The sequence below is a fragment of the Gorilla gorilla genome, chromosome 9 (assembly GCF_029281585.2).
Source record: "Gorilla gorilla gorilla isolate KB3781 chromosome 9, NHGRI_mGorGor1-v2.1_pri, whole genome shotgun sequence".
NCBI classification, from domain to species: domain Eukaryota; kingdom Metazoa; phylum Chordata; class Mammalia; order Primates; family Hominidae; genus Gorilla; species Gorilla gorilla.
This window is the reverse complement of record NC_073233.2, coordinates 11757469-11818416: the sequence shown is the minus strand read 5'-3', so window position 1 is coordinate 11818416 and position 60948 is coordinate 11757469. Positions and strand designations below refer to the sequence as shown.

The 60948-nt window shown below is 39.5% G+C and overlaps 3 protein-coding genes and 2 pseudogenes across 3 annotated transcripts in view; 3 read left to right on the top strand and 2 right to left on the bottom strand.

Annotated features, from left to right (window-relative positions):
* The first annotated feature begins 14465 nt into the window (after positions 1 to 14465).
* On the top strand, positions 14466 to 15409 carry LOC101129478 (olfactory receptor 51I2-like; annotated as a pseudogene).
* A 13830-nt stretch (positions 15410 to 29239) lies between these two features.
* LOC101129101 (olfactory receptor 51I2) lies at positions 29240 to 30177 on the bottom strand. Its single transcript, XM_004050549.4, is given in 2 exon segments — positions 29240 to 29955; positions 29958 to 30177. Coding segments are annotated over 2 exon segments (936 nt in total).
* Positions 30178 to 42126: 11949 nt separating this feature from the next.
* LOC101125138 (olfactory receptor 51I1-like) lies at positions 42127 to 43070 on the top strand. Its single transcript, XM_019036170.2, is given in 2 exon segments — positions 42127 to 42511; positions 42514 to 43070. Coding segments are annotated over 2 exon segments (942 nt in total).
* An 8927-nt stretch (positions 43071 to 51997) lies between these two features.
* LOC101128756 (olfactory receptor 51I2-like) lies at positions 51998 to 52969 on the top strand (annotated as a pseudogene).
* Positions 52970 to 60461: 7492 nt separating this feature from the next.
* Positions 60462 to 60948, bottom strand: part of LOC101124772 (olfactory receptor 51Q1) — a 1830-nt gene continuing 1343 nt past the window's right edge. The window contains 1 exon segment of the mRNA XM_019035771.3: positions 60462 to 60948. This exon segment is cut by the window's right edge and continues 497 nt beyond it. Coding sequence (XP_018891316.3) covers positions 60462 to 60948 — 487 coding nt within the window.

Sequence of the window (60948 nt, the reverse complement as noted above, 5' to 3'; positions counted from 1 at the left end):
CAGTTTTCTGGGCTAATTAAATGTCTTCAGTTCAGCTCTGTATTTCTGCCTCCTCTAGTCAAGGGGATTGGTAAACGGGGTTATTTATTGACTTTCTGTGATGTGCAGGTGGGAAAACCCAGGTGGCATCCCCTAAGGATTTGATCTGTGGTTCATCTATTGAGGGAAAGAGAAGAAGCAGTTGATAATTGAGAAAAAAATGAGCAAGGGAAATTTTCCAGTGAGTTTTCAAGGGAATTTGAAATTAAACACCTAGCCTGTCTTTTCCTCTATTCTGATCTCTTTTTCACTTCTTTCCTTGTCATCCTTTTCTCTTCTTTTTTTTTTCAGTTGTACTTTCTACTTTCTTTTCTTTTCTTTTTTTTTTAATTATACTTTAAGTTTTAGGGTACATGTGCACTTTGTGCAGGTTAGTTACATATGTATACATGTGCCATGCTGGTGTGCTGCACCCACTAACTCGTCATCTAGCATTAGGTATATCTCCCAATGCTATCCCTCCCCCCTCCCCCCACCCCACCACAGTCCCCAGAGTGTGATGTTCCCCTTCCTGTGTCCATGTGATCTCATTGTTCAATTCCCACCTATGAGTGAGAATATGCGGTGTTTGGTTTTTTGTTCTTGCGATAGTTTACTGAGAATGATGATTTCCAATTTCATCCATGTCCCTACAAAGGACATGAACTCATCATTTTTTATGGCTGCATAGTATTCCATGGTGTATATGTGCCACATTTTCTTAATCCAGTCTATCATTGTTGGACATTTGGGTTGGTTCCAAGTCTTTGCTATTGTGAATAATTCCGCAGTAAACATACGTGTGCATGTGTCTTTATAGCAGCATGATTTATAGTCCTTTGGGTATATACCCAGTAATGGGATGGCTGGGTCAAATGGTATTTCTAGTTCTAGATCCCTGAGGAATCGCCACACTGACTTCCACAATGGTTGAACTAGTTTACAGTCCCACCAACAGTGTAAAAGTGTTCCTATTTCTCCACATCCTCTCCAGCACCTGTTGTTTCCTGACTTTTTAATGATTGCCATTCTAACTGGTGTGACATGGTATCTCATTGTGGTTTTGATTTGCATTTCTCTGATGGCCAGTGATGATGAGCATTTTTTCATGTGTTTTTTGGCTGCATAAATGTCTTCTTTTGAGAAGTGTCTGTGCATGTCCTTCGCCCACTTGTTGATGGGGTTGTTTGTTTTTTTCCTGTAAATTTGTTTGAGTTCATTGTAGATTCTGGATATTAGCCGTTTGTCAGATGAGTAGGTTGCAAAAATTTTCTCCCGTTTTGTAGGTTGCCTGTTCACTCTGATGGTAGTTTCTTTTGCTGTGCAGAAGCTCTTTAGTTTAATTAGATCCCATTTGTCAATTTTGTCTTTTGTTGCCATTGCTTTTGGTGTTTTGGACATGAAGTCCTTGCCCATGCCTATGTCCTGAATGGTAATGCCTAGGTTTTCTTCTAGGGTTTTTATTGTTTTAGGTCTAATGTTTAAGTCTTTAATCCATCTTGAATTGATTTTTGTATAAAGTGTGAGGAAGGGATCCAGTTTCAGCTTTCTACATATGGCCAGCCAGTTTTCCCAGCACCATTTATTAAATAGGGAATCCTTTCCCCATTGCTTGTTTTTGTCAGGTTTGTCAAAGATCAGATAGTTGTAGATACACAGCGTTATTTCTGGGGGCTCTTTTCTGTTCCATTGATCTATATCTCTGTTTTGGTACCAGTACCATGCTGTTTTGGTTACTGTAGCCTTGTAGTATAGTTTGAAGTCAGGTAGTGTGATGCCTCCAGCTTTGTTCTTTTGGCTTAGGATTGCCTTGGTGATGCAGGCTCTTTTTTGGTTCCATATGAACTTTAAAGTAGTATTTTCCAATTCTGTGAAGAAAGGCATTGGTAGCTTGATGGGGATGGCATTGAATCTGTAAATTACCTTGGGCAGTATGGCCATTTTCATGATATTGATTCTTCCTACCCATGAGCATGGAATGTTCTTCCATTTGTTTGTATCCTCTTTTATTTCCTTGAGCAGTGGTTTGTAGTTCTCCTTGAAGAGGTCCTTCACGTCCGTTGTAAGGTGGATTCCTAGGTATTTTATTCTCTTTGAAGCAATTGTGAATGGGAGTTCACTCATGATTTGGCTCTCTGTTTGTCTGTTATTGGGGTATAAGAATGCTTGTGATTTTTGTATATTGATTTTCTATCCTGAGATTTTGCTGAAGTTGCTTATCAGCTTAAGGAGGTTTTGGGCTGAGACAATGGGGTTTTCTAGATATACAATCATGTCATCTGCAAACAGGGACAATTTGACTTCCTCTTTTCCTAACTGAATACCCTTTATTTCCTTCTCCTGCCTGATTGCCCTGGCCAGAACTTCCAACACTATGTTGAATAGGAGTGGTGAGAGAGGGCATCCCTGTCTTGTGCCAGTTTTCAAAGGGAATGCTTCCAGTTTTTGCCCATTCAGTATGATATTGGCTGTGGGTTTGTCATAGATAGCTCTTATTATTTTGAAATACGTCCCATCAATACCTAATTTATGGAGAGTTTTTAGCATGAAGGGTGGTTGAATTTTGTCAAAGGCTTTTTCTGCATCTATTGAGATAATCATGTGGTTTTTGTCTTTGGTTCTGTTTATATGCTGGATTACATTTATTGATTTGCGTATATTGAACCAGCCTTGCATCCCAGGGATGAAGCCCACTTGATCATGGTGGATAAGCTTTTTGATGTGCTGCTGGATTGGGTTTGCCAGTATTTTATGGAGGATTTTTGCATCAATGTTCATCAAGGATATTGGTCTAAAATTCTCTTTTTTGGTTGTGTCTCTGCCAGGCTTTGGTATCAGGATGATGGTGGCCTCATAAAATGAGTTAGGGAGGATTCCCTCTTTTTCTATTGATTGGAATAGTTTCAGAAGGAATGGTAACAGCTCCTCCTTGTACTTCTGGTAGAATTCGGCTGTGAATCCATCTGGTCCTGGACTCTTTTTGGTTGGTAAGCTATTGATTATTGCCACAATTTCAGCTCCTGTTATTGGTCTATTCAGAGATTCAACTTCTTCCTGGTTTAGTCTTGGGAGAGTGTATGTGTCCAGGAATTTATCCATTTCTTCTAGATTTTCTAGTTTATTTGCGTAGAGGTGTTTGTAGTATTCTCTGATGGTAGTCTGTATTTCTGTGGGATTGGTGGTGATATCCCCTTTATCATTTTTTATTGCATCTATTTGATCCTTCTCTCTTTTTTTCTTTATTAGTCTTGCTAGCGGTCTATCAATTTTGTTGATCCTTTCAAAAAACCAGCTCCTGGATTCATTAATTTTTTGAAGGGTTTTTTGTGTCTCTATTTCCTTCAGTTCTGCTCTGATTTTAGTTATTTCTTGCCTTCTGCTAGCTTTTGAATGTGTTTGCTCTTGCTTTTCTAGTTCTTTTAATTGTGATGTTAGGGTGTCAATTTTGGATCTTTCCTGCTTTCTCTTGTGGGCATTTAGTGCTATAAATTTCCCTCTACACACTGCTTTGAATGTGTCCCAGAGATTCTGGTATGTTGTGTCTTTGTTCTCGTTGGTTTCAAAGAACATCTTTATTTCTGCTTTCATTTCGTTATGTATCCAGTAGTCATTCAGGAGCAGGTTGTTCAGTTTCCATGTAGTTGAGTGGTTTTGAGTGAGATTCTTAATCCTGAGTTCTAGTTTGATTGCACTGTGGTCTGAGAGATAGTTTGTTATAATCTCTGTTCTTTTACATTTGATGAGGAGAGCTTTACTTCCAAGTATGTGGTCAATTTTGGAATAGGTGTGGTGTGGTGCTGAAAAAAATGTATATTCTGTTGATTTGTGGTGGAGAGTTCTGTAGATGTCTATTAGGTCCGCTTGGTGCAGAGCTGAGTTCAATTCCTGCATATCCTTGTTGACTTTCTGTCTTGTTGATCTGTCTAATGTTGACAGTGGGGTGTTAAAGTCTCCCATTATTAATGTGTGGGAGTCTAAGTCTCTTTGTAGGTCACTCAAGACTTGCTTTATGAATCTGGGTGCTCCTGTATTGGGTGCATATATATTTAGGATAGTTAGCTCTTCTTGTTGAATTGATCCCTTTACCATTATGTAATGGCCTTCTTTGTCTCTTTTGATCTTTGTTGGTTTAAAGTCTGTTTTATCAGAGACTAGGATTGCAACCCCTACCTTTTTTTGTTTTCCATTTGCTTGGTAGATCTTCCTCCATCCCTTTATTTTGAGCCTATGTGTGTCTCTGCACATGAGATGGGTTTCCTGAATACAGCACACTGATGGGTCTTGACTCTTTATCCAATTTGCCAGTCTGTGTCTTTTAATTGGAGCATTTAGTCCGTTTACATTTAAAGTTAATATTGTTATGTGTGAATTTGATCCTGTCATTATGATGTTAGCTGGTGATTTTGCTCGTTAGTTGATGCAGTTTCTTCCTAGTCTGAATGGTCTTTACATTTTTGCATGATTTTGTAGCGGCTGGTACTGGTTGTTCCTTTCCATGTTTAGTGCTTCCTTCAGGAGCTCTTTTAGGGCAGGCCTGGTGGTGACAAAATCTCTCAGCATTTGCTTGTCTGTAAAGTATTTTATTTCTCCTTCACTTATGAAGCTTAGTTTGGCTGGATATGAAATTCTGGTTTGAAAATTCTTTTCTTTAAGAATGTTGAATATTGGCCCCCACTCTCTTCTGGCTTGTAGGGTTTCTGCCGAGAGATCCGCTGTTAGTCTGATGGGCTTCCCTTTGAGGGTAACCCGACCTTTCTCTCTGGCTGCCCTTAACATTTTTTCCTTCATTTCAACTTCAGTGAATCTGACAGTTATGTGTCTTGTAGTTGCTCTTCTCGAGGAGTATCTTTATGGCGTTCTCTGTATTTCCTGAATCTGAACGTTGGCCTGCCTTGCTAGATTGGGGAAGTTCTCCTGGATAATATCCTGCAGAGTGTTTTCCAACTTGGTTCCATTCTCCGCATCACTTTCAGGTACACCAAATAGACATAGATTTGGTCTTTTCACATAGTTCCATATTTCTTGGAGGCTTTGCTTGTTTCTTTTTATTCTTTTTTCTCTAAACTTCCCTTCTCGCTTCATTTCATTCATTTCATCTTCCATTGCTGATACCCTTTCTTCCAGTTGATCGCATCGGCTCCTGAGGCTTCTGCATTCTTCACGTACTTCTCGAGCCTTGGTTTTCAGCTCCATCAGCTCCTTTAAGCACTTCTCTGTACTAGTTATTCTAGTTATACATTCTTCTAAATTTTTTTCAAAGTTTTCCACTTCTTTGCCTTTGGTTTGAATGTCCTCCCGTAGCTCAGAGTAATTTGATCGTCTGAAGCCTTCTTCTCTCAGCTCGTGAAAGTCATTCTTCATCCAGCTTTGTTCCGTTGCTGGTGAGGAACTGCATTCCTTTGGAGGAGGAGAGGTGCCCTGCTTTTTAGAGTTTTCAGTTTTTCTGTTCTGTTTTTTCCCCATCTTTGTGGTTTTATCTACTTTTGGTCTTTGATGATGGTGATGTACAGATGGGTTTTTGGTGTGGATGTCCTTTCTGTTTGTTAGTTTTCCTTCTAACAGACGGGACCGTCGGCTGCAGGTCTGTTGGAATACCCTGCCGTTTGAGGTGTCAGTGTGCCCCTGCTGGGGGGGTGCCTCCCAGTTAGGCTGCTCAGGGGTCAGGGGTCAGGTACCCACTTGAGGAGGCAGTCTACCCGTTCTCAGATCTCCAGCTGCGTGCTGGGAGAACCACTGCTCTCTTCAAAGCTGTCAGACAGGGACGTTGAAGTCTGCAGAGGTTACTGCTGTCTTTTTGTTTGTCTGTGCCCTGCCCCCAGAGGTGGAGCCTACAGAGGCAGGCAGGCCTCCTTGAGCTGTGGTGGGCTCCACCCAGTTGGAGCTTCCTGGCTGCTTTGTTTACCTAAGCGAGCCTGGGCAATGGCGGGCGCCCCTCCCCCAGCCTTGCTGCTGCCTTGCAGTTTGATCTCAGACTGCTGTGCTCGCAATCAGTGAGACTCCGTGGGCGTAGGACCCTCCCAGCCAGGTGCGGGATATAATCTGATGGTGCGCCGTTTTTTAAGCCGGTCCAAAAAGCGTAATATTCGGATGGGAGTGACCCGATTTTCCAGGTGCGTGCGTCACCCCTTTTTTTGACTCGGAAAGGGAACTCCCTGACCCCTTGCGCTTCCCAAGTGAGGCAATGCCTCGCCCTGCTTTGGCTCGCGCACGGTGCGCGCACCCACTGACCTGCGCCCACTGTCTGGCACTCCCTAGTGAGATGAACCCGGTACCTCAGATGGAAATGCAGAAATCACCTGTCTTCTGCGTTGCTTTCGCTGGGAGCTGTAGACCCGAGCTGTTCCTATTTGGCCATCTTGGCTCCTCCCCTAGTACATATAAATTAGGTTTGTAATAAACTGAGGCAGAAAGAGGACAGATTTTGAGATGATTGCAGGCAGGAATGCTCCCAAGAATGATCCTGGGAGCTTCAAGGAGGTGAGCCTCAAAGGGACCGGTAGGAATGTGGTGCCCACTGGTTCCCCACTGAGGTGCTCTCCAAGTGCACCTCTGTGCTCATCTCAAGGGATAAGTGTTTCTCTTTCCTGTCAGAGCCATTTTCTCCAGATGTGGTTATTGGCTGCAAAGGGCCCACCATCACTACTCATGGGGCCCCCAAGAGACTCATCTCCCCTGGCACTCACGAAATTCAGTTGATGAGTTTGGATATAAGTATACAGCCGTGAAACCATCACTACAATCCATATCATAAACATATACATCACCTCTAAAAGTTCCTTCCCACTCTGTTTGTTTATGATGATGAAAACACTTAAGATCTACCCTCTCGGCACATTTTAAAATATACAAAATAGTATTGTTAACTATAGGCATTATTTTGTACAGTAGATCTTTAGGACTTATTCATCTTGTATAACGGAAACTTTGTACCTTTTGACCAATATCTTCCTGTTTTTTGATGGCCTGTTAATGTGCTAGGTCAACTTTAGAGGATATTTTAGTTTACCTAGCTAGTTAGCTATCTAACTCTGTAGCATATCAGCAAGCTAATGATATAGGTAAAATATTATTCTTGTTTTACAGCTGAAGACACTGAAGTGTAAAGAACAGATTAAGTAACTTGTCTAGGATAACACAACTAGTAAGTCAAAGAACAGAAGATGAAACTCACATAGTCTGAATCCGAAATCCAAGACTGGTATTATTTTGGGTTGGTGACATCACTGTGAAAAGTCTTGCAGTTCTTGTCCTTCCTCTTATCGGCTTGTTCAGTGTAAATACATGAAATACTGATGGTCTTAGTTTAGGCTGGAGACCTAAGAGATACCAAGTCACAAAGGAGGCTCATTCTTTCATCCAGTGACTGTTTTTTGGGCACCTAAACATGTCAGACCCCTTCAGCATGGAAGGGAATCCTTGGAGTATGATACAAACAGGCATTTACCCTCTGAGTGCCCCCTTGTGGCCATACAGCATAACAGCTAAGAGTACCTAGGTTCAAATGCTAGTGTTGTCACTTGTGTGATTTGTGACTATAGATAAGTTATTTAACTCACGGTGGCTGCATTTTGATATGCAGAATATGAATCTGTTTCATAATGTTTTCAAATTTAAACGCGTTTATAGAATTAGTCAACACATAAAGCTCTCAATAAGTATACATGAATGTTATTACTGGGGGGAAATAGTTATAATCCACTGAGATAAGATGTCATGATTACTGTCTGTGGTATCCAAGAAAAGGATTCTCTAACACAGCCTATAGAGCTAAAGATTTCTCTACTGCACGTGGACTTGGATTAATTAAGGTAGAAAGGTGAGTAAATCACTTTATGAGGATTTTATGTGAGGAATGAAGAGAGGGTTTGGATTGGAATTCGGTTTCATCTAAAAAGAATCAAGACTCCAGTGTGGTCCATGCTAGAAGATGGTACTGTGAGGCTGCTATGGATCTAGATACAATGGCAAAGAAACATAGGTTGAATAGGTGTATGCTAGTCACATGTACCTTACCATGTGTGTCATCCAATTTTGCAAAAGCTTGTGGAAGGAATGCTGATGCTGTTATGCTGATGGTTTTGGTTATGGCAAAAATATTAGTTGTATGCCTAATATTTGCTAAACATCATGCTGGGTGCCTTGAATATATTAAAGAATAGGAGAGATGGTCATGTTTCATGGAATTTACATAATAACGTAGAAGAAAGGCAATAAATGCATACTTTTCCATTTATGTTAGATCATTTAATCATAACTCTGCAAGATGTTAGACAAGATCACTGGAGAATGTTATGTAAGTATTAGTAGATCCTCATTCAGGCTAAGGGGTTAGGGGGATCCATAAGGCAGTAATATTTAAATAATATTTAATATCCACCAAGAGTTGGTGGATAAATAACTAGCCCAGGGAAGGGAAAGTGCATGGGGAAAAGCTTCCAGTGCATGTGAAACAGCATTTGTTAAGGCCTTGAGGTTGGAGTGATCCTTGCATCTTCGAGGAACTGAAAGGAGGTCATTTTGGTTGGAACAGAACAACAGAACAATGATTCAGTATATTCAATGTAAAGTTGAAAAGGAAGGTCATATTACACAGTGTTTTACAGGCAATATGAGTGTTCGGATTTTATCATCATGAAAATAGCATGATGAAAGTTGACCTAATATTGATGTAATATGGAGAATGAATTAGAAGAGGGCTGAATAATGTGGGGAAGTCCATTAAGATGTTATTGAAATGTTGATATTTGGGTCTAGAGAGTGACTGTAGGACTGTTAAGAAGTCAGTGAAATAGAAAAATATTCAGGATTTGGATCCAAAAGGATATAATATTTTTGCAAGTAGAGTTCATAAGTCAAACACCTATTTATTGAGCTTACTCCTCCTTTTATCTGGCCATTTCTAGTTTATCTTTCTGGTCTCAATTAAACTAATTTTCCAGATTATTTTAGTTCTTCTCCATTAAAGTGGTTCCTATTCCTACCACCCCAAACTTACTCTCTAAAGCAAATTAATGCATGTAATTATTTGTTTAGCCTGTTGTCCTGATCACCGTGAGATTTGAGAAAATGCTTATCCTGTTCACTGTCATACCTGAGCACCTCCTTCAGCGTGGTTTTTTCTCTCAAAGATGAGTTTACACTAACCAACACATTGAAATGTATGTGTGATGTTATTAATTTCCAATGAGAAATAGAATTATTGCATTGGCACAAATTATCTTGTCAACTTGAATAGTAAACACTACCTGGGGAGAAACATATCATGATTATATTTCTGGGTAAACAACAAACAAGAGGAAAAGGCTTAACTACAAAATTCAAAAATTTCATGTCTTAAGTTTGGATAGATAAATATCAATCTCCAAAAAAACCAATTTATTAATTGGTTAAATTATTAATTTGTTAAAAAACAGTTCATTAAATCATGGTACTTAGCGGGCTAGTTGGGTCTTCTCTATAAACCTGCTTGATTATTGTTGTCCTTCAAGTCTCTTTTGTTCGCCTTTATCTCCTCCTGTAAGTGGTGATTTTATGTGTGTGTGTTGGGGGGAGTACATCTGTTTATAATCATGAATTTTAATCCTGGATTGAAATGAAATCTTTTCTCAACCAATAATTTTATGATATGGAAAGTTGTGTAATCTCTTTAAATTTCAGATATTTCATCTACAAAAGGTGAATAAAAATACTCATAGGTGCTCTGAATATTAAATAATGCATATGAAGATTGTTGTAAGTTTATGGTATGTGCTTGGTCATCAATAAATAGTAATTATTTTCCATGTCTTATATTTGTAATTAGGTTAAATCAGTCAAATCTCAAATGTTTGGGAATCATTATTTCTTATAAGGGTGTCTTTTTATGTCCCTCTTCTGATGTCTTGTGATGGAATTACTGATTAATTCTAAGAAGGCAGACTTATTTTTCTCATTTCCTAGTAACTACAGGCACTTTCCCTTGTGCACACTCTCCCCATTCTCATGCACACATTTACACAGACACACACACACTCATTTTGTAATTTAAAACAATTAAATTTTTTGTCCTATAATTTAAAACAGTTGTAAAATTTCCAATGAAGTTCTAGTTTTTCATGAGGAAGTCTTTGATGTATTTTAAGGCATCAAATATTACACACATATATTTATAAAGAATTTGAATACTCTTCTGATGCTCTAAATATGTATGCTTATTTTTCCTTTAAATAATTCCATATTGCCTTCAAGTATGATAAAATGTATTCATAAGGTTTTCACTGATAACTAAATGAGCTAACTGTATCAAAAAACCTAGCAGAATCACAGATACTTAGTAAATAAATATTGTTCTCACATTAACTCTTCAGCCAAGATAAATGCAGATAATTTGGGTCTGCATCAGGATAATTATAATTATCTAACACTGTTTGAACTCTGTACAATTTCTAACTCTTTAAATAATTTGTCTGTGCATATCAGCAAGCTTCTTACCCCTTAAAGCCTTCATTTCTTCATTATGAAAGGTTGAATGTGATACAAGATGGCCCCGACATCCTTTTACAAAATTTAAGACCCTTACATTAGTTTCTTAAAAGTCAAACACCCCTCAGAATCCTCCAAAACTCCAGAGTCAACAGACATTTGCACCCCTTATTCAAGATTTTTTTTCTGGCATATAAAAAATTGGCAAGTCCTTATGATAGTTCTTGTTTAATAAGTGTTTACAATGTGATACTGTTTCAAATATGCCAAGATGTGTAGGAATTTGTGTATCATTTTACAAATAAGGAATTTGAAACATGAACATATCAACTAATTTTCTTAATGACATTCATTTAGACAGGGAAGGAGCTGGTTTTGAATCCAGGTCTGGCAGTAGGGTGGCAAGTTGTATCAGTTTGCCAAAACTGAGGAGTTTCTCCTAATGCAGGACTTTTAGTGTTAAAACCAGTACAGGATGGGGCAAACAAGGATGGTCACCTTACCTGATGACTCTAAATAATTAGGCTGCTATCCGTTGTGCCCTTTGACTTCTTGCAATGCATTTAAGTTGTGGTATGCTTACTGGAAAGAACCCTAATCTGAGAATCAGTGAGAATCAGTGGTCTAGGATTCAGTTCAGCTCTGTTATTGGCTTACTGAATGGATACTTCCGGGGCCTCAGCTCTCCTGCAAAATGAGGAGCTGAAAATGTTGATCACTTCAGGACAAGCCAGTCTTCATTCTCAATTCCTTTGAAACTTGTAAGTGGGAGAAATGGCAGAGCGCAGAGGAGTCCTTCACTCAAGCTGTTTTACAATCCCTGCTGCCCAGCTACCTCTTGGAGCCCTTGGACTTAGCAGGCCCAGGGGACTCTGAAGACGCAGCTTTATAGAGCTCAGAGCAGGGAGTGGGTGGAGGCTGGCAGGGGGCTGTGTGCAGTGTGTGCAGTGCTTGGTATTTCTCCCTTCAGTGGACACTTCACCAGCCTCTCTCCTCCCACCCACCAGAGCTACCCTGAGGAGGTAAGTGGGGACCTCATCTCTTCCCCCACAGAGGCCCTCAGGCACCTCCTTCATAGCTTCAAAATCCTTAAGTGATTAGGGTACAGGGATTTGAAGGAGAGGCAGTCTGTGATTTAAGGTAATTTTTATTTTCCTACACTCCATTTCTCTCCCCACATGCACATCCCCCATCTAGTTGTTGGTGCCTGAAATGCCACTATGCTGGCTTCGTGCTTGGAGCTTCACTGTGTGGTTCTGAGCGTGCACAGCTCTGGCTCAGAGGTGCATCTTCTGAAGCCTTTGTTGGGTGTGAATGCCTCAGTGCGATTAACTCATATGCCAGTATTCTCATAGCTGGTGGATAAAATGGTGAAACAAAAGAAGGGAACCTTTGATTGGGAAACTGAATGTGGGAAGACAGTTTGGAGATGGGATCCGGAACTTTCAGCCCCTCAATGTCCCTCTTTATCACAACTTGCCTAGTTGCCATTTATTCAGTTCATCTTGTGCCAGGAGTCTGAATAAGCACCTTCAATGTTTACTTTGCATTACTCTTTCTATTCTAGAGATGTGAAAATAAGACGTGAGGAAGCTAAGTAAATTCACAGCTTGTATGTAGCAAAAGTGAAATAAAAACTCAGTTATTAGATGCTAGGGGTGCTATTTTTACTTACCTAAACAATTTTACAGTAAAAACATGTAGCTCTTATGTTAATACATTCTTCCTGTTAATAAAATGTTTTATTTGATCAATTTTTTTTTTTTTTTTTTGAGACAGAGTCTTGGTCTGTCACCCAGGCTGGAGTGCAGTGGTGCGATCTCAGCTCACTGCAACCTCCACTTCCCGAGTTCAAGGGATTCTACTGCCTCAGACTCCCGAGTAACTGGGATTACAGTCATGTGTGACCACGCCTGGGTAATTTTTATATTTTTAGTAGAGACGGGGTTTCACCATGTTATCCAGGCTGGTCTCAAACTCCTGACCTCGTGATCCACCTGCCTCGGCCTCCCAAAATGCTGGGATTACAGGTGTGAGCCACTGTACCTGGCCTATTTGATCAATATTTTAACCATTAAAACTAGAACTGGTAATCTCTGAGTCCTAGTCTAGGGCTCTATATGCCCTGTCACTTGCCTAAGCATTGAGAATAAAATGAGAAGAAATACAGACAGTTACAGGGAGTTATAAATTTTTGGGGAAACAAAGATACTAATCAAATAACTAAACAAGTACATAATAAATGCACTAAAATTTAAGCTGTGATAAGAAAAGTCACAAAGAAGAATATGTGTGAGTATGTACAGCATCCAAAATTATGAGAAGAAATGAAATGAATGATCAGAATTATTGGAAGACGACAAGTTCTTATGTGGTCTTGCAGCTTCTATGAGCCATGGTAAGGACTTGAATTTTTATTTCTTATTTCATAAGGTAAGTGAAGCCATTGATAGGTTTCTAGTAAAAGAGTAACATCACTTTATATTAAAAACAAATAATTTGGTTGCTTTATGTTGAATGAATTAGACAGAGGCATGATACTAAGCTGGGTGATCCTCAGGAAGGTTCTGCAAATATTTTGGTTGAAGATGTTGAGGGATGAGTGACAGTTGGAAGTGAGATGGAGAGAGGAAACCAGCGTTTACGATGGATTAATAGACTTGTAAATAGGAGAGGGTGAGAAATATTAAGAATGACTTCCAGGGTTTTCTGGCATGACCACGTGAATAGATGGTGACTGGTGATGAGATGATAACTTTGAAGAGGATAAAACATGATAATTGACATAAAGTTCAATTTTGCACATTATGTTTAAGATGACATTGAACTGTTACATTTGGAAGTCCAGTTGGAAATTGGCTGCGTGAATACATATTGAGAAGAGAAGCCTGGGCAGCAGACATATATTTGGGATAATTGAGGCACAGAGCAGAGACATGGAGGACATTATGGGTAGACAATAATTTCCAAGGTATTAGTTGTGAAAGTGAGTGGAAAGTGGGTGATTACTCGGAAGAAATGAGGGGGCAATTAAGAGGTTTGCTGAAGTTTGTGATTGTTTGTTTTCTACGATAGTAGCTCCCAAAATTGATCCTCAGGGGGAAGAAGTGATAATGGGTGGGACATATTTGAATGCTGATAGGAGTGACCTAAATTCCTGATACTCACACTCGGCTGCACACGGGAATTGCCTATGAGTTTAAACACATGCTGATTTGTGAGTTCTACCTGCACAGTGTCAAATGTAATTGGTATAGGTTTCTTCTGAGGAAAGGAATATTTTAATGCTTCTTAAAATAATCTAGCATACAGCACAATTTGAGAATCTGTGGTCTAAACAGAGATTAAAACAAAATCCATGTTAAAATATAGAAAGGCAAAACCGAGAGAGTAAGGTGTGAAGGAATGTGACATTCTGGACCCTTGGTGAATAAGTGAGGGGTTCAGGCCACAAGGAAAAGGCAGAGAACTGAAATAATGCTTGAGTATAGGCAAGAGAGGAGAGACAGCTTAGAATATACACAAAAGATGTCATCACTTGCACAAGACAGAATCAATCAGTGGGTGGGAATATTAAGGAAAGACTTCATGGAGGACACGGTGCACCTCACTTATGGAAGAAACTGATGGCTATGACCCAGTAGAGAGAAAGGGGAAATCATTTTTCACCATTAGAGAAAGACACCAACCAATGTAAAAAACTATATAGACACAAGAAAAATAAACGATAATATCTAAAAATTAGTCAAAGGTTTCTATGGGGAAGAACCTGGAGCTCGTGACAGATCTAAGGGTGCTGCCAGGCTGTAGAAGGTCTGAAATGTAATCTGGTTTTTTTTTGAACTTTCCAAATCTTTGGCACTGGAATCTAAGCATCATTGTCTCTCCTAGTTTTAGATATCAACCACTCCTAGTCTTCACTTCTCCCACCATCTCACCTCAATTCACCCAGGTTGCGTTTCCCTAAAAGTCAGTCACAAACCCTGATGGGGGGCTTTGGGACTAACATCTCAAGTACTACCAGCTTCACTCTAACAGGCTTCCCTGAGATGAAGGGTCTGGAGCACTGGCTGGCTACCCTTCTTCTGCTGCTTTATGCTATTTCCTTCCTGGGCAACATCCTCATCCTCTTTATCATAAAGGAAGAGCAGAGCTTGCACCAGCCAATGTACTACTTCCTGTCTCTTTTGTCTGTTAGTGACCTGGGTGTGTCCTTTTCTACATTGCCCACTGTACTGGCTGCTGTGTGTTTTCATGCCCCAGAGACAACTTTTGATGCCTGCCTGGCCCAGATGTTCTTCATCCACTTTTCCTCCTGGACAGAGTTTGGCATCCTACTGGCCATGAGTTTTGACCACTATGTGGCCATCTGTAACCCGCTGCGCTGTGCCACAGTGCTCACTGATGTCCGTGTGGCCCACATTGGCATATCCATTGTCATCCGCAGCTTCTGCATGGTATTCCCACTTCCCTTCCTCCTGAAGAGACTGCCTTTCTGTAAGGCCAGTGTGGTACTGGCCGATTCCTACTGCCTGCATGCAGACCTGATTCGCCTGCCCTGTGGAGACACTAACATCAACAGCATGTATGGCCTGTTCATTGTCATCTCTGCCTTTGGTGTAGATTCACTGCTCATCCTCCTCTCCTATGTGCTCATTCTACATTCTGTGCTGGCCATTGCCTCCAGGGGTGAGAGGCTTAAGACACTCAACACATGTGTGTCACATATCTATGCAGTGCTGATCTTCTATGTGCCTGTGGTTAGTGTGTCCATGGTTCATCGATTTGGGAGGCATGCTCCTGAATATGTGCACAAGTTCATGTCTCTGGTCTCTTTGTACCTCCAATGCTCAACCCAATTATCTATTCCATCAAGACTAAGGAGATTCGCAGGAGACTACACAAGATGTTATTGGGAGCTAAGTTCTGATCAAGGAAAGCTGTCCTGGAAAGGCTTAGAGTTTCTTTGTTGTTGCTGATGTTTTGGTGTACCAGGTTAGTCCTTCGGAGCCTTTCAATCTCCCTCCAGACGTACACCTATAATTGTGTACCTGCCAGAAGTTATATGGACTAGCCAGGCTACGACTTGTAACGCAAAACATCAGGCTGCCCTATGTTGTAATTAACTGTCACGGGTTGCCACAAGTGACTTCTCTCAGACCCAACAAGAAAGAGAGTCTTGAATTGAATCCTTTTTGTCCCAAAGTACTAGCAACATCTATGCTTTCAAGTAATTCTCAGAAACAGACAAAAACTAATGCATACATTAGTTATATAATGTTATAATGTAGATTATGTTACCTGAGATCATATCAACCCAGAATATTTAAATAATCATTCTGAATATCTTTAAACTCAAAAACTAAAGATATGTAATAGCTGTGACCATGTTTACACTTCTGAAATAAATAAGAATAATCCAGAGTTCTGTAAAATGGAACAAAAATAGAAACCATACAACACATGGAATTCAGAAGTTTAGTACAAAGAAAAATGTTTTATAGAAAAGTCACATGCTGTCATCATTGGGCATGACTACAGAGAGGATTGAATGACTAGAGGCAGCTAATCAACACTCCAAATCGAAGCCTAACAGAGGTTGTTGATTGATGGGGTGGCAAGTCCACTTCAGTGGCAGTGGTTGCTTGGCTGCGTAGTTGGCTGAAATATGGGCTCGTGTCCTGCAGTGAGCAACCCAGACAACAAGCTTAAGCACATGCCTGAGCAGAAGAGGGATAGCTGAAGGCTGTCAGCAAATTCACAGAGAATTAAAGCCACAAAGAAAGAAATCCTCTGAAAAACCATGCCAAGAAAACACCAGGCCACACAGGCAGGTGCACACTTAACAGATTTAAAAAGAATGATATGTGGACTTTAACTGGAGAGTAAGCAGTTAGTGGACAGGCCATGGCATAACTCAACTCCAATGGATGATTAGGGAATGAAGACATGTAAGAAGAAAATTACTTTTTAAAAAGCAATAGCTAATAATTTTTTTTCCTCATAGGATCATGGAATAACTTTTCTAAAATAAAGCCATAGGGATCAAATAACATGATCATTTACTAAACATAGTTGCAGTATAGACTTGAATTTCTCCCAAACACCCCCTGAATGTCTCATTAAGCAACCAGGAGAGAAAAGCAAAACAAAATTAAAACTTACAGATGACATCTTTGGCAAAATCACATGACAGAAAAATCTTGCCCCCAACTGGAGAGGACTGTATACTAAGCAAAAATCTGGGCATATGGTTTTGAGACTGACTGGTGAAACTGGGAACAATACTTGCAGGCTCTAAGTGCTCATAAACATAAGAGGATAAAGAAGTGCTGTGGTGGTCCTCAGAATTTGAAAATCTCAAAAATGTCCAGCAAACGAGCTCTTCCAAAAGGATATAGCCTCAGCCCAAGGGAAAGTACATTAAGCAAATAAAGATCTACTTGCATAAGAGAGAAAGAAGGCTCTGATCGTAGAGGAAAGGGCTTAGAGAAAGCAGACACAAGAAAGTGATGCAACAGCTAAATACAGCTTCCCAAAACCTGTGGCATTCTGGGGCTGGAACAGAAGGAAGCAGAATGTCCTCCTGGACCAGACTTCGCTCTGACACACAGAAGTGGCCTCAAAGAAAGTGCTACTTTGAGCCATTTGAACAGCAACAGAGGGACCCCTAGAGCTGCAAAGCTATAAAAGCTACTCTGCCGTTGCCTCTCCCTTCAGAGGATCCCACAAGTCATCCTGGAAAGCTATACTTACTTATATAGAGAGACAAAAAAGAGATATGTGCTAATTCTATAAACAGTTATGAGCAAAAATAAAAGACATCAATGACAAAGATGAATCCATGGCACTCAGGGCCATGCTGATGATAGCAATCTCCCTCCTTTTTGTTTCAAGTCTTTTTTTTTATTAATCCTAACAGTTCAGTGTCTGCATCTAAATATCAGAAACCACATTACTGACTTCAGTATTTTTTAGGCTTTTAAAAAATGCATCCTTTCATTTCCACTGTAAAATTGGGAATTCTCGTAATAAGGCATATGAATGGGAAGAGTGAGTACTTATGCAACACTAAAAAGTATTCCTATCATTTATATCATCACGTATATGTAAATATAGATATAGTTTTACTATTGTCTATTGAGTATTGCCTAATTCCCTAATTAACAGACTTATGAAAAAAGCCTCATCTTTATGGAATAAAATATATTTGTTCAAACTGGTAATATAAATATTTTACAGTGTATTGTTGTCTAAGTAAATGATAAATTATCAACCTTCGCCCACTTTTTGATGGGGTTGTTTGTTTTTTTCTTGTAAATTTGTTTGAGTTCATTGTAGATTCTGGATATTAGCCCTTTGTCAGATGAGTAGGTTGCGAAAATTTTCTCCCATTTTGTAGGTTGCCTGTTCACTCTGATGATAGTTTCTTTTGCTGTGCAGAAGCTCTTTAGTTTCATTAGATCCCATTTGTCTATTTTGGCTTTTGTTGCCATTGCTTTTGGTGTTTTAGACATGAAGTCCTTGCCCATGCCTATGTCCTGAATGGTAATGCCTAGGTTTTCTTCTAGGGTTTTTATGGTTTTAGGTCTAACATTTAAGTCTTTAATCCATCTTGAATTAATTTTTGTATAAGGTGTAAGGAAGGGATCCAGTTTCAGCTTTCTACATATGGCTAGCCAGTTCTCCCAGCACCATTTATTAAATAGGGAATCCTTTCCCCATTTCTTGTTTTTCTCAGGTTTGTCAAAGATCAGATAGTTGTAGATATGCGGCATTATTTCTGAGGGCTCTGTTCTGTTCCATTGATCTATATCTCTGTTTTGGTACCAGTACCATGCTGTTTTGGTTACTGTAGCCTTGTAGTATAGTTTGAAGTCAGGTAGTGTGATGCCTCCAGCTTTCTTCTTTTGGCTTAGGATTGCCTTGGCGATGCGGGCTCTTTTTGGTTCCATATGGACTTTAAAGTAGTTTTTTCCAATTCTGTGAAGAAAGTCATTGGTAGCTTGACACTTCTCAAAAGAAGACATTTATGCAGCCAAAAAACACATGGAAAAATGCTCACCATCATTGGCCATCAGAGAAATGCAAATCAAAACCACAATGAGATACCATCTCACACCAGTTAGAATGGCAATCATTAAAAAGTCAGGAAACAACAGGTGCTGGAGAGGATGTGGAGAAATAGGAACACTTTTACACTGTTGATGGGACTGTAAACTAGTTCAACCATTGTGGAAGTCAGTGTGGCGATTCCTCAGGGATCTAGAACTAGAAATACCATTTGACCCAGCCATCCCATTACTGGGTATATACCCAAAGGAATATAAATCTTGCTGCTATAAAGACACATGCACACGTATGTTTATTGCGGCATTATTCACAATAGCAAAGACTTGGAACCAACCCAAATGTCCAACAATGATAGACTGGATTAAGAAAATGTGGCACATATACACCATGGAATACTATGCAGCCATAAAAAATGATGAGTTCATGTCCCTTATAGGGACATGGATGAAATTGGAAATCATCATTCTCAGTAAACTATCGCAAGAACAAAAAACCAAACACTGCATATTCTCACTCATAGGTGGGAATTGAACAATGAGATCACATGGACACAGGAAGGGGAATATCACACTCTGGGGACTGTGGTGGGGTGGGGGGAGGGGGGAGGGATAGCATTGGGAGATATACCTAATGCTAGATGACGAGTTGGTGGGTGCAGCGCACCAGCATGGCACATGTATACATATGTAACCTGCGCAATGTGCACATGTACCCTAAAACTTAAAGTATAATTAAAAAAAAAATTATCAACCTTAACTTTCTAATTCTCAGATTTTTGTGTTAAAATCACCCAATGCATTTTGTGTTCACAATATATTTGCTTTTTCAAATATAGAAAAATCCACTTGGCAAATGATTAAGTTCTACTCTGTTTAAAATTCACTGAATAATTTGTCCCAGTCAGAGACACTAGGTTTAGCTATTAAGACTAATTAAAAACTGACTGTCAGTCATAGTTGCTTATTGTCTGTTTTTCATCATAAAAAAGCAATTTCCCCAGCTTGTAGTTCTGGGGTATTTGCCTTAAATACATAGCACTGTGGTTGGTTCTAAGCTGTAGTTCTGTCCTCATACAGTTGACATGAACATTAACACGTCCACCAGTAACACACTGCCCTCACAGTGCAGCCATTCAAATCATGGTGAGGCTTTGTGAGAAGGAATTTAAAAGCATTTTAAAAGGAATATTTGGTTAGCAAACAAATCTCAGGATATGTTGACATATCCCTCCTGTATCTCTTTAGATAGGTTTCTCCCATAAAACCTAATTACTAAATCCCAGGATCACTGAGTCCTTCAAATGTAACACTGGGATTGGCAAATAGTAGGTTTCAATAAATATTGTTTTGTGAAAAAAATAAATGAATGAGCTGTTGTAGTCCTTATAAACAAACAAACAAAAACCTAAACAAAGCTGGGAGGAAAAATACATAACCACCAGAATTATATCCACTCCCCAAAATATCTTCAGTGTTTTAAAACTGGGATTGAGTAAAAGATAGTGACGAAATATCTCTGCTAGGAAGAATGAAGGTTGAGAAACACTTTAGGGAGAGTATCTTGATTAACGTGGCTGGCAGTAAATGATATATCAAGGTGGTCCGATAGCCAGTACTGCTGTTTGCATTTCTATTAGTTGAGATCAGTATGTCATCCATACCTTTAATAAAGGCTATCACACACCAATGCCTTGGATAAGTTACACATGCCTCCAGAAATTTGTAGAAAGTTTGGCTGGCAATTATACTTTACGCTTGAAGAGTACTGGAGGCTTGTGCAACTATTTATTTGTGCAAATATTTATTGTCAACTGATGCCTGAATTGTACATGTACAAATCAAATGAACTAATTAAATGCCTATTCAATGGATAATTTATTCTATTTATTTTCATACATATTTTTGGCGGACAAGTCTTCCATGCATAATGGAAACAAAGAAAAAATCCTTTATACATATGAATGAAACCACACCCACCTACCCCTAATACGACAAAACAATGAGGCCAAATCTTGATTTCTGACATACGTGTCGAGTTACTATTTGCTTAATAGTCCCCCTGTTCCCTGCAGAGGGTAATTTTTTGGAACAGATTCTTGATTAGTTTTTTGAGGTTAGGAAGATGAGAATTCACAAAGTAACTGATGACTTCATACGCTGTATGCTGTTTCTAGGAATCCTGAAAGCATTTACGAGCAAATGCTCTCCTCAGTTGTCTGGAGGATATCCGGTTGCCTGTGTTCAAATGTACAAGCACCTACAAGTAGATTACTTCTTATCCGAGAATGAACTTAAACAACAGAGGGTCCTGAGTCCAAAGTAGTGCATCAGCCCGGGTAGAAAAGTGTCCAGTTGATAATGGAATATTGGATATCCTGCTGATGAGGAAGTGCCCTTGCTGCACATTACTCAACTCAGAGGATAAACTCTGTGCCTCTGCTGCCATTTATTGTTTTTTAAAACACGATCTGGGTGAAGAGAACTTCTCATCCAACTGAACTGTAACCGCAAGAGCAAAGAAGTTCTTGCCATAGTAGAGCCTATCAGGTCTGTAGGTGGCTTAATTGAGGTAGGTCAGGACCTCTTTGTGGTAATCAGAAAATGAGGCTGATGGTCAGCCATCCTAGGGACATACACTCTTCTACCGAGTTCTCCTTTCGCCTTTCCCCTCTTCCCTGAGTTCACACAGAAATTAATTCCATAAAACTCTGAGCAACATGGATTTGTATTTTTTTCATTCTGCATTAGATTCTAGTTCTCCTAACCCTTCTGTTGGTCTTACCCATGAAACAGAGAGAGCAAGAATTTCATCCTACTATAATTATTCTGAGTGTCTCCTCCCTCTCTTCTCACCAACCTACCCAGCACTGGCCCTGGAGGACGAGAAACATACCCATGACAGGGCAAGACAAAAGCATTACTTTATTATTCAGATTTTTTTTCCACACACCTTAAACCTATGTTCAGTATTTGATCTTCTTGTGTTGTTAGAGGAAGGCCTAACGAGCCTAAAAAATAGAAGTACAAATTTTCTTTGATTGGGGAGAGAGCCATGATGGTTAACTAGCCACAGCCAGGAGGAGCTTCTCCCCTGAAGAGACCAGATCATCAAGAGACCAACACACACTGAACAGATCTTCTGAAAGAAGGCATCCAGAGTGGATACAGGAGAATGCTGAAACAGGCAGAAGCTGGAAAGCCTGTATGGGGTAGTCGAGCACCAGGACTCCTTTCTGGCCCTGAGTGCTGGTAGGGACGGGATGAGAAACATAGGCATGTAGTGACCCACTCTTGCCACAGACCTTCAGGATCCTACCTGCAGGAGAACCCACAATCCCCATGGGCATTTTAATTGGCAGGGAGAACTGCCCAGAGAGTTGACAGAGACAGAACTCCAGTCTGTGCAAGGCCCAAAGGGTTTGGCATGGGAAAGGCTGCAATGGAGTATGGCCGTGGATGCCCATTACCCCAAAGCTTGCCACACTCCTGTAGGTGACTTTAGCCTTAGTTAGCAGGGGGACCTGGAGAGAGCAGAGCTCTCTTGCCCACGGGACAGGGCAAGTCTGATCTGAATGTGCCCCAGTCTGCCAGCCTCTCCCAGGGTCTCCACCTGGCCTTACCAGCTTGCAGTGCAGTCTTAGCTGTCCTGCCAAAATGCTTGCCAGTGGCTGCTGCCATAGCTCTTTTGCTAGCAACCCCCGCCCTCGGAGCACTTTTGCAGATAGATCCTTGCAGGTGTGCACCTGCCTGCAGCCTTCCCCGCCGGCGCGCCTCGCCTCCACCCCCTGGCCTGCAGCCTCTCAACATGAATAGGAAGACCCACCATCGCCCGAGCAGTGCACATGAGCACTGGGGACCCCAGTCATCCCATTGGTATGCACTCGCCAGGGCCCTCACTTGCTACCCCATCAGTGGGTGATCCGCTTGTGCACTCTCACACACAGCCCCTCAGCCGCAGCCAGCACACGCGTGCTCCCCTGCCACCATGCTGTAGGGCAATTTCCCCCTCAACTACTGCCTGGCCACAGCTCTTTTGCTGGCAGCCCCTGTCAGAGTGTTGTTGCCAGTGAGCTGGGAACACCTTGGCCCCTCCAGTGCAACAGGTGCTTGACCTCGAAAGGCCAGAAAACAAAGCCAGAGGCCTGGTCCCAGACCCCCAGGGTTACAGCATGTAGGCCAAGAGTGCTGAGCTGAACCTTGGCCCTTTGAAAGCATCTACCAACAAAGCCAATCAACTAAACCAAACTTATATCACATTTAAATCATCAAAGGCATCAAAGAATATGAAAGCAAAAGCCCTATTGAAAGGATAGCAACTTCAAAGATTAAGGGAACATCAGCCAACGCAGAGAAAGAACCAGGGAAAGAATTCTGGTAACTCTAAAGGCCAGAGTGTCGTCTTACCTACCAATGACTACACCAGCTCCCCAGCAATGGTTCTTAACCTGATTGAAATGGCTAAAATGACAGATAAAGAATTCAGAAACTGATGGCAAGGAAGCTCAATGAGATACTGAAGAAGGTTGAAACACAGTTCAAGGAAAGCAGTAAAATGACGCAAGAGTTGGAAGATGACACAGCCATTTTGAGAACAAACCAAACTGAACTTCTAGAAATAAAAAATTCACTAGAAGAATTTCTTTTTTCAAAACTTTTAGGTTCAAGGGTACATGTGCAGGTTTGTTATATAGGTAAACTTGAGTCATGGGAATTTATTCTACGAATTATTTTGTCACCAAGGTACTTTGCCTAGTATCCAATAGTTAATTTTTTTTTATCCTCTCCCTCTTCACATCCTTCACCCTCCAGTAGGCCCCAGTATCTGTTGTTCCCTTCTCTGTGTCCACGTGTTTTCATCATTTAGCTCCCACTTATAGGTGAGAACATGTGGTTTTCTGTTTCTGCATTAGTTTGCTAAGAATAATGGCCTTTAGCTCCATTCATGTTTCTGAAAAGGACATGATCTCATGATCTTATTTTTTATGGCTTTATTTTTTATTGATGTGTAGAATTCCATGGTGTATATGTTTGACATTTTCATTATCCAGTATACCATTGATGGGCATTTGGGTTGATTCCATGTCTTTGCTATTGTGAATAGTGCTGCAGTGAACATACACATGTGTTTTTATGGTAGAACAATTTATATACCTTTGGGTATATACCCAGTAGTAGGATTAATGGGTTGAATGGTTGTCCTGTTTTTAGCTCTTTGAGGAATCACCACACTGCTTTCCACAATGGTTGAACTAATTTACACTCCCACCAACAGTGTATAAGCATTCCCTTTTCTCCACAACCTCGCCAGCATCTGTTCTTTTTTGACTTTTTAATACTAGCCATTTAGACTGATGGGAGATGGCATCCCATTGTGGTTTTGACTTGCATTTCCCTAAAGATCAGTGATACTGAGCTTTTATTTCACATGCTTCTTGGCCACCTGTATATCTTCTTTTGAGAAGTGTCTGTTCATGTCTTTTGCCCACTTTTTAATGGTTTTTATTTTCTTTTGCCCACTTTTTAATGGTTTTTATTTTCTTGTAGATTTGTTTAGCACAGAAGAAAATATCTGCAAAGCATACATCTGACAAAAGTCATTCTATGAGGCCATTGTCATCCTGATAACAAAACCTGGCAGAGATACAATATATTCCTGATGAAACTAGCAGGCCAATATTCCTGATAAAAATAGATGAAAAAATCCTCAACAAAATGCTAGCAAACTTAATCCAGTAGCACATCAAAGAGCTAATCCCCTATAAGCAAGTTCGCTTTATGTTCCTGGGATGCAAGGCTGGTTCAACCTACGCAGATCAATAAATGTGATTCATCTCTTAAACAGAACTAAAAGCAAAGACCATGTCACCATCTCAATAGAGACAGAAAAGGCTTTTGACATAATTCAGCATCCTTTTATACTAAAAACACTCAATAAACTAGGTATTGAAGGATTATACCTCAAAATAATAAGAACTGTCTATGAGAAACTAACAGCCAACATCATACTAAATGGGCAAAAGCTAGAAGCATTCCTTTTGAGAACTGAAACAAAGCAAGGCTGTCCACTTTTACCACTCTTACTCTGCATAGTATTGGAAGTCCTAGCCAGAGCGTCAAACAAGAGAAAGAAATAAAAGGCATCCAAATGGGAGGAGAGGAAGTTAAACTATCCCTATTTTCAGATGACATGTTTCTATACTTAGAAAATCCCGTAGTCTTTGCCTATAGGCTCCTAGATCTGATAAACAATTTCAGCAAAAATTTAAGACAAATTGATATACAAAAATCAGTAGCATTTCTACATATCAATAACATCCAAGCTGAGAGCCACATCAAGAAGTCAGTCCCAATCAAAATAGTTACAAAAAGAATAAAATACCTAGGATTACAGTTAACTGTGCAGGTGAATGATCTCTACAATGAGAATTACAAAGCACTGTTGAAAGAAATCAGAGAGGACACAAACAAATGGGAAAACATTTCATGCCCGTGGATAGGAAGAATCAATTTTGTTAAAATGACCACACTGCCCAAAGCAATTCAGAGATTCAACATTATTCCTATCAAACTACCAACATCTTCTCAGAATTAGGGAAACTATTCTAAAATTCATATAAAACAAACAAAAAGAATGCAAAGAGCCAAAGCGTTCCTAAACAAAAATAACAAAACCAGAGGCATCACATCACCTGATTTCAAACTATACTACAAGGCTACAGTAAGCAAAGCAGCATTTTACTGGTACAAATAGACAAATGGAACAGGTTAGAGAAACCAGAAACAAAGCCACACACCTGCAACCATCTGATCTTTGACAAAGTCAACAATAGCAAGAAGTGGGCAAAAGACTCCTTATTCAATACATAGTGCTGGGCTAACTGGCTAACCATACCCAGTAGATTGAAACTGGACCTCTTCCTTTCATCATACACAAAAATCAATTCAAAATAAATTAAAAACTTAAGCATAATATTATAACTAAAACTATAAAAATCCTAGAATAAAACCTAGGAAATACCATTCTGGACATAGGCCTTGGGAAATATTTCATGATGAAATCTCCAAAAGCCGTTGCAACAAAACAAAAATATACAAGTAGGAACTCATTAAACTAAAGACCTTCGGCACAGCAAAAGAAGCTATCAATAGACTGAATAGACAACATACAGAATGGGAGTGAATACTTCCAAACTATGGACCTGACAAATGTCTAATATCCAGAATCTATAAACAGTTTAAATCAACATGTAAAACACATAACTCCATTAAAAATGGGCAAAGGACATAAAGATATCCTTCTCAAAAGAAGACATATACGTGGCCAACAAGCATATAAAGGAATGCTCAGCATTATTAATCATTAAAGAAATGCAAATTAAAACCTCAATGAGATATCATCTCATACCAGTGAGAAATGACTATTACTAAAAAGTAAAAAAATTACAGATGCTGGTGAGGTTGCAGAGAAAATGGAACACTTATACTCTGTTGGTGGGAATATAAATTAGTTCAGCCACTGTGGAAAGAAGTTTGGATATTTCTCACATAACTTAGAGCTACCCATTGACCCCAAAATCCTATTACTATATACCCAAAGGAGTATAAATCATTCTACCAAAAAGACATATATGCTTGTATGTTCATTGCAGCACTATTCACAATAGCAAAGACATGAAATCAACGTGCCCTTCAGCAGTGGACTGGTTAAAGAAAATGTGGTACATATATACCATGGAATACTATGTAGCCATAAAAACAAAATCATGTCCTTTGCAGCTACACGGACGCGGCTTGAGGCCATTATCCTAGGTGAATTAATGCATGAACAGAAAACCAAAACCACCTCTTTTCACATATAAGGGGGAGTAAAACTTTGAATACACATGGACACAAAGATAGGAACAGCAGACACTCAGGCCTACTTGAAGGGGCATTGTGGGAAGAGTATGGGGTTCAAAAAACTACCTTTTGGGTGCTATGCTGTATTAATTCATTTTCACATTGCTGTAAAGAAATAATGGTTCTGCAGGCTTACAGGAAGCATGATGCTGGCATAGGCTCGGCTTCTGGGAAGGCCTCAGGAAACTTAAAATCACTGTGGAAGGTGAAGATGGAGCAGGCACATCTGATGTCCAGAGGAGGACTAATAGAGAAGTAGGCAGTGCCATACATTTTTAAACAACCAGACTTCATGAGAACTCACTCGCTATCATGAGAACAACATCAAGAAGATGGTTCTAAACTATGCATGAGAAATCTGTCCCCATGATCCAGTCACCTCCCACCAAGCCCCACCTTCAACAATGGGGATTATATTTCAACCTGAGATTTGGGCAGGAAATGTCATAGGCTCACTACCTGGGTGATGAAATAATTTGTCCACCAAACCCCGGTGACATGCAATTTACTCATGTAACAAACCTGCACATGTACTGCCTGAAATTAAAAGTTGAGCAAAGAAAAAGTAACCAAAGAATTCAAAAACAAAGTTTGATTTTTACCTTTATTTTAGGCCAAAATTCAAGTATTTTTGCTGTTTCAATAGGGGAAAATGTTGAGTTCAAAAAAGATCATGTTAAATAAAAAGAAGTTAAAGAGTTTTTAACTCAAGGTCAAAAAAACAAAAACAGGGCTTAGCTTAGACCTTTTTAGGATTAGAGCTGCAGGAGTGGCCCTACATTTTTCTCATGGCATCTGCCTCATGAGGCAGGGAAAAATATAAATGTGCATTTTCCATTAGAACCTGAAAATCAGTAGCTCTTTTAATTAATGCTGAAAAAAGGAAGGTGCAATTAAGGTACAAAGGAGGCAGAGGCTTTTTGGGAGGCTCATATTTTCTTGTTCCTTGCCCTTTCTATGTTACACCACTGGGTTTCTAAGTAAGGCCTATGGTCAAAAGAATGTATCCCTTGCTGCTTCTGAGGTAGGAATCAGTGAGAGTTTACTTTCATTTGGCAGCTTCCCTAAGCCTTGCCTTTGCATTTATGTATTTGTTGCATATATTTGAAACTAAAATATCAAAGCATTAAAATTATTATTTCATGTTGAAATAGGAGCTTCTAATATGAATCAGAAAAGTTATTATTTAAATTGACTGAAGACCATACTTTAAAGCACTAAATATTCTAATAATTTTCCATCGGAAATCATACTAAGTTATGCTATCCAAACATTCTTCTAAAAGCAATCTATTTAGTGGGCCAGGACACATATATTATTGGTGTCTTATTGTACCTGTAGACATTTTTGAAAAAATCTGAATCCCAAGTACTTACATTATCTCCTTTTTAAAATAGCTCCCTCTTTCTGACTCTCTCTCTTGTTGGTATTTCCTCAATACAGCTTTGTACAAAGAGAAAAAACCTCTAGATAACAATATGCTTTGCTACTACGTGGTTTCTGGATGAGTTTCCATGGTGAGTTAAGTTAGACTACATAGTGCATCTCTCTCTCTCTCTTTCTCTCTTTCTCTTTTTTTCTCTCTTTCTCTTTCTCTCTCTCCTCTCTCTTTCTCTCTCTTTCTCTTTCTCTCTCTCTCTCTCTCTCTCCCCCCCTCTTTCTCCCCCAATCCCTCGCTCTCTTTTGATCTACAAGTAGATCTAAACTTAGTATGACAGCACCAAAATCAGCACCAAGGAATTTCTTACTATATCCTACCTCTGGTATCAAGGGAAGCGTATGAGAAGGTCTGAAAGAATTATTTTCCGGTATCTAAACCATAAGTGCTCTAGTCTGTCTATCCTAGGCTTTTTTTTTTTTTGCAACTGGAAATCCTAGACTGACTTAATTTCTAACATCTCTTAACATGTCATTTTGTGGAAGACAGTTAAAATCTCAAGAAGGAAAGAGAAATAGAAATTGTGCCCCTACCACAACTCCCCCCTTTCCCCCAAAATTCTATGAGTCAGATATTTCAGATATTGAACATTGTTTTCTGTTGGTAAGGATTGAGCGGTGGGCAGATAAAAGAAGCAAAGAGGAATCTGGAGATTTTCCTAAATGTCAATATCTATCAGTTTACTTGGATCACATTTGTTCATACATTTTATGGTGAGTTCTAATAGTTAATCTGATTTCACTTTGTGAAGTTAAAGCAATGTATGGGTGTTTGAGAATGACAGTGGTGGGGAAAGCAAAGGCAGCAATGGTAGTGTTAAATGATGCCAATTTGACCGTCAGGCCATATTTATACCGGTTGGGTGCTGCACTGACACTAGAGAGAGATTAGTGTTGAATGTCAACTGGACCACATATTATCTGTGTTAGGCTGAAGAATTAACTTAATTCTCTGTGTCTTAGAGGATTTGTATGAATATTAAGTGAATTAATACACACAAATAATTTATAATAGTACTTGATACATTTTAGGACTAAGTTTGTTAATTATTATATTAGTAATATTCATTCTTATAGAAAATAATTCTTAGTTTAAATTAGTCTTCCTCTGTAAAACTTGTCTAATTACTCAATTGCCCCCAATATTTATCTTTCTAAGAATACTGTTGGTATTTAGTGAATGTACTATTCATTTGGAACTCCTTGTTTTGTGTTATAAGTTTTGCATCACCATTTCCTGGCCTACTTTTCCCGCAGCACACAATCTATCTTACACTTCGATGATGATGATGACGATGCTACTGATGAGAGCCTATGGCCAAAATAACAGATTCTAAAGCCAAGTGTGAAAGTCATATTTTGATGTGGTGAAACATGCGGAAAATGGCTCGGCGGATTTCCTTTGTCTTGGCGCTATAAATGAGAGGGTTGAGCACAGGAGGCACAAATAGGTACACATTTGACATGAGGACATGTATGTAGCATGGGACATGCTTCCCAAAGCGGTGCACTGTGGAGACCACAATCATTGGCACATAAAATGCAAGTACAGCCAGGATATGTGACACACATGTGTTGAGAGCTTTGAGGCGTTCCTCACGGGAAGCAGTGGCCGTGACAGAACGCAGAATGAGCACATAGGAGAGGAAGATAAAAAACAGGTCCATGCCAAAGGTGGATACAAGAACAAAGAGTCCGTAGATGCTGTTGATACTGATATCAGCACAGGCAAGCCTCATCATGTCTGGGTGCAGGCAGTAGGAGTGAGAAAGAACATTGGATCTGCAGATAGGCAGCCTCTTAATAAGAAAGGGAAGAGGGAAAAGGGTGATGAAGCTTCGAGCAGCTGCACCTAAACCCATTGCAGCAATGACTTCAGTGGTGAGCACAGTTACATAGCGCAAGGGGTCACAAATGGCCACATAGCGGTCAAAACTCATGGCCAGCAGAATACCTGATTCCATCATGGAGAAGAAGTGAATAAGAAACATCTGAATTAGACAGGCATCAAAAGCAATGTTGCGGGCATTGAGGCAGAAGGTTCGGAGTACAGTGGGCAGTGTGGCCAAGATATGGCCACATCACTGAAGGACAACATGGACAGGAAGTAGTACATGGGCTCATGGAGGCTGGGCTCCACTCGCACAGCCTGCAGGATCAATGTATTTCCCCCAAGGGCCACAACATACATCACGCAGAGGGGCCCTGACAGCCAGGAGTGAGAGCTCTCCAGACCAGGGATACCAGTCAGGAGGAAGAATGCAGGGTGAGTGACATTGAACAACCCCATAGCAAAACAAACTTAGGGTACTTTTCAGAGTCAGATCTTCTGACCTGGAGAATTCTAACAGTTGCACTTGCTGGAGGACAAGAAATCAGGAGATAAGAGACAAAGCGATGATGTTGACATAAATGGAAACTGACACATTCATGAAATCACTGCTTTTGAGATGATGCAGGCAAACTCCTTTTCTTCGTATTTTATGATGATCAGGCTGCAGGCTGAGCTAATATTTCCCTCTGTTTTATGAACAAGGAAGACATTGACAAATACTTCAATAATAGAAATTAGTTAAAAGGAAAATGTTTAAACTACATTTCTACAACTTTCATATATTTTGGAGGCATCATTCAATAGAAATATGCTAACTACAATTCATAGCCACAAGAGAAGAAAGTCAGGAGTTTGTGTTATCAGTAGCACTTGGAAATATTTAAATATTTTCTTGAAAATGTTGCTTAATTCATATGTATCACAAATTAATGAGAGACTTTCCCAGAGCAAGTTTTGTATCATGTTGTGTGCTTGGATGGAGAGGGAAAAGGACAGTGGGCTGTGGAGGTAATTGACTGCCTCCAGAGGCAGTCATGAGCTTTTCATTGGCAGAGTTACTGCAAAAAAGCAACAACAGAAACAACATATTTTTGTGCAAAGGCACAAGGCTGTATCTGTTTCTGGAAAAATTATGTATTTGTCCCTAAATATTCTATAGGTACACTAGCATTCGGTGTGGGAGAGCATTGTTCCAAATACAAACTTACATACCGTCACATGGTTAGATGTACTCTCAAAATACCCATTAGTCACAAGGACACATTAATGTACCTTCACAACAGGTAGTAAGAAAGCTCATTCATAGTCTAACAAGATGCTTATTCACATACTCTCTCCATATCTCCATATCTCGTAAAGTCGCTCTTGTTGTGCAAATATATTCAAACAGTCCCTCGATTTTTTTTTTTTTTTTTTTTTTTTGAGACAGAGTCTCGCTCTTTTGCCCAGGCTGGAGTGCAGTGGTGCAATCTCGGCTCACTGCAACTCCACCTCCCGGGTTCACGCCATTCTTCTGCCTCAGCCTCCCGAGTAGTTGGGACTACAGGCGCCCGCCACCACGCCAGGCTAATTTTTTTTGTAGTTTTAGTAGAGATGGGGTTTCACCGTGTTAGCCAGGATGATCTCGATCTCCTGACCTCGTGATCCGCCTGCCTTGGCCTCCCAAAGTGCTGGGATTACAGGCGTGAGCCACCGTGCCCGGCCCCTCTTGATCTTTATACCATTTAACATGTAGATCTTGTCCTCATACTCTCAGTCTGCACTGACATATATGCAGGATTTATACATGTATACACACTCATAGACACATAGATTTGTATACTCACACAACACTTCTATCTACATGCTTGGGGACTGCCCACTGATATTAATCTACTAACCCACACAGGCACTTTTTAAACCCTTAATGGCTTGTATTTATTTACCATTTTTCTTATGCTGGCATTCACATATTATTTCTTACAGCCATTTCTCTGTCACAGTGATTGTATTGTTTGTTCTGTTTTTGACACACTTTTGTGTTCATTGCCTCATCGTGGATGAGGATACAGAAGGCTAGAAGGCTTTTCACTAAGCAGACATTTCAAGCTAATAGGGCACCCTCATTTTAGAGAAGGACCCCAGAATTACATACCACTGTTTTTCCTTTCTCTTTTCTCTCCAACCTCTAACAAAGCAAGACTGAACCATACTCTCAGAGTTCTTTCTGATGGGAATGAAGGAGAAAGGGGACCCAGGAACATGAGGTATCTAAAAGTAACAGAGGTTGCGGAATGGGGTGCAATGAAGCATTGTCACCCCAGGAAGCATTTTTAAAATATCCCCAGCGATACATAACTCACAGGTACTATGGTTTCCAGCAAGGCAGTGGCTGTCCCTCCGTGTTTATACTGAATATGTCCCTTCTGGTCTTAGAGCTCAGTCTGCATATGCTTGTGTCTCTTCAAGAACTCTGATTACTTGGGATCCAGGACTGATGTTTGTCTCTTATTTCCCCCATTTGACTACACTCTCATTCTTCATATAAAGTCTTGTAGAAAGTAATCACAGTACACAGAAGAGAACCAAGCCAATGTAAAAGTAACAGAAAGAGAAGGGAGAAGAAAACAGGCTGAAAGCAGGATTTTGTTCAGGGAAAGGCCAAAGCCATTCTGGGTCTGGGGACTTATGCTTTAGTATTTGTAGAAGAAAGACTGCCTGACTGTTCCAGAATTATACCCCTTCCCTTACCTTGGGGATTGCTAATTTTGTGGGTTGTCTGGACAGATAGGAATAAAGTAATACTGAGAAAGAAAATGAATACTTATTGAACACATGTGATATGTCAGCTGCTCTGCAAGGAACTTTACATTTATTTTCTCATTTAATACTTAACAGATATGGACACTGAGAGCCAGTGAGATGAGCTTTCCTCACAGTTTATGGAGACCAGGTGATAAAACATTAATTTAAAGACTTTTAAGACTCTCTTCTCTCTTTTTCTTTTTTTCTTTTTTTTTTACTTTAAGTTCTGGGATACATGTGCAGAGCATGCAGGTCATGTCCTTTGCAGGGACATGGATGAGGCTGGAAGCCATCATCCTCAGCAAATTAACACAGGAACAGAAAACCAAACACCACATGCTCTCACTCATAAGCAGGAGTTGAACAGTGACTCTCTTCTCTCTTACCAAGGTCTTCGAAGTATCATTAAGGCATTGGAGAGTAAGTTTAAAAGGAAAATAGAGGAATGCATTTCTGAACAAAGATTTCACAGGTACCCCTAAACAAAGTGAGTGGTTAAAGGCAGATACATAAGAAAAAATTATACAAAAGTACCTGTCTCCAAGGCCGAAGACAAATTCTCCTATTCCTGGAACTAGAACCTTGAGATTTCTGAAACCATATAAGAACCAGGCGGTTTAAAAGAAAGGACCCTGAGGGTGTCAGGAGTCCTGACCCTGGCTCTGGAAGGTACTGGCTATAAAAGTGTAGAAATATCTATTTCTTTTTTTAGACCTATGTCTTATTTTTATTCATTAATTCATTCATTCATTTATTTATTTGAGACTGAGTCTTGCTCCATCATCCAGGGTGGAGTGCAGTGGTGCAATCTTGGCTCACTGCAACCTCTGCCTCCCAGGTTCAGGTGATTCTCGTGCCCCAGCCTCCCCAGTAGCTGGAATTACAGGCGCCTGCCACCACGCCTGGCTAATTTTTGTATTTTTAATAGAGACAGGGTTTCACCATCTTGGCCAGGCTGGTCTTGAACTTCTGACCTCAGGTGATCTGCCCACCTCAGCCTCCCAAAGTGCTGGGATTACAGGTATGAGCCACCACGCCTGGTGTATGTCTTATTTTTAAGGACATTCTCTGAGATCCTTTATGGCTTTGATGTTCTTTTACTTTATTTTACTTTTTAATCAAGCAAAGAATGCCTGTGAGAGTTTGCTATGGTGCTGTTATGGGGGCAGAAAGAAGGCAGAGGCTGGAGGAATGTACAGAAAGGCTGTCTAAAGACCACAGTTTTCAATCTGTGTCATGGATAATAAAGAATGAAAATTATCAGCTATTCACTGTTCATCTACAGTTTAGCTGATTTCTCCTTTTAATATCCTGGAGATTTTTACATATTTTGTTATCACTGAATTCATAAGGGAAGAGCAAAATTAAACCACATGTGCTTCAGCTGTTTGTCATGGGATAGGTTGTGACCACTTCCCTTCTAGATTCCCGAACCGTTCCTGTATCCTGAGTCCTGCTTCCCTCTCTGAATTTGCAGCAATGTTAATGAGCCACAGAAACTTTGACCTTTGAAACTTGGAGTCACAGAGAAATTGATTATGGCAAGTAAGGACTCAATGAATCGCTTGGGGTTATACAATCAGTACATGGCAGTGCCAGAACAAGAACCCCAGGTCCGGAGATCTTTCCTGCTCCTTTGCTCATTCTACTAAGACGCTTCTATCAGATACCCTCCACCAGTCTCTTCCACTTCCCCTCACCATACCCCTTGCCCAGTCTAATGCTTTCATGGAGCAGGCTTCAGGAGAATCAGCTGGCTTATTCCTATACAGTTTCAGAACTCACCAGAAGAGAGACTGATGAGACACCCACAGAACAAGTTCTTCCCTGTCTCTGCTGAAGTGAATTCATCCCTGCCACTTTTATGTCTCATGACAGGCCCTGCGGTAGAGGGCAGTGATGCTGGCTTTGTGTCTGAAAATTCTTCAGGGAGGTTTTAGTCTCCTGAGGTCCATAATAACTACTGAGAATAAAGCCTGTGCTCTTTTAGCTGAAAAAGAACTTAGCAATCTGTCAGACCAATTCTCTGCTCCACTCAAAACATCTTCTAGTTGATAGACAGGCAATCGCTGTAAGAGAGGAGCTCATTACCTCCTAAGAGATTCTGGGTTTATGTGATGATGACCAAGCCCATCAATTGAGGTGCAATCAGAAAGTGACTATTTTTACTCTTCTTGTCTCTTTATATACGTTGAGTGGGGCTGGTTCTTCTTTTTTATTCCTGGATGAAAACTCTGTTCTTTAAATTTTCTGGTCACATTCAGATAAAAAAATATCTTCTGGTGAATAACTAGAAGGTTTAGTCTGGAATAATAGTCAAACTTTCCAGCATTCAGAACTACATCCTTTCTTCTTCTTTCATCCTTCATGTGCTAACTCTGGTTTTTGGCTTCTCCTCCCAGAAACAGACAGATGGGGGAATGGAAAGTTCACAATTAATTGGTGCTGCAGTTAGTTGTTGTCATGTTAACTGGGTCTCTTAAATGTGTAAAGCTGACTCTTTCTTACAGTTACTTTCATAGGTTATTCTTAGAAGCTTCTTCTCATTTTTTACTTGTTCTCCACTTGGTTTAAGCTAATATATCTTTATTCTGTGTGGTTGCTTATAACTCTTTCCACAACCTAGATTGCCCTTGTGGAATCCTGCAGTCTTTTGGATAGGACATAAGACAACACCGTGCCATCTCTCTCTAGCTTGTACCCCATTCAAGAAATGGTCAGGGTTTTACAACAAATGCCCTACCTCAGTGCAACAATAGTCTCTCCTTCAATGTTGCTATCAGAGCAGAAAGCTACGCTTATCAACGTTAATTTATTCATTTAGATTAACATCTACTGGGTGTGGATCATATTAAGTGACTCTGTTGGCTTCACATGGATCACTCACAATCTAACCTAGGAACAAAAATTAGGGTTCAGTTATGGTCTGGTCAGAATATAAGAAACACACCAGCTCTTTTAACTGAGAAAAATTAATGAATTGTTAACCAAATATTGGCGAACACGCAAGACAAAAAGGGAATATGAAGGTATCATTGTAGGCAGCAACTTCAGGACATAGCTTCTAAGCCTAGGACTAGAGGAACAAAGGTAGGAATTTGGCATGATTAAACCTTACAAATTTGAAACAGGAGTGCTGCAAAGCTGAAACTCAGACTTTGAGGAGTGGTCACTGTTTAGGTGATTCTGGGGTCTCAAGAATTCAGAAGAGAGGTTCCCTGTGACTAGGACTTACTCCTCTGAGATGGGGGTTGAGGGGAGACTTATCTGGCTAATTCTGAGGTCTTTAAGAGGGCATGGTAAGGCTGGTTCTAGAAGTGTTGGAAAGCTTCAAAATATAACCAACCAAGGCCACTGGAATTGGCCACTAGTACTTGGGTGAAGAAGTGCCACTGGGGAAAGAGCAACAGAAAGGAAGTAGGGTACAAGTTCCTTCTTCCTGCCCCAGCTTCCTAATGCCCCATATTTGTAGATCTTGGGAGCTGGTTGGCAAAGGAGGAATGCAGTTTGCAGAGGCTCAATCCCAATATCACAAAAAATGGTATAGAAGATATGGGATTGAGACTGAGCGGTGATAACATAATAATAAGTACAAAAAAACTGAATATATTTAATCCTGGAAATTATTTATACAGATTTCAAAAGAAATGAGGAACTGACCAGCAGATAGTAACATAGTCCAGAGATTTGTAACAGCAGGAAGCTACTACCACCTATAGACTGGAAAGCCAAAGGTGGGGTTACTAGAACTACAGCCAAAGTGAGCCCAACCAGCGGAAGCTGGAACCATAGAAGAGATGCAGCTCACACTAGAGACTCTGTCTGAGGCAGGGGAGTGAAGTGGGAGATACCTTGCATCTGTCAATGCTTCCCAACCAGCTGTATCCATCATATTCTTCAAGTAATGATTGGATAGGTGTGATATAAAGAGTCAGGAGTGGACTTGAGGGTAAGCAGGCTTAGCCTTGGTACAGAACAGAAGCACATTTTGTTAGCCTCATTCTTATTGTATTATTATCATTGTAAGATACATGATCTCCTAGGGGCTTTCGTTTTCACGGTCAGCACCATGCAAAGCATCAACTTGTTGTAGTCCGTGAAAGATGAAAGTAATTGACGTTTTAGAGTTCTAGGGAGTAGAGATTCTGTTGTACAAAATGATCTTCTCCCTTAAAGCCAGATGCCCAGATTTCTCTGGGAACTACTTCTGGCAGGTACACTATCAAACACAATTTATATCTCCATATCCCTAAAACCTTACCCACTGAAGTAGGATCAATGCCTCTTTTCTTCACAACACTGTTCAGTTCTGCCATGAAGGCAGTGATCACACTCTATTATAGTTGGCTCTGCATGTTTCTGTGGCATCCACTGGACAGAGAGTCCTGAGGGGGAAGAAATAGATGTCCCTAGAATGGGATATAGGCATGGCAGGGAATGTTTATTTGTTGAACATAAGTAGTTAATCTTTGGCAAAATAGCTTCAACTGAAAAATTTGATTCTTTTCTTTAGTCATATAAAAATATCAATTATGTCAAATACATAAAATTTGTCCCATAACATGCTAAATACTGAGTTGATATAAAAGATGCTTGGGGTTAGTTTAAAGGACATTGATATCACTTGTATTAGTTTGAATTTTCACTGGTGTTTTGAACATGGCATAATAGACTATGTCTTGCTTCATCCTTTTTTCATTAAAAATTTCCCAACATTTTATTATGAAAAATTTCAAACAGAAAACTTGAAAGAATTTCACAGTGAATACCAGTATACTTATGACGTAAATTCTACCATGAATATTTTATTATCCTTGATTTCTTTTTTTTTTGGGTTACCACATGAGAGTTATTCTACTTTCTTTTTTTTATGTATGTATTTTTATTATACTTTAAGTTCTAGGGTACATGTGCACAAAGTGCAGGTTTGTTACATATGTATACATGTGCCATGTTGGTGTGCTGCACCCATTAACTCATCATTTACATTAGGTGTATCTCCTAATGCTATCCCTCCGCTCTCCCCCCACCCCACAACAGGCCCCAGTGGCTGATGTTCCCCTTCCTGTGTCCAAATGTTCTCATTGTTCAATTCCCACCTATGAGTGAGAACATGCGGTGTTTGGTTTTTTGTCCTTGCGATAGTTTGCTGAGAATGATGGTTTCCAGCTTCATCCATGTCCCTACAAAGGACATGAACTCAGCATTTTTTATGGCTGCATTTGATTTCTTATTTATCTTCTGATGTATCCATCTTTCTACTAGTTTATCAATACAGCTCACCTTTTGGATGCATTTCAAAGTAAGTTGTAACAACAGTACACTTCTCCATAAATAGTTCAGCAGTTATATTATTATTTGTAGTTCAATACATTGTATAGTTCTTTGATTTCTTTCAGACATATACTGCACAAGTCTTACATGCACACTAGATAAGTTTTGATAAATGCATTGGCTTTGTTGTGAAATATGTTTATAATATATTTCTAGGTAGGGCTTGGAGGTACATTTAGCCTGTTAGGTGGATTAGTTTTTAAATATTTATGTTCTTTGCAAGGGTAGGTGCTGCGTCTTTATTGGTCTGTATACTATCAGTGCTGATGATAATATCTAGACTAAAATGTTGCTCAAAAATCTGTTTTTATCTGTTTGGTTGGTGGAATAAACTGATTATAATTTTTAGGTTCCTTATAGTGATGGAGTAAAAGGAGTGCTTGCATAAGGAATTTGTTATATGGATGCTAGCATGCATTTGTACAAAAAATACATAACACACTTAAATTCCACATACGAATCTGAATAAATATGGAGATCTGAATTTGTTGGATATTTTATTGACTTGTTAATGAGAATGTGAATATGTATCTGCAATATATATTTTTAGCTATTTAAGCAGGGAAATGTATTTAAAACATATTTGATCATTAAGTCTCTATTTCATAGTCTTTTTCTAAGTTTTCTCTATAATTTAAATTGGTCTATATAATCAGTGTACGAATACATAGGTTATAGTGTGTGTTTGATGTGACAATACATACAATTAGTGACTAGATCACTGGGCAATTGCCTGAGTATATTTGTATTTATCTGTTTGTATGTATGTAAATTTGAATGAGGCAATGTGAATGTTAGTAAATAAATAGTTAAATAGGTCTAAGGGGGTATCTGTGAAGGTCTCAGGAGAGCTATGGCTATTTATGTTTCTGTGCATACATGTATGCAGTGTGTTTACATTCCCTGATCAAAGAAGTATTAACACACTAATAGATATGGATGATTACATCAGGGATAATTGTGCCAAGAAAGATATTCTCCTGGGAGCAATTCTCTTATGGCCCAACTCACTCTTCACTGATACCACCTTCCCAGTTATTTCCATGGTCCCTCCTCCCACCACACACAAGCAAGCCTTGGTGTTCTGGAGGGCTCATAAATTTATAAGTCTTAGGAGAATGAGCTGATGCCACTGCCAGCTGTACCCACAGCATAGTATATCCAGCTACAAGGAAAGCGTCTTCCATCCAGTGAATGCTCCCTGCTTCACACTGCCCACCTGACCTCTTTATCTAGATTTTATTCTAAATTTTAACACTTTTGCCAAAATTCCAGGCAGCCTTTAACCCTTATATCTCCCCTTCTAAATGTGAGCCAAATCTGACCCCTTCCAAACTCCAGGATCACAGACACCTGATACCAGGTTTCCATCTAAATCAAAACCATAATACCAAACCACATATCACTGAGTTAAGGTACTGCTGCATCATTTATAGATTTTTGTCTCAAGGATATTTTATACTTCTTATTTAAAAGCCTACAATTTGAATTTTTGCCTTTGATACCTGACTTTTGTGTGTACAGCTGGAGAAAAGTTACAGAACCAAATGAACTGAAGTCATTTAACAATGTAGTTGTCAATCTTAGCTGGATTTTCAGTATTGTGTTTGTCAGCCTATATGTATGTATATGGGAAAATAATTGGAGATATTATTGTGGTTTTGTTAATGCTGATGCATTTGTGACACTGTGTGTGTGTATAAACATTCAGGAGGGCTTAAAAATAAGGGAATATTTGAAATATATTGCATAATACCAATGAGTCTTCCTAAGTTGTTGCATGATAGTATTTTGTGTGAGTAGGGGAGTGTTTGATAGTTTATGTGTATGTGTGGGTATGAGATAGTGCCTATAAATACCTGGGTGTGTAAGTATAAGAGTGTAAAAATGTATATTTTTCTGGTACCTTTGAGTGACTGTGTGTGTGTGTGTGTGCTCATGATATTCTGTGCATTGCTTGTGTCTCTCCACCTTCTTGACCTTCCTTCCAAGATAGGTCACATTTAGGAAGTTTTCAAGGACACTCCTGTGGAAAAAGCAAAGAAAAAATGTTTTGGGGGTGGTGGTGGGGAATTTTCTCCACGGAGGAAAAGTTTTCAAAGTTGCTTTGTAGACTGATGAGAATCTGGAAAATAGATAAAATATTACCTTCTAGACTACCTCAATTTGCATGCCAGTGGTTACAGACGGTGGGGTAAACCTATCTTGTGGATGAGTTCTTAGAAGAGTCTTTTTATTTCTTCATGACTCAGAGAAAATCTTGCAGCAAAGATAATCAAAGAAAAAAAAACAGATCTGAACAGGCTAGATCTAAAAAGACCTCTTAGAGACATGGACTTTAAACGTGGGTTTGGGGGAAGAGAGGTTTAGCAAAGAGAGTAGCCCATGAGGAGAAAATACTACTCATTAAATGGATGCTTTGCCTTTTCATTGAGAGGAGAGAGAAACCAAAGGAATAGATGAATCTCTTCTCACTGCATATATATATATTTGGGATTATGACTGATATCTGGACATTATCCAGCCCTTGTCGCCATCTAATTTCACTCTGTTTATGAGAAGTGGTAGGAATAAAATGGGAACTCTAAAATGAGAAAAATAATAAAAGAGACATTATGCTGAAATTCTAGAATGGAGGTTTAATTTTGAGATATCAAATACCATGAAAATATAGTAGAAGAGCTATTTTAAATAAAGGTTGAGATGAAGTCTTCTATGGTGTGACTTTTCAGTTTGCATCATTCTGACTATCGTTTATTTTGCCTGAAGTTAGGCTGAGGCTGCTTTTAAAGAAAGAGAAGAGAATTCAGTAAAGAAGGTAGAGAAGGAGAAGCCAAGGAAGAAATACAATTGTGGACAAATAGTACCCTTGAATGGAGAAGGTGGTTCTAAAAAGTTGAGTTAAAAACAGTGTTAACTGTAGCAGGAAGATCAAGTGAATTAGGAGAGAGAATGTTTTCATTAGATTCAGAGACAAAGACGTCACTTGGTGACCATAGAGAAATTTCTTTCAACTCAGAGGAGGGGAGTGTGGAAGCCACAATATAATGAATTGAGCAGTGATAGAAGGTAATGTAAGTAAGATTGAATCCCGACATTGAAGATCTCAGAAACAGGTTGGAGAAGCAGGAAATTAACTAAAAAGTAATAATAATAAAATACAAGCTCCTATTTCCAGGTATCTGGAGAGACAATTTTTCAAGGAATTTGGTTAAGAATTGGGAAAGGGTTACAGAGTGGTGGGTAGAGAAGAATGTTATCGCATCTTTATGATGGAAGAGTCTTGCACACACTTATTGTCTGAAGGAAAAGAGGCAGAAAGGGAGAGAATGAATCTCCACTGGATTAGTGAAAAAGGCTCTGAAGGAGGTGACAAAAAATGAAATCCCGAAGGTGGAGAGCCTGTCCTTAGAGAAGGACAGAAATCTCTTTCTCAGAAAATAGAGGTTAAGAATGAATAAAGGTGTGCATAAGTTTAAAAGTTTGGTAATGGTTAAGTAATAATTCTCTCTTTTTCATTCCCATAAAATACTTTCTTCTTTGGTTATATCCAGCTGCATACCTGGTTTGATTGTAGAATTTATTAAAAGTTGGAGTTTACCGTGTGAATGTGAAAGAGCGGTAAAGAGGAGGTGAAAATACCAGTTTTACTGTGGGTGAGTAGTTCAGAAGAAAAGTGAGGAAGAAGAGTTCATAGACCAGAGGAAAATGGGGGAATCATGGAGACTCAAGAGCAAGTTCCTGGGCATGAGAAGGTTGGAAGGTAGAAGCCTATAGTAAGGATATGAAAACAGGAAATGTAGGATTTCAGAGATAGAAAAGTTTTGGCTATGACAAGTTCAGGGGCAGCCATTGGGATTGGGAGGCTGGGGTGAAATCTGAGTACAGGTTGTTGAATCTGTAAATTTATAGTAGTAGATGTTCCATCTATGCTATCTACTGAAGACTTTCCAAAGCCTAGGATGTACTTCTTCTTCCTGGTCTACCAGGAACAATTGTTAATGTTGTCTCCTATTATGCTTTGCTATGTTACGGGCACTCACTTGATCATCAAACCACAGAGTTTCTAATATGGCCTAGATAGTGAGCAGGGAGGGCCCTGGTGGTACACAAAAGGTTAGAACCCAATTGCTTCCTTAAAGAGATGAGTGTCTTACTGGGAAGGCAGGAATATAGGCAATCATTTTCAATCTATGACCTTTTGTTGGAGACAGGATATCTGAAAGAAAGTGAAGAAGTGACCCAACACACCCTTTTGGGTCCATTCCCCATCTATATTCTCCCACCATGTTGGGTCTCAATGGCACCCCCTTCCAGCCAGCAACATTCCAGCTGACAGGCATTCCTGGGATACAAACAGGCCTCACCTGGGTTGCCCTGATTTTCTGCATCCTCTACATGATCTCCATTGTAGGTAACCTCAGCATTCTCACTCTGGTGTTTTGGGAGCCTGCTCTGCATCAGCCCATGTACTGCTTCCTTTGTATGCTCGCTCTCAATCATCTGGGAGTATCCCTTTCTACACTTCCCACTGTGATTTCTACTTTCTGCTTCAACTACAACCATGTTGGGTTTAATGCTTGCCTGGTCCAGATGTTCTTCATCCACACTTTCTCCTTCATGGAGTCAGGCATACTGCTGGCCATGAGCTTGGATCACTTTGTGGCTATTTGTATCCACTACGCTATGTCACTGTGCTAACTCACAACCGTATATTGGCTGCGGGTCTGGGCATCCTTACCAAGAGTTTCACCACTCTCTTCCCTTTCCCTTTTCTGGTAAAACGACTGCCCTTCTGCAAAGGCAATGTTTTGCATCACTCCTACTGTCTCCATCCAGATCTCATGAAAGCAGCATGTGGAGACATCCATGTTAACAACATTTATGGGCTCTTTGTGATCATTTTCACCTATGGTGTGGACTCAACTTTCATCCTGCTTTCCTATGCATTGATCCTGAGAGCTGTGCTGGTCATCATATCCCGGGAACAGTGGCTCAAGGCACTCAACACCTGCATGTCACACGTCTGTGCAGTGCTGGCCTTTTATGTACCCATAATTGCTGTCTCCATGACTCACCACTTCTGGAAAAGTGCTCCACCTGTTGTTCATGTCATGATATCCAGTGTCTACCTGTTTGTACCACCCATGCTCAACCCTATCATCTATAGTGTGAAAACCAAGGAGATCCGCAAAGGGATTCTCAAGTTCTTCCATAAATCCCAGGCCTGAGGAAGGCCGAAGGCCCCAAAAGCTCCTTTGGAGGAAGGACTGGGACATGTGAACAACTTAAGGAATGCTAAAGTAAGGACAAAGAGGACCCAGGATCTTGATAGTAGTGAATGTATCACTAATAAAATAATATTTGACTATAAAATGGCATACATATTTATTCAATACTTATGTGAAAATTATTGTGCTAGTTGTTACTAGGCATGTTATAATGGTGAGTATGAAATATTGTCAAGTAACCAGATAGACATGTGAAGAGAAAATATAAAAAAGAGCCATCGGTATCCTGAAAAATTCTTGTTTGACATATATGGGAGTAATGAAGTTCGGCAGGGCAAACAGAATTTATCAAAAATAATTCTGCTCCTGCCCAGAGTGAAGGAGATAATAAATATTAAAGAGAGACAAAATATGTGGAGGCTTTGTATTTAATGCAAGAGAGAAGATCTACTTTGTTTGTGGTAATAAAAACAGGCTATGTTGAGTGGTTATGAAGTAGCTTGTGAAGGATGAGAGAAGTTAGAATTCTTGATTCAGGATGGCAGGAAGAAAGAAGGGTACTGATTTTGGCAGACGTAATTGCCTGAGAAGAAACACTTAGGCAGAAACGTTTAGAACAGTACTATTCCAAGTATGGTATAATAAACAATATCATTGGCATTTCTGGTAGCTTTATAGAGAAACAGATTCTTAGGCCCCACATAAGTCCTACTGAATGAGAACTGCTTTTAATAAGAACCTTGGGTGATTATACCTTGAGAAGGACAATGTTTCTCTTTTCTAACAGCACTCAGGTATTAGATTGATGCCCATCTGCTGTGCAACAAGAGTAACAAAACTCATGATTAACAAGAGTTTGGAAAAGTGGTTCTCGATATATGATTTCCAGATCAATATCATCAGCTTTGCATCGAAACTTGTTAGGGATGCAAATTCTGAGGACTTTCTTTAGACATCTGAACAAAAAACTATCAGGAGTGAGACCAAGAAGTTTGTGTTTTAATACATTCTCCAAGTTATTTCCGTATCTATTAAAGGTTGAGAACTTTTAACCTAGAATATTGGTTACAGATAACTGTTTAGACAAACGGGGAGTTTCCAACTGGGACACTGGGGCACAAGGTCTTGAGAGATTGCTGAAGTAAACTTGTGAATGACTTTTAAAGTGGGAAACTCAATGTATCACAATTAAGCATATGGTATTGTTGGTGAAGGGAAGTAGAGTAGATTTATAATCTTAATATCTCCATGAGACAGTGCAGGTGGAAGACAGAAATAGCTTCAGAGGAGAATTTGATACACAATTTCCAGCCAGCCCACAGTCATAATCCCATATTGTGCTTTCCTTCTTTTCCCTCAATTCCTACCTCCTGTCATGCCAAACTACTTGACATTGAAAATTCAGGCAAACTCCAACTTTAGGGCTCCCATTCAGGCAAATAGAACTGGAAGAGAGAGAGAGAGAGGACGAGAGAGAGACAAAGAACAGTTGATTGTCATAGTGAGATGGTTAGGCAAGAGAAGTTTGTCAATGGAACTTCACTGTACACAAGTCTCCTGATCAAGAAGTCTTTGGAGACTTTTCTGCAAATCTATTAACTCTTTTTCTTTTCTGCAGTCTATTAACTTCTTCCCTCTTTAGATGGGATATGTTTAATCTGGTTGTATTTTTGTTTACCAAGCATTTACCTGCAGATTGCGTCTATCTCTGCTTTGCTTCATTGTTAAAAGTTTAACTTCCACTCCACAGGATATATTTATTTCTCTATTTAAGCTTTGTTGTGGGGAGGAAAGCTTCAAAATTTCCCCACAAATGACGTTTAATACAGTAAGCCCTTGTCTTGAGATTTGCATGGGTGTTTTGTTTGGTATTACCATTATCAGAGTGAACAAATATTTAGAGTTTTTCTTGACTTATGCCCTCATTTAATGGAGGCAGAAACTGAGTTTGGAAAAAGACATTTTAAATATCTAAAAAAGAGCAATAGATAATGGCAGTCCAAGCTAAAACTCTGCACTCAGCACAGAGTTGGTCACATCAGTACATGTGAGTTAAGGGAATAACCAAACAACTATTTAAATGAATGAAAAAACTGAATCCAGACTGATGTTTAGATCCAGATCTGAGTTTTAAGCTCAGAATTCAGGGATCTAGACTGTGGGTTTTGAGCACAGAGTTGCACTTTTGAGACTGGATAACTGTGGGGGTGTTGCTATGAAGTTTGGAGAATTTGTCTCCAACTTCTTCATTATAAGGAAGGAGTTGAAATTTCATTTTCTCAGTGGAGAGAGGGCAGTATCTCCAGGTTTGTTCCCCTTCATGCTGCCTCTAATAACATAGCTAGAGTCATTGTACATCATGACTTCTCAAAGCCCTGCCTCTCCTTGCCAGAGATTTATGCCCAATATGAGGCATCATTTGTTTCCTTCTTTGTCCATGATTCTGTGACCTAACTTACAAGGTCATGATTCATGATTACTCCTGAATTTCATCTCCTGGTTCCCAACTCATAATTTTTGATCCAACCAATCCTATAACAATAATGAAAAGTAGAAGGTGTTCTTCTGCCACTGTTCCTCTGTTCCTTTGATATTTCAGTGCTCCACATGGGGAAGAGAACATTACATCTTCTATTTCCCTCCCTGAACCATCCCACCACTTGATAGAAAAGGGAAAGAGCCTTCCTGCTGTTCCTTCTCTCAATATGACCTCACTCTAAAACTGAGATGAACAAGAAGTAAAATGGATTATTTAATGGGAAGTTCAGGTGTTGGGAAAAAGAATCTGTTTGGGAGACCTGAAATCGAAACCTGCAAGAGAACTTAATGATAACTAGCATGTGTGATAAATTCAATAAAAAGAAACAAACCTATTATTTCCTTCTTCTCATTTGAATCTCAATCCCTTGCAGTTAGGTGCTATCCTTTTTTATAAATCAGGTTCAAAACTAAAGGAATGTTAATCTTCTAAAATCAGGTGGCAAAGCCAGGACTTAAAATTAGGTCTGTATGATTTTGAACCCATGGTCCTTCAGTATCCTGGAATGTTTCTTTTGGAGGAGACCCTTAACTTGTAGTAACTTGGCAGACCATGGGAGTGGGAGTTCAGGAGGGAAGTGTAGGACTAAGTGGATTGAGGCAGTCAGGTCATATCCTCTCTGGCTTAAATCCTGGGGTTGTCTCTGGCCTTCAAGCTCCAGTCTCTGAGATCTGAGCTCTGGAATTTTCCCGCTGGAATCTAAGCTTTAGGTTTTGCCTGAGATCTGAGTTTTAAGCTCAGAATTCAGGGATCTAGACTGTGGGTTTTGAGCACAGAGTTGCACTTTTGAGACTGGATAACTGTGGGGGGTGTTGCTATGAAGTTTGGAGAATTTGTCTCCAACTTCATCATTATAAGGAAGGAGTTGAAATTTCATTTTATCAGTGGAGAGAGGGCAGTATCTCCAGGTGAAGTAGTTTCTTGTTTGCTTTTTCTTATCTTTTTATTCCCAAGGTAAGATCTAACCCCCTCTTTTCCCCAATACCAGCATAGCATCACACTTAGGCAAAGCAGGACCCCAGGGGCTCTGGCATCTGGGAACAATTCCGCAGAGGCATAAAGGCAGCCTCCTCTCTTGGCTGGTGCCCACCTGAGGTCCATTCTAGAGCCATTGTGAGTTCTGGTCCTCTGCCTCTCAGTCCAACTCACACTTCACAAAGCTCCCTCAAGGTGATCAAGACACTTTGATCAGTCTGTGTCTTTGAGGTATGTATACGATAAGTGTGTTTCTAGCTACAATTCTGCTTGTGCTTCTGTATGCTTCTCTCAGATTCTCTTATCATGCCTCTGTATCTTTGAGTGAATCTCTATCAATGCCTGTGTATGTTTGCATAGTTGTGCACAATTTAAAAATCCTCAAATCTCACTTTTACATAGGTTTTCTATAGAAAGGACAATATTCATTCAAATACCCTCATGGTCTGCCAGCCACTTTCAGATAAAGCTGCCAGAGACTGCTTTAGCAGTGAAAGACACATGGGTGATCACACAGCAGGGGTTGAGAACTTGCCTCTGTTCTGTCCCACACAGATCCACAGACATGGGATTCTGTCACTGAATAGGAGACACCTTGCCAGTCTGGAATCTCAGGCCTGTGAGCAGAAAGAGAGCTGAAAGACCATTAACCTTGATTCAGCAGATGCTGACATTCTCTTTCCAGAACTTTCATGAAGAGTTATCCAGTCTTTGCTTGAACACCTTCACTGCCCAGAAGTTTATTATTTCATTGTGATTTTAGAAAAGTGTTTCTTACATGAACCCCAGACTGTCACCCTGTGATCTCCACCTATGGCTCAGCACCTGTCATACTGATCCCAACCCGTCTCTACTGCAGTCTCCTCTGGTCAAAATGAAGCATCACTCATTCCTTCAGTGTCCTTAATGTGACTTAATTCCCTTTACTTTTTGCATGTGATGCAGTCAGTTTAACTCCTGTTTAGAATAGAGAACCAAAAACTGAAGGTACTTCAGTTACAGCCTAAGTAGTATATTCATCTTTTATTCATTAATGATTTTTTTAGCATATCTTTGTGTCAGAATCATGTCATGTGTTGAGAAGGACAGGATGAACCAGGCACAAGTCTGATCCTAAAAGAGCTCAAAATCTGACAGGAAGGAGGTATAAATGTAATTTTAATAAAATAGAAAAAGTCTGTACAAAATATTACAAAGTTACAGATAAGAAAGTTATTGTTTCTGCTAAATAGTGTTAGAAAAAACTACAGATTTGTTTTAAGCTATATATCACACTGCTGATTCATATTACACTGGACTATCGATTGGTCACTGACAGGAGGACTTTCGTGGTGCGGAAATTAAAAGTCAGACACTTGGAGAAATAGCTAAAGGGATTTAGGACAGGTTAAGAGAAGAAGGAAAGATTACAGGATATCACCATGGAAACCTCAGATACTATTTATTCAGTTATTTATTCACCCAGTTAAAATATTTATTAAGCATCTGTTATGTATTTGACCCTGTGCTAGTATGGGTTATCTAGTGATAACAGACAAACAAAAACAGTCAATATCATCCATTCTTTTTAGAATTTATGATCTAGTAGGGATACAGACATTAGACAATTTACACAAGTACATATATGTTTACAAATTAACATAAGTGTTCTGCAAGAAAATAACATATTCCATGAGCAATATTCAGTTAATACTTGATGAAGGTTATTATGTCTCTGAGTCTGCAACATTATCTATAATGTAGAGAAAGCATGTTTAAGACCAATGTGAGAAAGCACTTCATATCCATGAGATCTGTCCAGGATAGTGGTTTAGGGATGCAACAAACTCCCCATCACTGGGAATGCTGATGCTGAGCATGGGTGACAATTGTGTAAAGATGGACATTCTCTCAGTGGGTACAAGATTGGACTCTTGATTCAGATTCTAGAGAGCCTATTAAGTTTATCACTGAATATATAGCCTTTTGAGATGGGGCTATTTTTCAAAGGTGACTTAACCCCTGTTCCCCACTACCTGACCTCCAGTTTGCGTAGGAGGCTAGAAAAAAAATCTATCTGCCATTCAGTCTTTTTCTCTGCCTGGAAAAATAAAGATGACCGACTTCTCCAGCATCTTCCCATTTTTCTCATTTAGATGTCTTTTGCTTCGGAAGGTTGGCTGCTGGCCTTTATAGGGAAGACCATGAGACTTATAATTGGAAGAACTAGATTCTAGTCCCAGATCAGCCACTACGGGTTTCAGGCAAGTCACTTGATATGGCTGTTATGAGATTGAAATAAGGCATCTTAGGAGTGAAGAAATTGCCCCTCTGGTTGTCATTTTCCATCCACAGATTGAGTTAATTTTTTGAGCTATGGTCTCCTTGACGTTGCCAATCTTTTCACTGTCCTGCATGTTCCTCTTTTCATGGTCCTTCGAAGTCTTGATTCTTACTTCCTGCTGAAGATGATGCTTTACCAGGGACCAGCATCTTCAGGTGAGGCAGGTCAGGATCTTCAGGAGAGATAATTAGACAGATTCAAAAGAGTCCTGCCAAGCTCTTCTGTCCCTTAAGTGACCCTCTACAGAGGTGCACTAGCCCCAAAACCTAGGCTACATCTGTGGGCACCACCCTGGAGTATTATAAGCAAATCCAAGTCAATTCAGAGGAGCTTCAGGATGCTGAGTGGTCTAGTGGATGATGAAACACAAATAAATGTTTAACTTGTAGGTCCAGAGTGGAGTAGGAAAGTTATCTGAAAGTCATGGAGGGAGACAGGGAGAGCTTGCAAATTTCATTTTAGTCTAAAATACTGTCACTGTAAAGGGGCTGGAATGTTACAAAATGAATCTGGAGTGGTTCTCAACATTGGGTTCATCAGAGGAGCTTTAAAACATTGATAATTAGATACTACACCCTGAGATTCTACTTTAATTGGTATGGGGTGTTACCTGAGCACTGGGATTTTTAAGTTCTTCAGGTGATTCTGATGCATAGCAAAGGTTGAGAACCGCTGATCAATAAGGTAGACTCAAGATAAATAAATTGGTAAGAGGCACAAGGAAACACATTTCACATGTCAGGAAAGTCATTAATTTTGAGGGAGGACAGAGTTCAGCGGAGCTGGTGCATGAAGAGTGTAGAGAGTAAGAGAATGCAGGACCTAGGATCATTCTCATAATTACATTGCTCTTGTCTCCATAGTCATAGCTCTTTTTTTTTCATTTTTAGATATAAGATCTCATTCTGTTGCCTAGGCTGAAGTACAGTGGTGCAATCATAGCTCACTGCAGCCTGGAACTCCTGGACTCAAGTGATTCTTCTGCCTCAGCTTCCCAAGTAACTAGACTACAGGCATGTGCCACCACGCCCAGCTAATTTTTTAATTTTTAATTTTTTGTACAGATGGGGCCTTGCTATGTTGCCCAGGCTGGTATGACTCCTGGAGGCCATAGCTCTTTGTATTCCCTTGACAATACATTCTCCTGACCATACATTTATTCCAGCAGGGCATTCTTATTAAACTTTGCAGATGTATGAACAATTTCACATCAACATTGGGTAACCACAGGATAAAGAATTGATACAGGATCACTGACTCATACATCAAATCTATTGAGTGAATGTGTGAACTGGTGATTGGAAGTAATTCAGTTTTTATACCAGTCATGAGCGCCCCTTCCTACTTCACTGTTATTGTCTTTAAAAATTAATTTTATAAATTTAATTTGTTGTATTACATTAACTATGTTACATTGTATTACATTACATTATGTATTATTTCAACCTTCTGACTGGGATTAGCTATTTCTCTCTGATCTCATGGCCACTGAAGGAGTCTTGTATCTCTGTGTCTTTGTTTTCATCTTTGCATATATTCTTGGTTAAATATGGTCTTTTAGAAGCCACTACATCTTTGACAGTTTTCCTAAACTCTGTTTGTTTCTAACTCAGAGGTAACTTGTGTATTAGCATAATTTTCACCTGAAATGTTTATATCCTTCATTGTCCATATTCCTATTTCTCCCTTTTTCAGCTTTTTAAAACCATAGTCTCACTTTCATTCAAAACATTTTTCCCTCTCTGAGGTGGAATGGGGATACATGGAGATGAACTTTGCTAGGGGTTCTTTCCTTCTAAGATTCACGTTGTCAAAGCTAAAACTCAGTTCTTTCTGATGACTCCAACCTAGATCAGACCACAGTTTACTCTCATCTCCATAGTGAAATTGGTAACCTTACTACAAGAGAAGATCATGAATCTAAACTGTAATCTAGGCTCTGCAGAAACTGACTTTTAAGCTGTGGCATGTTATTCATTTTTTCTCTCTGGGTCCTAGTGTCTCTCTAAGAATAAAATATCTTACTCAATATCCCACGTAATATCTTGCTTATCCTACAAAAAATCTAAAAAGCAAGTGTATTTTAATCCCCAGTTTACAGGTAGAGATACTGAGAAAATTAATGTCACATGTTCAGTAATTTGAAGCTCTGCAAATGGATTCTGAAAGACTTTAGTTCAAAATACTGAATATGTGACATTAATTTTCTCATTTTTTCTTACAACCAGAAAGAATAGTATTATTACATTCATGTCACAAGTTAAAACTCAAACCAAGCCAAAGAACAACAAAATAAAATTTTGGATCAGAGTATAAATAAGTTGAACACATCACACATCTAGTAACTGGCTGAGTATGGATTTTGGCTCAGGTCTGATTTATTCCAAAGTTTCTGCTCTTAATTTTTAAGCTATGCTGTCTTTCACAAGATTGAGCAGTCTGAAATATTGCATGTTCCTGCTCAAATGTGGGAGCTAAAAAAGTTGATATCATGTAGGTAGAGTGTAGAATGATAATCACCAGAGGGTGGAAAGGCGTGTGTGTTAAGGATAGGAGAGGCTGGTTAATAGCTATAAACACATAGTTAGATAGAAGGAATTAGTTCTAATGTTTGATAGCAGAGTAGGGTAACTAGAGTTAACAACAATGCATATTTTTCACAGTAGCTAAAGAGGAATTTGACATGTTCCCAACACATAGAAGTAATAAGCACTCAAGGTGATGAATATCCTAAGTACCTCGACTTGACCATTATACATTTTATGCATGTGACACAATGTCACTTGTATCCCATAAATATGTACAAATATTATGCATCCATAAAAAGTATTTAAAACTTTTTTAAAAACTTAAAAAGATGGAGCAGTCTGAAATATCTCTTTTCCAAGTAACATTTAGGATTCTGGAACTCAGGAGAACATGAGGAGAAAAGAGGATGTCTGTTATACTTTTATTCAGAATGACGTAGATGACTCCAACTTTCTTGCTTCCTGCCCCATCTCCTTTCTTCAACTTTTCAGGTTGGCCGCTAAGGCAGAAGATCCAACAGGTGGGGGCTAACTTCAGTTTTTTTCAAATGGCAGGTGAAGACTGATCTCTGCTCTTGGTGGCATGGGAGCTGAAAGCAATGAAAGTCTTGACCTCCTATCTGTCTTCCTGACTGGCATCCCAGGACTGGAGGCCCAACATGGTTGGCTCTCCATCCCTTTCTTCACCATGTACATTGTGGCCATTGTGGGAAACATCCTAATTATGGCAGCAGTGCAGGAGGACTCTGCCCTACATGAGCCCATGTACCTATTTCTCTCCATGTTGGCTGTCACTGAGGTGGGCGTCTCAGTGTCTACACTGCCTACTGTTACGGGCATTCTTTGGTTTGATGCCCACTGAGTTGACTTTGATGGCTGCCTGGCCCAGATGTTCTTCATTCACACCCTCTCCTGCATGGAGTCAGGGGTCCTACTGGCCATGAGCTATGACCGCTTCGTAGCCATCTACAACCCCCTGCGCTATACAGCCATCCTGACCCTGCCCTGTATTATCTGCATGGGTCTGGGCATTACACTGAAGCGTGTGGCACTCATGGCCCCACTTCCAATCCTTTTGAGGCAACTGCCCTATTGCCACACTAATGTCCCGTCACACTCCTACTGCCTCCACTCAGATCTGATCCAGCTGCCTTGTGCAGATACTAAACTCAACAGCATCCTGGGCTTAGCCATTGTTCTCGCAACTTTCGGGCTGGACTTATTGCTTATCGTGGTCTCTTATGTCTTGATTCTTTATACAGTGATGGGCATTGCTTCTGGAGAGGGACGGTGGAAGGCTCTCAACACATGTGTGTCACATATTTGTGCAGTGCTTATATATTATGTGCCCATGATTGGGGTGTCTGTGATGCATGGTGCTGCCAAACATGCTTCACCCATTGTCCACAAACTTATGTCTAGCATCTACCTTTTTGTGCCACCTGTACTTAATCCCATCATCTATAGTGTTAAGACCCAGCCAATAAGACAGGGAATTCTCACCTTGTTTTCCTGCAAGAGGGAATTGCTCTGAATCACTGCAAGGAGTCAGGAACTGTCATTAAATTCATAAATTCTGATAATGTTTCTGCTATGGGCAAAGCTCTACATTAGGCATTTTGAGGAGGAGTAGGAACAAGGAATTCAAAGTATTGCAACAGGCTTGAATCTGAAATGCAAGAGTTATTCGTAACCCTTTCCATCTCACATTTTATTTGTATATGTGTGTCTCTGTGTGTGCACATGTACATGACTTTCTCTTCTAACCAGATATGGTGACTTTGGGGCAGAAGTAATGGATTTTCCTTTTCCTCATTTTGTCAAAACTCCTAGCAAAAAAGCCTGACAAATAGTAAGTTAACAGTAAAAGCTTGAGACTTAATGAAATTTAAATTTAAATAAAGCAAAATTCTATTTTTATGGGTTAGGTAGGGATTACCTAACCCATATCTTCCAATTAAAAAAATATTATCCTAGGAACATGTCTTTGAGTAAGGTGAGCATGCTCTCTAGTTTTCTCCAGATATTCATGGTTTACATCTGTTTTCCTTAGCATTATTATTAATGTTACCTTCTTTTACTCTCAAAAATGTTCTTGATCAAACAATAAATTGTTTATTTTTGTTTACATTTACCTATGAAGCAACTTCTTGTTATGTAAGAAAAGAGACTCTTCCTAAAACTTGCTGTCCAGTGGTCTCACACCCAGAATTTATGTACCGACACTCTGAGAATGAACAGCTGACCAAAAGACCTCAACTGAAGCATGAAATAAAATATGAACAATGTCACAATGCCCAGGCTACAGATTCTAAGAATCTCAGCAAAAGCAGCAAATTCTTCTTTAGTAGAATCCCAGGCTCAATTTTAGATAAACACTTATTGGCAAAGAAGTCTGATATCACTGTTCCTGGCTATACCCTTTTTCTATTTCCTCCCTTCCTTTCATGCTTCTGTGGCTTTACCGTGCATGTGGTGCTTATATTCTTATCTGTTCTCCATCCTGCCCCTTCCTCAGCCCCATAATCATGGGTCTAGTGGGTCCCCTCCCCTCTGCATCTGCCCATGTTTGCCTAGGCTTCCTGCAAACCTTGGTCAAGTGGGAACGACCATCTTCTCATCTCCTAAACACACAGGCCTTTGTATGAAGTGAATTTATGGAACTGTGCTGACTGATCAGTGATTAGTGTCACTGATCATTCGCACTTACTTTGGGGCCTCCAATTACAATGAAAATATTGTCCTCACCACATATTATTCTCCTTGACTCATCCAGCTTACAAGGGTTGTCTTTGTAAGGTTGCCTGTGACTTTTTTGAAATACTTAGTGTGTTTGTAGTCACTGATTGGTTCTTCCAGCCCACTGCACAGACTGAGACCCTGGTATTGCGGTGAAGAATTTGACACTAGCCACACAGGAGATGGAGTTATTACTCAAACGAGTCTCCCCAAACTCTCAAAGGCTGGGGTTTTTCAAGGGTAGTTTGGTGGGCAGGGGACTAGGGAATAGGTGCTGCTGTTGATTGGTTGGGGATACAATAATAAGAATGTGGAAAATGGTAGTCATGTGCTGAGTCTGGCTCTGTGTGTGGTGGGTTCAGAGGACCAGCTGAGTCATGAGTTACAAGTCTGGATGGGGTCAGTCTGAAAAACATCTCAAAACACCAATCTTAAGTTCTACAGTAGCAATGTTAACTATAGGACCAATTGGAGCAGTCACAAATCTTGTGACCTCTGGCCACATCACTTTGAAGCAGTAAGGGACAGTAAAAACTATACCTACATTTTAGCAGAATTCAGGCCCCTCTCTTATTTCTAATCCTGTAGTCTTTCATTAGCCTTACAAAGGTAGTTTCAGCCTCTGAACAAGGAGGTGATTAGTTTGGGGGAGGGACTATGATGGTCCTTGTTTCTAAGTTAAACTATAAACTAAATTCTCTTACGGTTAGCTTGGCCTATGCCCAGAAATGAGTGAAGACAGCCAGGCTGTGAGGCTAGAAGCAAGATGGTGTCAATCATGTTAGATTTCTCTCACTGTCATAATCTTTGCAAAGGTGGTTTCATATTTACAACAGTAGTCATCCAATTTTTGTTTATGTACTTTCTAATATAAAAAGCTAAAACGTCTATATATAGGCATGGATCATTTTACATGCTTCACTTTATTGTGCCTCATAGATGTCACATTTTTTACAAATTGAAGGTTTGTAATAACCCTATGTTGAGCAAGTCTATCTGCACCATCTTTTTAGCATCATATGCTCATTTTGTTAGCATTTTTAAACAATAAAGTATTTTTAATGTATGTACATTTTTAGATATCATGCTATTGAACATTTAACAGACTATATTATAGTGTAAACATAACTTTTATGTGCACTGGGAAATTTTAAATATGACTGTTTTTTTGCAATATTCACTTTATTGTGGCAGTCTGGAACTGTACTCATATTATCTCCAAGGTACGCCTATATCTTCTCAAGAATATTCAGATTGATATTTAATTTTTTTTATGATAAATTTACTTGTTGAGCATGTCTTTGGGGATATATATATAGTATTATAAATATACTTAGTTTAAAGTAAATTGTTGTATCACATCTTTAAATATCCAAGAAAATCTAAACACATAATGTTTTGATACCTGACATCATGAATTTAAGGATACATGAACATGTTCTTTAACAGTCAGACATTTTACATCAGTACATTTTTCCTCTAACTGAAAATTTTATTTTACCTCCATCAAAAAGTTTTGACCATGCACTGTATATTTATATTTGAAACTATTTTAATATTCACCATATCATAATTCTTTGCAATAAAAATGTACATAATTTAAATTTGATGTTTAAAAATAGTTGAAGTTGTTTTTATTTTCTAATATCATTCCTGTATGAAATATAATGCCAGAAAAACATTTTAATTACCAGAAGTTTTAGGTTTATTTTTCTCATCAAAAATCTAAATTTTGAGCTTCAATATTTTCTATGCTGGTTTTATTTGTCAGATAAGTTAAAATTATTTCCAAAGATATTCAGTTTTATGTTAATTCATGTGTTTGTTCCTACTGGATTATCGTCACTTCTAGGTGCTCCTAGCTTACAGAGCAAAAAAAATATGTCAGCATACTAAACTGTGCATATACAAAATCTATAAATATTTCTGTGTTTGTCTGCATCTATATTAGGCTAAACTGACATCACACTGATGTCTTCAACTCTAATTCATGGTTCATTCAAGGCTTTTCCCCTTATGTCTGTAACCTTCTACTCTAACTCTGAAAAACCTGGCTCACGCCATCTGTCATTCACTTACCTAACTGTTCAATTTCAGCACACATATATAGGTGCAGGGAGAACGCTTCACTTTCATTCTCTGTGAAGATTCACTGGAATGACTGACAACAGACAGATTAATAGGATAAAAGGCATATGAATTTATTAATGTGCTTATGCGTGGGAGCCACATAAAATATGAAACTCAAAAGAAAGGTTGGACGGTCGGTATATACCATCTTCATAGGGGAGAAGGAGAAGGGGAAATGTAAGCAATTGTGAGGGGTAGTAAATAATTTCCAGGGGAAATGAATAACTCAAAAGAACAATGGACTAGGACAAAGTTCCTCTGCGCTTTGGGGGAGGTGATGGGAAGGTGAGTAGTGGAACTTCACTGTGAACAAATGTTGTTTCATCATGCAGATAATGTCTCCCAGGTAATCTCTCAAAGCTGTCTTCAGAAGAATAGATGGAAAGTTTATCTGGATGTGATGACAACTGACTTTAGTCTCTTTTCTCCTGTGGTTAATCTTTCCTGGTTATTTGGTAAGAGTCCTAGAAAAGGAGTTTTAAGATAATTGCATTTTTTTCTGGAGGTACTTTCTGTAATCAGATGAGGGAACTTCAGATAAGAAAGGGGATGAGAAAAACAGGGAGACAGAGAGAGACCTTGGTTTTGAGACTTATTTATAAGGACTTTCAGTTTTGTTTAATTTAAAGCACTCAACATGCCAAAAAACTATACTGTAGGGGCTTTTTTTGTGCCCTAACACATGTATAGTAGTTGCAGCAGTGTTAATCCACACCCCCATGAGAAACTGCTTCATTAAGTAGGGTAGAGTACCTACTATACTTCCTTTTGCCTTTAGTCTAACAGATTTCACCTATTTCCAAAGTTACTTAGGTCAGCAACTCCCCGCCCCCGCACTTATTTCAGTGTGGTTGTTTCATATATTTAATAACTATAAGAAAGTTAGATTTTTCTGGTCACATTGTGCATTTCATCCTGTAATCCTATAATGTCTTAAATAATTTATAAATTTTGTTTCCATTAAACTTCATCCTGTAATGCTGTAAATTCCATAGATTTTGGTAAGTGCATAGTGTGATGTGTGCACCATAACAACATGATAGAATGATTCCACCACCCTAAAAAAAAAAAAAAATCCTCGAGCTTCTCCTATTCAACGCTTCACTTTCCCCAAAACCTTGACTACCATTGATTGACATACTCACTATAGTTTTGCCTTTTCCAGAATTCTACATAAATACAATCATGTATTTTGTTAGCCTTTTAAGACAGGCTTCTTTCACTTAGCAATATGCATTTTGGATTCATTCTCATCTTCGTGCAGCTTGATAGTTCATTCCTCTTTAGTTGCCAAATAATATTGCATTGTATGGACGTATTGCAATTTGATCATCCATTTGTTTACTGAAGGACACCTTGGCAACTTCAAATTTTCTGTCTCTTTTCTTTTTACGCTAATTATTGCAAAATGATTCTTAGGTGTTTGGTTGAAAATTTGTCTCTTCTATAGTAGCAGGCTAGGCTATCTTCTATTTGAACTAATGGATCCATTTAACATCTCAAAAAATTAATATCCAATCTTATGTCCTCTTAAACAGCTTACTTAAAATAATTTAGAGGGTCAATAAGATACAAAGAATATTACATTCTTAGAATCATACTCTACATTTTATAATAAACACATTTCTATAACAAAATATGACCAGTATAGTTATTTGCGTTTTAGGTACCCAGTAATTTTGCAGACACATTTTCCAATTAAAAAATTTACAAAAATGAAATCTATTTCAGAATCTAAACGTATCATGATGTTTTAAAGTCATAAAGCCCTCCTCCCCTCGCCACACACACATGCAAAGGAAGAAGACAATAAACAGTTTATCTCAAGAAAGGAAACAGAAAAGGGAGAACAACAAATAATGAAGCAGACTACTTGATTTAATCTTCATCTGATTTCTAGTTAAGTTTTGACTTGTTAGGAGTTTATCTCTGACCACAAAATTGCATTGATAGGTATCACTCATCAAGACATTATTTATGGTAGCCTGTGCTCCTCTTTTAAAAAACCGACATAATCCCAAAATTTATTTGCTCCACATGCTGTTCTGGAGCATTTCCAAGCCTGTACATTGACAAAAATTTTCTTTTGACCCATATTTCTATCCATGTTCTTGACTTTTTTCAGCATTTGGATTTTCTGGTCTTAAATTCTGTTGTGAGAATGCACACCTTCCATTTTGCAATTTACGCCAGCAGACTCGTGTTTCTATTAAAAAAATGCTAACCTTTAGGCGCTAGCAGAGAAAAAACAGAAACATGAGGAAAGGATGTAGAAGAGAAAGAGATTCCTTTGGTATTTGCTTTCTGCCTTTCACTTCTTTTTTTTTTTTTTTTTTTTTGAGACGGAGTCTCGCTCTGTCGCCCAGGCTGGAGTGCAGTGGCGCGATCTCGGCTCACTGCAAGCTCCGCCTCCCAGGTTCACGCCATTCTCCTGCCTCAGCCTCCCGCGTAACTGGGACTACAGGCGCCCGCCACCACGCCAGGCAAATTTTTTGTATTTTTAGTCGAGACGGGGTTTCACAGTGTTAACCAGGATGGTCTCCATCTCCTGACCTCGTGATCCGCCCGTCTCGGCATCCCAAAGTGCTGGGATTACAGGCGTGAGCCACCCTGCCAGGCACTGCCTTTCACTTATAATGTTACTTACAGAGACGGGAGGCAGCCAAGGGTCCCCAGTGAAACCCTGCCTTCAACCCTAAATAACAGCCTGAAGGCTGAAAAACCAGACTGTTGGTCCTGGGTGAAGCCTGCCTTTTCCTGACTGATTCTTTCTGAATAATGCCTACCTGTGTACTGGGAGGATGGAGTGCGGCCTCAGGAACTTCATGCCATTTGCAGAGGGGAAGATCCTGGCCTCTTCCTCTTCCTGTGTGGTGACCTGGGATTCAATCTGTGAGTCGGGAAACCTGGTAGCACGACTCTCTCTCACCTTGCTGAGAGGTGTTGTTGTTGTTGTTGTTTTCCCTTTTCTCTTTTCCCCTTTTCTCTTTTCCCGGAATAAATTTCATTTTCCTTACCCTTCTATGTGTCTACGAGCCTAATCCTTCCTGGTTGTGTGACGAGAGCTCAGTTTTAGCAGAACTAAGGAGAAAGTTCTGTAACACTACCTTCCACTGTGCTCCCACTGCATATGTTGATTCAAATCTAAGTGGATCCCAATATTGACCACCTGCACCATGAATCCAGCAATCAGAAGCTGTGATCAAATTTATTATAGTTGTCTCTTCAAACCGATATTTCTGGGAAAGTTTATCTTGTTTCCACAAAATATTTTTTATGATCCTTAAGGTCATACCAGTGTACTAGAATATTTGCTCGTGAAAAATTCATGATGCCCAAGGGAATCTGCCTGTAAGAAGCAGAGCTACATTAAGAACATAAAAGTATGAAAAAAGTCTGCTCTGGTCCGAAAAAAAAAAGTTTTTCTTCCCACAAGAAAGAAGTTTGAATTCTGAATACTGAAAAACTCTAGCAAGGTAGGAGCTGTGAAGTCTTAAAACCTTACACTAATTTTAGACTTCTTGCATATGTTTATTTTGTTTGCTGAGTGTTTATTAGGTAAATTAAATTACTTGGGTGTTAGGTAAATCTGAATTTACCTAATTCAGATTAGGTAAGTGCTGGTGTTAATTAGGTAAATCTGAATGGCAGAAAAACTTGATGTGTCTATTGTCCCTCAAAATGTTATCATTCCTTTGCAAAGGAAAGTCCAATCACCCGTGAGAGTGATCCAGAACAAAAGATCTAAGGTTTACCTAAATACCTAAATGGAACTGCCTAAGAGAATAGGTGATAGGGGCAACAAAAGGATTTCCTTTAAACTTCTGGGAGTTTAAGTTTAAACAAGCCCATAGGGGAGAAAAATATCCAGAAAGAAAGACAAGCTTTGAGAGAACTTTACTCAATCCATTAAACTCCTCCCATTGGGATAGCTGTTAAGATGTGCTAGAATTTTATCAACTCAGATCCGTATCTCTTTTGTATAGAATCACTGCTGCTAGCTCACCTCAGCCAAAAATTCCATGCTAAAAGCCAGGGACTTGTCATACTGCCTTAATATTATGATGAAGTTTTATTTTATAGTTTCCTAATTCTGAATATATTCCCCCCTTAAGCCTATTACTCATACTTGTCAGTAATTTAAGAAATGCATTCCCTTATCTTGAATGCATATTTCTGAGGGAAAGGAAATTTAACATTCCCCGTTGGATCTGCTTGTTCTTTACACTGTAAATGATGGGGTTCATCACCGGGGGTGCCAGCAGGTAGATATTGGCCATGATAACATGGACCAGTGGAGAGGCATGCTTGGCAAAGCGATGAGTCATAGATACACCAACCATGGGAATGTAGAGGACCAGGACAGCTAGAATGTGGGACAGGCAGTTATTGAGGGCACGGAGTCTCTCAGCCCAGGCGGCTGTGCCCAAGATATTTTTCAGAACAAGTGTATAGGAGATCACAATGAGCAGAGGATCCATGATAATAATGAGCAAGGCAAGAGCAAATCCATACGAGCTGTTGAGCCTGATGTCAGCACAGACCAGGCGGATCATATCCTGGTGGAGGCAATAGGAGTGAGAAAGAAGGTGGGAGTGGCAGAAAGGCAGTCGCTTGAGTAAGAAAAGGGAGGGAAGAACCGCC